The sequence below is a fragment of the Gastrolobium bilobum genome, unplaced genomic scaffold, assembly GCF_033153095.1.
Source record: "Gastrolobium bilobum isolate Gb01-03AN ecotype WA unplaced genomic scaffold, APGP_CSIRO_Gbil_v1 utg3161, whole genome shotgun sequence".
Taxonomy (NCBI): Eukaryota; Viridiplantae; Streptophyta; class Magnoliopsida; order Fabales; family Fabaceae; genus Gastrolobium; species Gastrolobium bilobum.
This window is the reverse complement of record NW_026899561.1, coordinates 567,628-639,716: the sequence shown is the minus strand read 5'-3', so window position 1 is coordinate 639,716 and position 72,089 is coordinate 567,628. Positions and strand designations below refer to the sequence as shown.

At 32.5% G+C, this 72,089-nt stretch overlaps 6 protein-coding genes across 7 annotated transcripts; 4 read left to right on the top strand and 2 right to left on the bottom strand.

Moving 5' to 3' along the window:
- Window positions 1–6,147: 6,147 nt before the first annotated feature.
- Window positions 6,148–11,893, top strand: LOC133291488 (uncharacterized). The gene is made up of 13 exons (XM_061489755.1): window positions 6,148–6,503; window positions 6,669–6,735; window positions 6,831–6,920; window positions 7,008–7,052; window positions 7,291–7,371; window positions 8,681–8,777; window positions 8,951–9,009; window positions 9,196–9,306; window positions 9,406–9,542; window positions 9,621–9,660; window positions 10,281–10,343; window positions 10,416–10,606; window positions 11,260–11,893. Exons 1-13 carry the CDS (start codon window positions 6,148–6,150, stop codon window positions 11,726–11,728), a joined length of 1,806 nt encoding a protein of 601 aa, XP_061345739.1. The 3' UTR covers window positions 11,729–11,893.
- Window positions 11,894–16,214: 4,321 nt separating this feature from the next.
- Window positions 16,215–17,941, bottom strand: LOC133291533 (probable xyloglucan endotransglucosylase/hydrolase protein 32). Its single transcript, XM_061489811.1, has 4 exons — window positions 17,746–17,941; window positions 17,533–17,633; window positions 17,199–17,416; window positions 16,215–16,581 (listed from the first exon to the last, which is right to left on the bottom strand). The coding sequence occupies exons 1-4, from the start codon at window positions 17,939–17,941 to the stop codon at window positions 16,215–16,217; spliced, it is 882 nt and encodes a 293-aa protein (XP_061345795.1).
- Window positions 17,942–38,818: 20,877 nt separating this feature from the next.
- On the top strand, window positions 38,819–47,634 carry LOC133291511 (uncharacterized). The gene is made up of 17 exons (XM_061489781.1): window positions 38,819–39,031; window positions 39,201–39,322; window positions 40,159–40,204; window positions 40,287–40,444; window positions 40,621–40,738; window positions 41,748–41,830; window positions 42,943–43,002; window positions 43,239–43,481; window positions 44,199–44,295; window positions 44,468–44,518; window positions 44,610–44,690; window positions 44,964–45,035; window positions 45,809–45,871; window positions 46,031–46,183; window positions 46,714–46,771; window positions 46,868–46,920; window positions 47,010–47,634. Exons 2-17 carry the CDS (start codon window positions 39,222–39,224, stop codon window positions 47,094–47,096), a joined length of 1,524 nt encoding a protein of 507 aa, XP_061345765.1. The 5' UTR covers window positions 38,819–39,031; window positions 39,201–39,221; the 3' UTR covers window positions 47,097–47,634.
- A 1,901-nt stretch (window positions 47,635–49,535) lies between these two features.
- Window positions 49,536–50,703, top strand: LOC133291535 (thioredoxin-like 3-3). Of its 2 annotated transcripts, XM_061489813.1 has the most exons (4): window positions 49,536–49,781; window positions 50,005–50,030; window positions 50,113–50,196; window positions 50,351–50,703. In XM_061489813.1, exons 1-4 carry the CDS (start codon window positions 49,599–49,601, stop codon window positions 50,568–50,570), a joined length of 513 nt encoding a protein of 170 aa, XP_061345797.1. In that variant the 5' UTR covers window positions 49,536–49,598; the 3' UTR covers window positions 50,571–50,703. The 2 variants fall into 2 exon arrangements, with proteins under 2 accessions (XP_061345797.1, XP_061345798.1); XM_061489814.1 differs by lacking the exon at window positions 50,113–50,196.
- A 97-nt stretch (window positions 50,704–50,800) lies between these two features.
- On the bottom strand, window positions 50,801–52,381 carry LOC133291515 (S-adenosylmethionine synthase 3). The gene has a single exon (XM_061489787.1). It carries the CDS (start codon window positions 52,217–52,219, stop codon window positions 51,047–51,049), a length of 1,173 nt encoding a protein of 390 aa, XP_061345771.1. The 5' UTR covers window positions 52,220–52,381; the 3' UTR covers window positions 50,801–51,046.
- Window positions 52,382–68,120: 15,739 nt separating this feature from the next.
- On the top strand, window positions 68,121–70,005 carry LOC133291520 (transcription factor RAX2-like). Its single transcript, XM_061489792.1, has 3 exons — window positions 68,121–68,466; window positions 68,595–68,724; window positions 68,977–70,005. Exons 1-3 carry the CDS (start codon window positions 68,331–68,333, stop codon window positions 69,677–69,679), a joined length of 969 nt encoding a protein of 322 aa, XP_061345776.1. The 5' UTR covers window positions 68,121–68,330; the 3' UTR covers window positions 69,680–70,005.
- The last annotated feature ends 2,084 nt before the right edge of the window (window positions 70,006–72,089 follow it).

Below are 72,089 nucleotides of genomic sequence, written 5' to 3'. Positions count from 1 at the left end.
TCTTAGCTTGGGGGAATCATTTGAGTATGAGTTCTACAAAATACATGGGAATTATTCCTGTCAGATGGGAACCTCCGGAGTTTGGTTGGATAAAAATAAATACTGATGGGGCGGCTAGAAGTAATGGTGGAGGGGCTGCTTGTGGGGCTATTTTAAGAGATGAATCTGGTTGCTGGCTTCATGGTTTGGCGTATCATATTGGCCAATGTTCAGCTTTTGTGGCTGAATTATGGGGGGTTCTTAAGGGTCTTCAAGCTGCTTGGATTGGGGGTTGGAGACGTTGCATTTTAGAAAGTGATTCTAGTTCAGTTATCGCTTTGCTCACCAAAAATGGAGGAGCAGCTCGAGAGTCCAGATTGGTGGCTCGCATTCGAGCATGGTTACAGAAAGATTGAGATGTTCAGCTTATTCATAACTATAGAGAAAGTAATAGCTGTGCAGATTGACTATCTAAATATCCACTGGACCATGTAATAGAGAATAATCTGTGTATTTTTAGCTCCCCTCCCCTGGTACTTTTCCACTGTATTTGGCAAATTTTTCTTTGGTCTGTAATATTTGTAAAGTTGTTTTAACTTGAGTTGGTCTTAGGGGCTTTCCCCATTATGCTTACCAAAAAAAATAGAATAAAAGAATATTAATGAAATTATAATATTTTAAAAATATTAATAGTGTGTAATTTATTTACAAAAAAAAAAATAGTGTGTAATTTATTCAAAAAATAATTATATGTTTTTTCAAAATTCACTGTTTAATAATTTTTTAGTTATTATACAAATACTTTAAATTAAATATATTTGGTCTATAAAAAAAATGAAATATATTTGGATACAAATGGAGTATTTTAAACACAATTCATAAAAAATAAATAAAAAACATTATTTTCACATGCATTCTAATTGTATAAAAAAAATTCTACTCGTCTCAAAAAAGTAATTAAAGTTAATATAAAAAAAAGAAAATGAGGTTTTGGCAGTTTTGTGGTATTCACATAAAATATTCACCGTAAAAATATATGAAAGATTATCATAAGCTATAAGTCTTTTGGTCATATTAATATGTGAATTTCAATTTTTTTTTTATCAAATCAATGTATTTGTGAAACAATTTATTATAATAATTAAGTGAAATATGTAAGTGGTCATGTGCCTTTAAGTCACATGATAAATGTTGATTGACCTCTGCTTCCTTGCATAACTTGAATGCGCATGACTCCATGTGTCTTCTTGTATTATTTTGATAAATTATTTCACAAATGTACTGCTTCGGTAAATGAGTCAAAAGGTTTAAGCTATAAGTAAATAGTATCTTAAGAAAAAAATTTAAGATTTCAATAATCACAAGGTACATAATAAGATGTCTGATCATCCCAGACGCTGTCCCAACCAAGACGAGGGTGGAGATTAGGATAAAGAAATCTTGTGCTTAAACCACCTAGATGTTGGAGTTCCACCCGAATTTTTTTTTTTTTTTCAAATTCAAGTTCATTTTGCCCATATGAAAGAATAAATAATTAAGATTATAACATTTTAGTATAAGGAATTGTTGTTGTATTATAACTCTTAGTTTAAATATTGTCATGGAATGATATATTAGGTCCAAGAATAGTTGCACTAATAATTTTTTCTATCACGATTTTTCTACAACTTCATCTCCAGCAACTTACACCTATGGTTAATAAAGATAATTTTCCTCCATACTCACGGGCTACAAATAATCATGAGGATTCTGCAAAACTAGTCATCCCTTAGTATAAATAAGAGAATTCAAGCCCAAGGGTAGAGGATCTTCTCCAAAATAAAAATAAAAATTTAAACTTGCTTACATAAATTCTGTTTTTAGTGTCAAAATGTGTTGCAAGTATACTTTATCATGTTCAATTAAAGACCAATAGAATAACTGCATTAAATCACAATCATACAAGCTTTCACAACATATTATGATTAGCCCAACAATATGCAGAGCTGATAAAAAATATTAATATTAAATATATATTTTTTGGTCTGAATAGGCGAGTTGTCTGAGATTTGCATAGATTATAATCTACTTTTAACGTAATAAATTACATTTGGGGAATACTTATTTAGGAATATGGGATGAAATTATGTTAATGTTAAATTAAATTTCATCCTTTTACCATTAACAAGAATGCTTGGACTAAATAATTCAATTAACTATGTGATGCGAGTCATACCCTATAAAGGACGAACACGTTATTTTTTAAAAAAATTGTGTGTTGGATACGGACACGTTCCGACATGCAGTTAATATTTTATGACACGTTGACTATTTTGACACGCAATTTTCACCGTGTCCGGCACGGTCAAAGGGCAAAAATGGTAAATTAAAAACAAAAAACTGTGTATTCATCGGAACCCTACAGGAGATTTTGGGGCTTAGAGATAAATGAAATGGAATGAGCAGTATTATGATGTAAGAGTTAAACGAAAATGGTGGATGAAACACTTGAATTCATGTGACTTCCAAGTGGACCAATGTAACGAAAAAGATGAAGCCAATGCAAGAGATGAAGTTATTGTAGAAGATGAAGCTGAAGATAGGAGCGAAGATACTTATCTAGGAGAAATCAAGGCGTTGGGGGATCTGGCCCTTTGTTATTAGGAAAGTAAAATTCAAAATATGTTCTTTCAAGAAAATTAATGTAGAGACCATTATGACTCTGCCACCTATGCGTTCCAATGAAGCCACTCCAACGGCTAAGACATGTAGGTAGGGGTGTGCAAAAAAATTGGTTCACTTACCCTGCCCTTGATCTGACTTTAACCTGACCCATAAATACCAATTTTTTTTGAACTGGTTTTAAATATTGACCCACTTTTATTTAGGTCAGTTTTCGACCTAACTTGTTTTAATAATGACTCATTGACCCAAAACTTGACCCACACACATTATGTGAAAAAAAAGAAAAACAAAATCACAATTATGTTAAAAGAAAAGTTTTAACGTAAAACAATTACGTCAAAAATTTTTACGGAAAATATTTTCATCAAAATTTTTAGCAAAAATTTTTGACGAAAAATATTTTCTTCAAAATTTGTGACTAAAAACATTTCTGTGAAAAAATTTGATGAAATTTTTTTTACGAAATCTAAATTTCGTCAAAATATTTCACAAAAAAACATATTCATCAAAAATTTCGACGAAAAACATTTTCATCGAAATTTTTTGATGGAAAAAAATTTCATCAAAATTCTTTACATAATTCAAATTTCGGCGAAAGTTTTCGACGGAAACATTTTCGTTAAACTTTTTGACAAAAAAAAATTCGTCGAAATTTTTAGCGAAACACATTTTCATTGAAATTTTTTGACTAAATATTTTCGTCAAGTTTTTTGATAAAAAAAATTTCCATCAAAATTTTCAACGCAACACAGATCTGTCAAAAATTTTAGTAAAATTTTTTGACAAAAAATATTTCGATAAAAAAATTTGACGGAAAAAATATTCTATCAAAATTGTTTAGAGAATCTAAATTTCGTCGAAAGTTTCGAATGAAACATTTCCCTCAAAATAATTTCCGTCAAAATTTTCGTCAGAACACATTCCCATCGGAATTTTGAACGAAAAACATTCCGTCAAAATTTTTGACGGAATTCTTTTTTCGTTTAAAACATTTGATGGAGGAAATCATTTTCGTCAAAACTTTTGACGGAAACTAAATTTCGTCAAAAATTTCGATAAAAAACTTGTTTTTGTAAAAAATTTCATTAGAGAAAAAATTTTGTCGCTTTTCGACAAAAAGTATTTCGACGAAAAAATAATTTTGTGGCAAAATTTTCGTCGTCTGCAATGTAGAAATTTCATCGAAAGTATGATCTTTTTTAGTATTGTTAAAATTAGAGATTTGTCATCTTAAGATGGGAAGAGCTTTCTCTCATCCTTTACTTTTCATTAATTTTCACTAATTTTGCTTCACATGTGCAGGGGCTTAAAATTACATTCCTTTTTTTTGGTGAACTACATTTCTTTATTTATTCAACAAATATCAAATTTATTATAAAATTTATATATTTTAAAATAAATTAAATAATTAAATTACATGAGTTTAAAAAATAAATCAAATTAAAAACATGTTTTGAAACCAAGTCAAAAATGGGTCAGGTCGAATTTGACCCACTTCAGAAATCAAGTCAGACCCACTTCAGAAATCATGTTAGGTCAGATCCGACCCGGTTCTGAACTAGTTCAAAAAAATCCAAATCAGGACTGATTTGGATCAAATTAAAACGGGTTGTGTCAAAATACCTGACCTACAAAATCCAAGTTGGGTCGAGTCGGCACAAAAATCTGATCCGACTGACTCATGCACACCCCTACATGCAGGCCACCAACCAATCAAATTTTAGGTCATAGATTTCCGGCCAATCCCAATCTTCCATCACCAATTAATCCTATGTATTTCACTAAATAGCCTTACAAACACTCCATCCGTCTTTTCAAATACACTTTTTTATTTAATATTTAAATTAAAAAGGTTACTATAATTACTATGAGGATTGATTTCAAAAGGACAGAATTAATTTTGAAAATTTCAAAATTTTAACTAATCAAACACCTAGTCAACAAATCATTCAACTAAATAATATTCAATCAAATGAAATCGGAGTTAGGAAACAGAGATAATTAATTGAGAACCATTAAGTTTATGATCTGTAATATTTCCTTTTTGCCTTTCCTTTTAACGCAAATATATTATTTGATTGATTATATGATTTATTATAAGTTATTATATGTATTAAATATAAATTATATTATATATATTAAAAATATTATTTAATATTAAAATATTTCCTAACGTGTTGAAATTCAACATTTTTTAAAATTTACGTATTGGCGTGTCGCGTCATGTAGTGTTCCATGTCCGTGTCGGTGCAACGTAGGTCATACCAATATATAAAATCAAAATCTAAATATATTTTAGCTAAACTTGATTTGATCTGAATTTATTTAATTTGTTTTGTGTATAAATTTAAAATTGATCAAAATCAAGGATATATTATTTTATCTATCTTTTTCACGTGTATCTTGTTTAACATTGTCAAAAATTGGTAGAAATATGTTTTGTCTTGCAGACAGAGGTGTCTAATCCTATAGACTAGTATGTTGATCTTGGATCTAGTGTCCTCTTCAAGGTATCTATGAAGGAGATACCCTTGAGTCAAACAGATCACTATGCACAATAAGGGCCTATTTGGTATGATGTATAACAGTATAAGACCTGATAGTATAAGCTTATACTATATATTATGACATTTTCAGTTGTTTGGTGTGATCATCGTATAGTATAAGCTTATACAACATGACGCCTTTATACATCAGAATGATGTATAACTTAATCCGGCCTAGAAGTGGTGGATTAGGCATGATAATGGATTGATGTATTAATATTGCTTGCAAGTACAATTCTCAAGAACTAATACATCATTTCAATATTTATATATTAAAATAATTTTTTTTAATATATTAATTTTTAAAATATTGGAGGATATTATCGTATACAATATCATACCAAACGCTGGATAATATTAAAATTTAATCAGGTCTTATACTATCAGACCTTATCCTATACTATGCACCAAACATGCCCTAAAGGAATAACGGCTTTGCCAAAAGTAGAGTGTGTGCGCACAATGATAGCATAACACTAAGAGAGAGTTAATATCCTTCATGCTGTCGTACTAGGATTAATATCCTTCCGTAATTATGCTTGTTTTGTATCTTAGATTGCCTCTTGTTGAGCCTGTCAATTAATGAACCCCTTATATGGGTCCATAACAATATAAAAAAAAGATTGATAGAATAATCTATCCCCAAAATTGAATATTATAATTATTAAAACTTTGTTTAATCTACAGAAATATTATTTTAAAATAAATATTTATTTATTAGTAACTAATAAATTTCAAAATTTAACAATAAAAACAAATAAATGAAATACAGATTAGTCTCAAAAACCCGCAGTCAATAAATAATTAGAATGGATCAACAATTTATCAATTCAAATTATCCACACGATATGCATAACATTGGCGCGAAATTGTCCTATTCACAGAGCCTACGATTTTAAATTAATGGAAATTTAGGGCTACTGATTCCACTTCGGCCCTCTTCTCCTGCGACGGTGTGATGGCGACTCGGTTTGAATTCTTCGACGAGAACGAAGTTGCAGCGGCACATGTCATTGGAGGTGGAGCAGAATATGGATTCACCGAAGATGAAGAAGACGAAGATGAAGAAGACGAAGATGAAGGCGACGAAGATTATGTACCCGCTGTGCCGTCACCTGGGGCTTCGCATAACGGTCCTCGTAGTCCTACCTCCGACGAAGTAATTGTTATCCCCGACGAAACACAGTACAAACGCCGTAGAACCGAAGGAGGAGATACTTCCTGTTCGTCTGAGTGGAATCGCACCGACACTGATGGCCTCATTTGCCCTATTTGCATGGATGTTTGGAACAATAACGGCGAACATCACATCTGGTGCAATCTTAAAACCCTTATCCTAAAATACTTCGTGTGTGTTTTTTAATTGGATATGTTTATTGTGAAATTGTTGTCAGTAATTGTTAATGAATACACGGGATTAATGTAGTAATTGACTCGATTTATTTTTTATTTTTATTTTTTTGGGATGAATGAATTCAGTTGTCTTCCTTGTGGACACATATATGGTATGTCTTGTATCAAAAAATGGCTTCAACAGCGGAATAAGGTAATTGTCTACCGTCGTTGTAAAGTGCTTTCCGAAATCGATATACAAAAAAAAAGGCCTTTGACATTCATCCTTTGTGTGTTCTTTCATTCTAGTGTCCTCAATGTAATAGGAACTGTTGCTTAAAGGATGTGAGGAAACTCTATGCTTCCCGAGTAGTTGCTGGCGATGAAGAATCTAAGAAGGTTGAGTCAACTTTATGTGTATTTGAAATATATAAAGAAATTTTTCAGAAATTGGTTTGCCTGATTGGTTTTTTATATTGTTGACAGAGAATTCGGTCACTTGAGGCCAAATGTGATGCCCTTGAAAGAACGGTAGGATGCTATTATGAAAATTTTCTTGTTGCTTGGTTCATTTATTTTTAGGAAAATAAAATAAAAATAACCGTTGTCTTAGCTATTTGTTAGGGGTTTACATTCTAGACATTGAAACTCCCTCACTCTCATATGCTAGCATTTCTTTCTGGCTTTGTGCGGGCTAATTTATTCTGGAATATAGAAGGCTGTATTTTCATAATTCTTGGTTAAGAAAATATACCAATTATGTTCTCAGGGTGGTGATTGGCTCAAGAAAGAAGCTGGATGGCAAGAGAGAGAAGCTGCATTGCATCTTGAAGTTCAGAAGCTTACAAAGGTATCCTTTAGGTGGTGTTTGGTTGGGTGGATTTTGAAATAAATCCATGCAAATGAAGTTGGCTTTCTTCAAAGCATGCGTTTGGTTGAGAGTGAATTGGGTGAATACCTAGGCAAGATCAATGCCTACCATTCTCATTTTTGTGCCATTTTCCTATGCTTCTGCACTGTTCAGAATCCATTGTAGAAGGTGGTTTTTTAAAGAAACCTGGCTAAATCACGTAGAGCCACAATATATGAGACCACAATACCCTCCGATCTTATCTTGATTGTGTGGTCACCAGCGTATTTGAGTACATACAAACTGATTCAGCTAAGCTTCGTTGGGTGTGTTGAAGACCACTTTTCCACTCGGTGACCGGAAGAAGTGACTTTGCACGGTGGGGGAGAACTGAGTGTTGGTTTGTGTGGTTGAAGGTGTTAGCCTAAAAAAGCTGTTTAACGCTCACAAATAACTCTGGACCTGGGCTTCTATTTATTTATGTTGACCCCTTTTTCTGCATGGTTGATGAACGGGTGATGATTTCTGGATTATTGGGAGGGGTAGTAGCCATGGCGGTGGGGAATTTAGGTGTCGAAGAATTGGGGAAAAAAAAGGAAGAGAGATAAGAAAATTTGGTGAGAGAAGAAACAGGGTTATTTTCGTAAATGTTACTTTTTTTCCTATCTATATTTTATCTACACCCAAACATAGACTTTATAAAAGTTACCTAATTTTCCTATTTAAATTTTTTCCAACCAAACAACTTTTTTTACATTTTCCTACTAAACTCATTTTCCAACCATTTTCCTATCAATTACATTTCCCTAGTATTCAAAAAATTTATCCTCAACCAAACGCCCCCTTAGGCATTTCTTTAAATGATGCCTACCATTTGATCGCAGTAAATCTATGGTTTTCCAAAATTCAAAGCCCTTTCCACACTAGATACACTTTTGGTACTTGGTAATATTTTATATTATATGGAACAGATGGCATAGTTGTGTCATGTTTACCAACATCTTTTCACCCTTTTCCTCTACTCCTACTTTGTTAGAGCATCTAGGATAATGTCCTTGCCATTTTTTAACCTCCTTTAGAACCAGTAATGTAACATCTTCACGTTTTTTGTTACTTAGTAACCATGTTGCTTTAATAACTTTTTGGATGTTAAAATTTGAGGTATGTGCTCGAGGAGCATAGGGACATAATTCGAGCTGGATATATGTAAAGATTTGGTGTAAATCATATAAGCCTTTCTGTTTTGATCCTTGTGGATCTTTGTATGTGTGGTTTTAAATAATTTTAGTTTCTAAATTTGGTCCTGTAGAGAAACACTTATTTGGAGCAGCTGCTACTAGATATGCAGAACAGGCCATCTGGGTTGATAAATAGCAGTGGAAACTCTCAATGGAGATGTGAATCTGGTAATCATCCTTTCATAATTCAGATGACGGATCTTCACCTCCAACAATAATTAGATACCCTTTTTCAACAAAAAAAAAATATTGTTTGTTTATTTCATTGATTGCTCAAGTTTTGTTCCCCCAATTAATTTGTGGTTCTGAGCAACTTGACCTTTACTGAATGTATCTTGTAGAGCACAATTTTGGCTCACAGTCCCATGGAATAGGATCGTTTTGCAATTTTGAAATGCAGGTATGCTATTTTCTCTCTCTTATTTACTTTAAGCTTCATGTACTCTATCCCCAGAAGAACATTTTTTTTTCTTCATATATCAGGAATATAATAGGTGTATTTTGTTAAATATTATTATATGGTATTATGGTGTAGTCTATTTCTGTTGATAATTTGAATTTTATTTACTTGTTTCACCCTGTTTAGAAAGCGTTTCATTTGGATGGTGCACGTGTATTTGATATGGACCCTTCTAATCAAATTTTATTAATTGCTCAAAAGCCGAAGGGGATAGGTGGAATGCACTTGCTAACTAAAGTAAGACTCTTCAATTTGAAATATGTATTTGGCTTTAGTATCATCTATTTATTCAATGAAGGATTTCACTTTAACCTTTTTGGAAACCTGGCTTTGTAGATGAGCTTGATATCTCCATTTGAGATGGAAGATATCTTACTGCCTTCCACTACAAATGGTATTAGAGACCTACATATTTCTCCTAATAGTAGCCTGGCCCTTTATGCATCATTAGAGAAGAAATTATCAGTACTCAGGTATTATTGCATTAAGTACTAATTCATTTTGTCTGACATGGTAAAACTTGATCATTAATGTATTTCATGTTGTTACAGCATGGGCAGCAGCAACCTTGTTGTCAGTTATGATCTACAGGTAGAAGTTTGATCCATTATTTTGATTTAGTAAATTAGTAGCGATAAAGCAGTCGGTATTAGTTTATACTTGCTATGCTTTGTGGCATTTTTGAATTGTATTGCTTGTGCATGTAGCTTTTTATTTTTGTTATTAAAGAAAAGAAGAGAACAGAACAGAAGCAGAGTGTAAGATATCCTCATTGAATTAAGTAAAAGAAAACCAAAAAGAACTTCCAAGAAGACAGCACTTCATCTAAGTAGAACTAGCCAATTTCTTTGCATGTTTTTGAAAGACGCTCTTCTCAAGTACCCATTAGATGAAGCACAACAAAGAAGCTAAGAAAACTTCTTGATCCCATAAAGGATGCTGTAGTAAGCAGCTATCCTGAAATTTCTTGTATTTCTCTCCAACCTTGGTACCAAATAATAGCAAACAGCGCACTTGAACAGGACCTTACTAGAATTGTAATAATTTTGTAATTGTGTAAGAGAAAATGCTCCAAACTAATTGTAGAAATATATTTTTGTAATAATTTTTTTCCATGTACGAACATTAACCTTAAACCTTACAATCTGTCACAAGTCAGAGTTTACTAGTCTCTCCTCGGGCTTTATCACCTTACTAGAATTGTATTACAGGTTCCTGCTTGGTCTTGTTCATGGGATCTTAACAGTTCGCATTACATATATGCTGGGCTACAGGTCAGCACATTGGTTTTGTAATTATTGCACGTAGGAACTTCAAATGCTAATCTTCATATAACTTTCCTGCAGAATGGTTCTGTCTTGGTCTTTGATATGCGCCAAACTGCAGGACCTATGAAATCTATGGTTGGGTCGACTGGCAACCCTGTTCATACTGTACAATCTCTTGCACAAACTTCAGGTCTTTCTTCTGGTGTTAGAACCATCCTATCTGCATCTGCCGCTGGCCTTTGTCAGTGGAACATTGATTCTGAAGAACGGTAGGTTGTTTACATTTTATGGATATTAACTTTATGTTTGTTTTTGTTTTTGTTTTTATTATCAATGCCTTGTAAATATTGAACTCAACTTTTCCCAGCTGATTACCAAGTGAAAACTGTAATTGTTCAATTTTGATGGACATTTTTTTAATTCCTCTTCTGGAGTTTGTGTGGGCTCACGTGTGTGTACAATTAGAGTTGTTTTCCAAGTTGTGCCGGCAATAGGAAATTTTTGTACATTTTCCAATATTTCTTCCATGATCCATCTGTAAACTTTCCCTCACTTCTTTCCTTTTATTCCTGTTATTTTTTAGTTTGTTTGATAGAGTAGCATTCTGTTTTTGTAACTTGTTTTTCTCGAAATGCTTTTAGTTTGTTTCTTTTGTTATTGTCATGTTTCTTTTGCGTTTTGGAAATTCACATATTACTTTATCATAAATTAAATTAGTTTTAAACTCTGGACAAACATTCGAATATTTCACTGTGCATTTAGAGCCTGATATGATATATTGTATCATGGGTTATTCCTATATTCCTTTGCATAATTTTATTTGGTTCCATAAGGCCAGTTGTAATTTGAAAGCAGTCATGTGGAAATTTTGTCGTTCTCTATTAGATCTCCTAATGCTTCATTTTTTTTCCCTAACATGAAGGCCATATGTGGTTCCTGAAACTGATAATCAAGGAGTTTGTATATCCCTTGCCTATTGCCCAAGCAGTGATGACATTGTTGTTTCATACCGTCCAAAATTTGACATGTCGATGGATGTGCCTCTTTCTCAACCATCGCCCAGTCCTTATGTTGATGGACAAGGAGTACTGGGCTCTCATGTCTTGTTCAAGAGAATGGGCAGTCATTTTTTCCAAAAGATGGGTTCCTCATATGCCAATGTAAGTAAAGTTCGACTACCAAAATGTGTAATTATGGACATGGAGAATCAGAGCAGATTATTTGCTTCTGGAGATGAAGATACATGTGATTTGGTCTTGCGTGAGTTGCCATCTTTTAGAGTTCTTCAGCAATTCAAAATACCAGCTCAGGCCCGTGATGTTAGGTACTCACCTAGCCATGGAATACTTGGTTGTTTAACCGAGAATACATTGCAGCTTTTCTATACTTAACTTGTGAGGAGGAAGCTAATTCTTTATTTCGCAATTACTATGTCATTGCGGTCCTTTCAAGAAAAAACGGGGTTTATTGACGTTGATTTTTTTTGGTTCTAAATTATTTTTATCTTTAGAATTTCAGCTGTCCTTAAAGTAATTGAGATATTTATTGCTTTGCTAGGAGCCTTTAAATGCTTTGTTCGTTTTTCTCAATATTTTTTTGGGGTTTTTTTTTCCCTTTTATAATTTGTTATATCTTCTGTATTAGAGATGTAATATTGATATTGATATTCTGTAACAATAGTAGGATATATTAAGGGTACAGTATGAATACAAAGTTATTTCGATGCAATAATAAATTATTCAATCTTATAAGATTTGATTTTGATTTACATGTAAGATATTTATACTTCCATATAATTTTATGAGGAAATATTAAAGTGTTTGATTATACTAACTATTTAAAAACTTAAAACTCTTAGTGATTGATGAAGGGAAATCAAAATTAAATAATTACAATTGTTTTGAGATTTTTTACTTACTAAATTGATCTGCTAGAAAATCTAAACAGACAAGTTATTGTAGTATAACTAAATTATTTATTTACAGTGTACTATAAATAAGGATTTGTTTATTAGTATAAGTTTTTTGTTTATATTAATTTTTTATTGAAGTTTTTATAATAATCAGATAGATTTTTTCATAAAGTTAAAAATAGTAGCCTTTGCTTACCAAAAAAAATAGTAGCCTTTGAAAAAGCAGTAAACCAAAATTATATTACAGCTGACAAATATTTTTTTTAAAAAAGCTTAAAAAAGAAGACCCTTAATTTTTAAGTCCGAATGTTTAGGTTAAGTAAATGATTACATTTACCAAAAACAAAGGTAAATGATTACAGCGTGTAGAAAGTAAACAACGTTAACATGAAAAATTTCTTATATTATATAATTTTGTTTTAATTAAATTCGGGTCAATAACACAACTTACAAGAAATAACTCTATCCAAAGCTACAGAACTAGCATTAGCTATAAGTTAAATGAAAATACAAGATGGGAGAAAACATAAATGGATATGTAAAATTTAATCCGAGAGTGTATTGATTATTCTGTTTCCTTACTGTAAATTAAATGAATTAGGTATAATGCTCCTATAATTCGTAGGAATTTCTTGTCCATCCAATTGCGATAGAAGTTACTTCTTTCACTTCTTTTACGTGAACCCTATGTCGGGCTTTCTTGCTCCCAACTTGTTAGGGTGCATCTGAACTGAAGCTGTTAAAAAATAGCTTAAAAATTGAATGCAAGAGATAAGAGACTTGGGTCTTGGCTAATAGGTTACTATAAAATTTGGAAATTACTAACTGTCCCCGTAATAAAGACGTGCTATTTGTAAAGAAGTACGCACTTCTTCCTTTCCTTGAGGCTTCAAACGGAGAAATTATAACGCTCCTTATTTCACATCAGAGGGCGTTTGGTTGAGAATTTTTTTTTTGAATACTAGGAAAATGTAATTACTAAGAAAATAGTTGGAAAGTGAATTTGGTAGGAAAGTTAAAAAAAAATTGTTTGGTTGGTCAAAATTTTACCAGAAAACTTGAGTTAAATTTTATGAGTCTTTGTTTGGTTAAAGGTGAAATAATGATGGGTAAATGTGTTGAAATACTAAAAATAACCCTTGATATTTTAGAGATGTAGACATGTGTACTTAGAAGAGGGTAATATGATAACACTCTTCATTCACCTTTTTGCATTTTAACTAGTTTTTTAAGAATATTACATCTTAAATGGTACATTTTTACCATGATTTGCTTTTGATTTTGCACATACTTGTAAGGATGGGGAAAAGAGAAGCATAACTAAATTTTTTTAATCTTTCTATCAAACAAAGCAATCATAGAATGCCACCTCAAGATAGATAGGGAATCAAATAAAAACCTTTAACCAAACGCTCCCTTAGGAAAAAGTTGACCAATGTTGATTTACTTAAAAATCTTCTATGTTCCTGTGATTTTTTTATCACATATGTTCCTGTGATTTGCAAAAGAGTATGTTTTTTTATCACATATGTTCCTATGATTTTTTACTTTATACAAATCAGAAGAGCATATATGATAAAAAAATTACAAGAATATAAATAATTTTGAAATGAATCACAGGATTATGAGTGAAGTTTTCTCTTGATATTATTCAATGAAAATAAATAAATATCTGGTAGGTGGGTGATTCTTTGTATGGGACCACTGAATGTATTAATGTGTCAAACAAAAAGCAGAATGCTGATTATAGATTTGGTACAGGGGAGGGAAAGGAAGAGAATTCAGACTTTGATAGACTCATCCCCAAATAACCATCTTATGGACATGAGTAAGGTCCATACTTACAAGAAGTTTAAGTAGCGCAAGCTAAAATGTAAGCATTATAAATAGGAGTTAAATATTATAGGTATGACTGATCGCTTTCTCTAACTTTATTTTATGCAATCACAACAGTGCACATACACTTTCTGTGACTAAGGTCGTCATATAGTGTGTAGTGATTAGAGCTAGCAAAATGGGCCGAGCCCGCCGGCCCGGCCCGGCAGCCAAACGGGGCGGGGCGGGCTGAGTTTTCTAAACCCGCTGCCCGCTAGCCCTCCCGGGCTGATTTTTTTTTTTTTTTTTTTTTAAATTTTTAGTGTAAAATGTGACGGGCTTGGCGGGCAGCCCGCCCAAACGGGGCGGGGCGGGCAGAGATATCTAGCCCACCTTCAATGGCGGGGCGGGGCGGGCCAGCCCGCTTTTTGGCGGGCTGGGGCGGGGCGGGCAGTCCGCTTTGCCACCTCTAGTAGTGATCCGCTGTCCCCAAGATACCTAATTCATAGGCATCTAGAGAGAAAAACTATATCCAACATCAAACACCTGACCTACGGTTGGACATCTCTGCCTCTGGCAGAACAAACCAAGAATTCAAATTTATAAAAGAATTGTTTGGCGTTTTTTAAGCTAAAGTTAAAAATAAAATTAAAAATCGTTTGATGATTATATACATTTTTTAGTTCAAAAGTTATTTTATAGCTCAGGCTAAAAATAAATTATTGAAAAAATATGAAATAAACTTATTCAAAAGAAAATCAATAACAGTGTAAAAAAGTTAGACGTTTCCTTCATTAAGACAAATTTTTTTGGAAAAAAAAAATCACAATTAAATTTATTTTCCTCAGATGATCAATAACAAAGCTTTATTTATTGTTTTTCGGTGACCAATGGTGATTATAATGCCCTTGCCTACATGAGTTCCAGAAAAGTGATTTTTCTGGTCCCTGTCCAATCATAAGTCCCTAATTAACCATTGGTTTGCATAGGAGAGAGGATTCTTTAGGAAAAAGTGCTTTACTAAAAACGCATTGTGATACGTTGAAGTTGTATATGTTGGGGCCAACATCTTCTTCATAATTACTTAACAAAACATCTCACATCAAACATATAGTAACTTTAAAAAATTTCCAAATGCAGAGAAAGGGGGTGGGGATGGGAGACAGTAGGGGATTATCATTCAACAATACTCAACCATTCTGTGGTTTAGTAAACATTCCATCTTTTTCACTCTATTAATGGTTCGAAAGCTTTCCACCAATAACCTCATTTATTTGATCTATGCATTATATCCCTACGTTTTATGCATTATTGTCATCTTCGAGCACATATATCATTTTGATTATTTAGAGGAAGGGTCACATTACCCTGATTTTTAGAATGGCAGTAAATTACCATTTTCATTTTTTGTTATGCTTAGTTTTTATTAATTGGTTTTACTTAAATTTATCAAAAAAAATTAAATGTCTATATTTCAATTTTATCACCTTTTATAATGTCAAGTGATATACACTATAAAAAGTAGTATATGATTGACAATTTATAATTTTCCCCTTCTTTATCATCAACTTTCCACGACCTCATATATATGAATTATGTGAGCTTTTTTACGAGTAACAAATACTTTTCAAGTGATAATAACAAAGTTTCATGGCACAACTCTTGGAGCAGAACATATTTACCCCTCTCCCCAAAACACACACACACACACATGTCATCATTTTCATTATTAAAATGACAGTAACATTTTAAAATGAAGAATATCTGTATAATAATCGCACTCAACAGTGCCACATTCTCCCACCCATACATATTGGACAATGGTATTATTATTCTCTTCTCTGGTACTTGCATCCTTTTCTTTCTTTTTTTGGCCTACACCTAAAGGGATATAACAAAAACAAAGGAAAAAAAATAAAAGAAAAAACCCACACAATCTTCCAAATTTTCTCGTGTGTCTAGGGAGCCATGAATGCTCAACCCCATACACTTGCATCAATGTTGCTGTAAAGTGAGGGGCCCCATCTCAAGTCACCCTCATAAAGAAAAGAAACTTTCTGAAAGATAAAAACAAGACAAATCACAGGAGAACAGTGTTTTGGGACCTAAAGGCATCATCCCCCAAAATTTGCTTAGTTTTTAAAAGTTTTTTAACCCCAACACTCAGGTGTTAGTCTATGATCTCTTTTGGAGTCTTGACAATAGTTATAAACCATGTGGTGTCTTTGCACCCATCTCATGGCACTGTTCTGTTGTCTTGTCAACCCACCAGATTGATATGGTGAGGCTGAGGCTGAATGGCACCAACGAGGGGCATAGGCTGAGCAACCACTCACTTTGAAGTTATTGTATTTTGCAACAAAAGGTTGATATCTGTAATCAGCTTTGTACTTTCCATCTTCAGTTGCCCAAGATGAAGCATCCCATATTGAACCATAAAGCCACATTGGCCTCATAGGAAATGTTTCAGCACTCTTCCTCGGGTACCTCCTTACAGGCACATCATCCACAAGGAATCTGACACATAATTCAACGTATCAGTAAAAGCAAATCTATATCCAGCCAATTAATAACAATCATTTTTAATAATTCACACAATACAATAGCTGCAACTATTTAATGTTATAATTCAGTACTTGAACTCATTTTATAATTACTACAATTACCTCAATGGCCATCAATAGAACGTATAAGATCAATAAATTAACGTTACTTTTAACTTTTCCTTAGTGGGGTGCTATCAGATTTTGATTACCCCACACTTATGCTTATGTTTTTTGTGCCATTCATGTGATCTTGATTCTATTATTTTATTTTTTATATATATATATATGCTTTCTTAATTTCAGAGAAAACGAAATTCTTTCCCTTTCATCTTCCAAAATATCAATCAATCGTGCCTAAACTGTGTTACCGACTGATAAGAACCAATCAACCAATGCCACAGCATTGTGTCCTAGCTCACTCTAGATTCTCTATGTCTTCTCTCCTACCCATCTACTTCTATAGAAAATGAAATAGTGCCTAACCTGTCCACCCTAGTCTTTTGGACTAGTACTGAAGATCTATGCACCCAATTTTACACAGTCACACACACTCAGAAAGAAATACAGTTAAAATGTACAGTAACTTACATTATTTCCTTAGGACTCCACAGTATAGCATAGTGATGAAAATCTTTGGTAGGATCAAACCATAGGTGGAACTTCATCTCTCTGCCTATAATTTTCCCATCTCCACTCCCTCTTATATAAACATTGGTCTGCAAAGTATAAGGCTTTCCAAATGTTGTCCCAAGAAACTCAATGTCCACTTCATCATGGAAACCAGGATGTGCTTCATTGTTTGAAAGCTGCCATTAATCAAACCATTATCATTAGTAATTAATAATAAAAATAAAAAACAGAAGGTGTAAATTTCTAATCAATCAACTTATTCTTTTTTTCATATCAAGTGGCCATATCTTACATAGAAAGCTGTTATAACTCCTGCGGTATAGCCAGGTTGGAGCTTAATGGAAGCACCAAAGTACCCGGATCGAAATGGTCTAACGGACTTGAAGCCACTTCCTATGTACCAGAAACAAATCAGTGGAAATGGATCACATTTCAATGATATGTAACAGAAAGAGAAAGCATTTAAAGTGAAGTGAGAAGTGAAACTAAGTGATAAGATTCAGACCTGATGTTCTATCAAGCCAAATTGTTAATGCACTTTGGTCTAGTCTTTGGTGCTGAGGGCCCCAGAGGTTTCTAAATCCTTTGTAAAAGCTCATAGACCTGAATTTAGAACTTGGCCAGTAGCCAGGTGAAGGTGGCCAATAGGCATTGGTTAAAGGGGCCATAAAGATTAAAATAGCAAAGAGAAAGAGAGCCATGAAGAAAGGCAAGTAAGCACAAGTGTTAGCAGAAAGCAGAATGATTCTATAGTGTATAAATGCACAGGTTGTGAGAGAGAAAAGGAGGGAAAGTGCTCAAAGTAAGGTGCATAAGGGTCTGGCAGTCAGTTTGATATAGATAATTTGTGGGGTCCCCCACATAGAATTAATATTGAAATTCTGAAGAGCTTAGATGAATTAAACATACCAATAATTATTTATAGATCATTTCAGACAAATGAGAGATCTTTTAATTGTTGGGTAACATTCAATTATACCTTGAATAGGCACACAGATAATATTATTGTCATTTCCTTTTTCCCATTTACAACTACTTTTTCCCCCCCTCTCTCTTTATGACAGAAAACCTGTTAGCCTGGTTGGAAAGCTCAGAAAAGATGATGGGATGCAGAAGGAGTAGATGAGTGTGCCTTAAATGTGCCTCTGCATGTTGTGTTGCATGGCTTTCTGATTTCATCTAGAACCTAGGCTTGTACCTGTAAGTCTACCATCTTCATTGAAGGCTACAGGTATTTTTGTCTGAGATCTGAAAGCATTGCTGGATTAACCCCATTTTTTGGTGCTTTTCACCATACCATATCCCTTTTCATTGTGTCAGTTACCATTCAGTCAAGCATAATGTGTAGGTAAATTAAGGCCAAAGTGAGCTAATGAATAAATGATAATTAAAACAAATAAAATACAATCAATTCTCATGATGAATCAAAGACAGTAACGGCGTGTTTCAACCTGTGAAACTCATCAATGGGGTGGGTCAGGAACTATCCATTAATGGACCCAAAGCTTGATCTGATTATCAGTGTGGGCTCACGGATAATTGATTGACACGTAGAATATAACCCTTGGTAGTGATGGTACGAATAATTTGTGATCTTAATTTGTTGATCAATCAAGAAAAGAAGCCCACATTATACATCACAACAACCAAGCACATTATATATCTATGGAAAACACACAGTCAAATGTTTTACTTGGTACCAATTGCTTACAATCCATAGTCAAGTGCTCTTAGCTTTTCACTTTGATAAAATAAAGCAAGTATAGTCACTATTTGGCTAGTAAGTTATAGAACTTCTTCAACTATAAATGTTATAACCCCAAATCTGCAAATAACTAGATTATGATCAAAATTGAATGATCTGATTAAAGAACTTTGTGCTCGGCCAATATTTTGAGCAGCACTTTTGTTTGCATGCATATGAAAGTACAAGGTCTGAGGTGCACCATGAATCTAACAATATATGTATTTTTTAGGTCTGAGGTGTCAAAGTACATGAACTTAATGCATGGTTCCCCGGAAGCACACCACAAAATCACAAGACATAAGAGGCATTATTGAACTCTAGCTACACACACCGCTGAGCAATTTGTAGAAATAATAATAACCCCACAAAAGAGTCGCAAGTAACATATGTTACATCCTCAAATAAAGCAAATAATTAATTTGGTAAGAGAAATATGCATTATAGGGACTTGTGTACCCTGAATTTTCAAATTACAACTTGCTAGAGCTTCTTTTATTGACCTATATATATGTGTAGACAAATTGCACACGATTGGGATATGCACTATTTTGTCGGTCACAGAGAGGTGGAGGAGGGTTAGAAGCATGGTGGGGATGGTGGTAGGGACACCTTGGCCGACAAATCATAAAACTCCCAAGAGGGTTGAATTGGTTGGTGTTCTGCTATATCTGATGAACCTTCGCTGCAATGCTTGTGACTACTGAGGACATGTCTATAGCCATTCATATTATACTTCTCTAAGTATCAACATTTCTCTTAACAGATCTTTTGTACAACATTGTATTGAACTTTATGTGAAGAAATTTCACGTTTAAATATTTATTAAAAGAATAGAAGTGATGATTATGAACATTTGGTTATATAATTTGGAATCCAGCATCGTATTGATTAAAAATGAATTAAACAAGGATTGTATAAATGGAAAGACTTAATAGATTTGTTGTATTATGATTTTGAATTGAAACATTATCTCAACCCACTTTAATTTAAAGTAACAGTCTCACTTCACTTGTGCATTTTAAAGACGTTCTAACTGTAGAGAAATTCTTTCCATATAATAAAGATTAATATACAATCATAGGGTCTTATGAGTGATAAAATTTAACATTTAGTTTAAAAACATATAACATAAAAAAAAGGTAGTTCTACTTTTTTTTTTTTATGAAATCAAAATTTACCAATATGTAAAAATAGATAGACATAAAGTTGACATATATTTTTATAGGGGCAGGTTATATTTACAAACTTTTTTGTTTACAAACTCTTACAAACTATACTATGTAGGACCGGTCCTACTTTAATCACACAGTGTACGACCAATCTTACGTTAGTGTAATTGCAAAAAAAATTTGTAAACGGATGGTGTAACAATTTTTATAAGTTGCTAATTACGGAATGATCAAGTGCTTGTTTGTTTCTCCACGAAATCATGGTGGTGGGTGGCCTATGTAATGAGCTCGTACGGTATATGTTGTCTGTTTTAGATTTTAAGTTCTCAAATTCATCAATTGTGTGGTAAATAGAATTGACTTTGAGAAAAGGGAAAGTTTTTAAATTTTTCGGCGAGTAATTAATTTTATATTTTGGACTTACCAAAATTTTAAGCACATTTATATTTAATTTTAAAAGTAATTTTAATTCACCATCCAAACATAAAAAAACTAAGGGAAAAATTCACTAATACCTCTATGGTTTACTTTAGAATCACTTATGCTCCTGTGGTTTTTTTTTTATCACATATGCCCCTGTGATTTGTAAAAGGATATGTTTTTTATCACATATACCCCTGTGATTTCTTATTTTTTATAAAGTACAGGAGCATATGTGATAGGAAAAAAACTGCAGGGGCATAAATGATTCTGAAACAAACTATAAGAGTATCGGTGAACTTTTCCCAAAAACTAAACTCATTTTTAAAATATCATTATCAAATACAAAGATATTTTTTTAAAGAATTATTTTAATTCTTTTAAAATATTTTTTTTTCAGAATTAGTCCTTTTAAAATCAACTATGTCAAAATATAAAACAAATAGACCCATTAATAGTGACATATTAAATCAATAAATAAATTCTGTACCAATCCCATCACAGTTTTTTTTTTCCCTAAAAATTTTGTTAAGTAACTTTTTCATATCAAATCTAGTTGATAATTTGATATTGATAACATTAACACGTAACTTTCGGCTTTTGGTTCTGATCTATGCCGACTAGCTATTAACATCCATGTTGTAGGTGGCATTTTGTCTGATATTAACCATAACAGACACAATACCAAATCTTTTGTCTTGCTAAAAGAGGGCTTGCGTACAAAGGATTGGTAAGTGTCCAATAATGCTTATACATTTGTTACCATACTAATTAGAATAAAATAAAACTGCTTACTAGACTCAAAGAGGGGCTATAAAAGTTTGAGTTTTATGCCGTGAAAAATATCATTTTTTTGTGAACTCTACAGATTTTCTCACGGGAATATTGATGGCTCTATGTATATCTCCCTTTTCACGTGCAAAGAAAATTTGAGATGGTTGTATAAAAAACATACAGTAATAAGCAAAATATAAATATTGCCCTTACAATATCTCTAGCCAACTATATATATATAAAAGAAAGGATAAGGGGAATGATCTAATTTGATTCCGATATAAAAATAAAAATTTTCTCTCAATTTTAATTATTGATCCTTATACATCTAATCGTTATAATTTATTAAATTATACTTATTTTTAATTATTAATTTATAATAAATTATAACAATTAAATGCATGAAGATTAACCGCTAAAATTAAAAGAAAAATCTTATTCTTAATCCCTCTTGATTAAAAGAGACAGGATAAGGGTAATTGCAATCATAAGGTGGGGGAATTGATTTTTAAATAGCCTTAGGCTATCACATCATCCACAAGACATGCATTGGAAAAAAAGAATATAAAAAGCTTTGCTGGAAGCCAAAACTCCCCTCCCAATTCAGAGAAAAAATTTGAGGGGGTAGTCCCACCACCGACACTCAATTAGGTTTTGTGTGCATTCGGTGTTGCATAACATTAACAGTAGCAAGATTTTCATATTTTTAAATGTTTCATGGAGACCAAGTTTAAGATACTCATTGATACAATGCTATATCACTGTAAAGGCATTTGCAATCTACATCTAAAGAATTCGTTCATGTAAAAAAACTCAATAAATTAAGAAACGAAATTCAATAGATTTCATATGCATTTAAGAATAGAAAATCTATCAATTACTCTTTAAAAAACTCTTATTATGCATTAATCACCCAGGATCCGAAACTGTGAAGCGAAGTTGACTTGTCTCTTGTTTCCTATTCTTAGTAAATGGGTCTCTCAGGTTATTATTCCTTCTCAGCTGTATATCACAAAAATTCCTCGCAAATTGTTAATTCAATTGATTGCATCAAATTTAATTGACTCTACTAGAACTAAATTCACCCGGAGTTAGCTTTACTTAAATATAGTTTTTTTTAATATAAAAAATATATATTACTAGTTAGATATTTTGTAAAAAATATTTTATGAATATAACTTTATGGTGGACAAAAATAAAAAATCAAAGAAAACAAATTTCCCTTTTGAACTCGGCCATTTTTAGGATGTGTTTGGTAGGAGCTTTTGTTGAAGATATCTAGGTAAATCAAAATAGTATTTTTATATGTCTATATTTGGTACCAGATTTTAAAAAAACTAGATAGCAAAATTATTTGCTCAGTATTTATTTTTTGTATGTAAAAAATACTGTTGAATAAAATCAACTACAAGATGGTATTTAGAAATTCAAAAAACACTGTTGACACGTGATTTTATCTTTGCTATTTGTACCAAGTACCTGTTTTTTTTCTTTTTTTGGTGAATAGTACCTGTTCTTTTTATTATCCTTGAAAAAATAGTATATGTTCTTCATTAATCAACACACCACTAAAGGGTTGTTGTGGTAATTTAACCTTATTTTCTTATTAATATTTTACCTTCAATCAAACATAGACTTAGAAGATTTAAACCAATTTTTTTGATAATTTTTCGCTCTACCAAACAACTTTTTTTTTTCACTTTTTCACCAAACTCACTTTTTCATTAATTATATTTTCCTTTCACTTTTCTACCAAACTCATTTTTTCATTAATTATATTTTCTTGTTAACTTTCCCCCCTCCTATATGGCAATAGAATGGGGTGTTATATAGAGGTGGCAAAGTGAGCGGCCCGTTCCGCCTTGCCCGCCTCGCCCCACCTGCCATCAACTAGTCAAAAAATGAGTCAGCTCATCCCGCCCTGCTTTTGGAAGTGGGCTGAAAAACTCAGCTCGGCCCGCCCCGTTTGGTGGGTTGGGCGGGTTGGCCCGCCAGCCCGAGCCTATTTTACATTGTCCCGCCTATGCCCGCCATCAACTCGCCAAAAAATGAGCCCGCCCGGCCTGGCCCCGCCCCGCCCTGCTTTTGAGACGAGTTGAAAAACTCAGTCCGCCCCGCCCCGTTTGACGAGTTGGCCCGCCGAGCCGATCCCGTTTTGTCATCTCTTAATGTGGTAAGTATTCATTTCGACTCTAGAAACTTCCAAGGATTAATCTTTGATTAAAACAAAAAGAAAATATGAATAAAAACAGGAAAATATTATATTAACTATCATTTTAGTCTTAGTACTTTTATTACCTAATTGGTTAATGTTGGATCAATTTAAAATCAATAATAATTAATTTATTTCATTTTTAACCGTTAATTTTAAATTGATCTAACGGTAATCAATCAGGTTATAAAAATAACTTAATATGATAATAAATATAACCGTTCCATAAAAATATATGAGAAATAGGTGGAAGATTTGTCATAAATATATAGAATTAAATTGATTAAATATACATAATTTGAAATGGTAGCGACTAGCGAGAAATCCACTGTTCTATCATGCATGGAAGATTGAACATGAGACATAAGGAAAGGAGTCAAGAACATTTCATTCCTTCAAGACCCAAATCATAGAGAAAAGGAAAAATACAACACAATGTATTTAATATTTTTTAAAAACTAAATGTATAACTTAAAATAAGATAAAAATATTGGAAAAAGTATTTCTCCAGTCACTGGAGATAACTTTATCTCCAGTAAGCCCAAACGACGTCGTTTTAGGTTGTAAGATTAAAAAATTATAATGTTAAAAGACTAATATAACCCTTCAATAAATTAGAATTACAAAAATACCTTAATTTCAATCACAAAACGACGTCGTTTTGTGCTCACCGGAGATAACTTATCTCCGTTGACTGGAGCGATACTTTACCCTAAAAATATATATTACAAAGGAACACAAAATGAATAGGTGATATCAAAATATTATATTTTAAGGAGTGAAATTTCAATTTTATTAAAGATTTATAGATAACAAAAAGTAAGCAAAGGCCCAATGTTTGGTGAGTCTGGCCCAAAGTTTGAAACCCATTAGATCCAGTATAAATATTGTCTTCCTGTTGCTGGCTAGGCTTGCAAATGCAAATCATTAAATTGTTAAGAGTTTTGAAGAAATTTTAAGATGCTTTGGTTGCAAAATATTTGTCTTATGCAAGTCCTCCACCTTAGTTCAGATTTCACAATACCCATTCCTAATAATTTTCGTCCTGTTTTGTTCTAGTCCAAAATTTAAATTTACATATTTTGTATAACAATATATTTTTTCATTCATATAATTAGTTTAAAAATATTTATTATAAACCTAATTTAATTTTAATTTCTTATTTTTAAAATTTTATGAATTGACTATGCATAATATTTTAATTTATATATATTTTTCTAAATATCAAATTAACTTAATCTCAGTCCAGTTATTAATCCAACCATAATTATGTTAGGTCAATTTTAAAAGAAATGGCTCGATTTAAATATCGAGTCAGATTCAAATAAAACTAAATCCATTTTATGAACACATTCATAATAAGGACTAAATATTTGTATAAAGAAAGGAAATTTTACTCAATTTTTTTTTAAATATTTCTAACGTACTCTGAAGTTTTTGTATCAAAAAATGGGAAAGTAGTGTATATATTATTTGGAAATAGATCCTCTCATGTGTAAATTAACATGACCATGTCATGCGAGAAGATCTTAATCATTAATAATTAAATCAACGGTGATGATAGTGTAACTTTCTATCCTTGTATTTTTTTTCTCTCCTCCAACTTAAATACTCGAATATTGAGAAGAAGAAAAAAAAAAGAACTTTCTTTCTTCACAAGCTAAACGCCAAAAGAGACGTTTCTTTCTCTCCTTCGCTTCGACACAGTGCAGTTCAATTCACTGTACTATTACGCAAAAGGTTTTTCCCTTTGAATTTCTTTTTCTTTTCCTTTTTTCAGTAAAGAATAACGATGTGAGTTTTCAATCACCGATCAACATTATGTCATTTCAGCATGATCATATAATTCATATGCACTGTGAATCTTGATTTTCTTTTTTGTAACCAGTTGTTTTCTTGATGAAATTCTCGCAGTTTAATTTGGTTTATGATTAATATATATTTAAGTTTCTTCTTAGCTTGTTTATAATAGATATTACTCACTGTTAGTGTTTTATTGAAACGGTGGTGCCGTGGTGGTGTACGTAGAAGATGGAACCAACCAGCAGTAGTTCAAATACCCAACAAGGTCAGTCTTCTAGGGAATCACACGATGCCGGCGAAGAATTCTTCGTAAATCATGGTATGTCGTCCTTTTCTGACATCTTTAGTTCTAATTTAGAAAAAAAAAAAACAAAAAAACTTGTATTTGTTAACAAACAAATCTCTTTCAGAAAACCTTGTATTTGTAATTTCCCTTTAGCATAGATCAATTTCCATTGGTTCTTATCAAATCCTTCAGAAAAACATAAAATATATTAATAAATAGAGCTATTATCCTTTAATGTTGATTGATGCGAGACTCTTTTAGTGATTGGTTTCTCCAGTATATATCAAATGCAGTCCATTTGCGTGCCTCTTTTGAAAATATTCTCAAGTATATTCATGTCCTCATGCAGCTGAGATAGCCTGGCATGAAATGAGAAGAGAATGGGTTGGTGATCAGTCTACAAAATTACGGAGACAAACTAAAGACCCAACTATGAGGTATATTCACATTCGAATTTTCATCCATCTCGACAATATGACCAAAATTATTGTAAGATTCAATCGGGTCTGTTACACTACAAATTGCCTAGTATATATAGCTAAATTGGGAAGAATAGTTTTTTTTGGAAACTGATCCTAATTACCTCCTTGAGGCGAATCAGAATCCCCTGGTATCTTCACGGGTTCGACTCTTTGAGCCCTATGGGACTAATCCAGAGTTCTGGTATGAGTCCAAGGATTACCAAAATTGGGAAGAATAGTTGAATCATGTAAGTTATTTATGTAACTAAGAGAAAAATTGGTCTTGCATGCCTGTGGCATTTACTCTTTGATTAGTTGCTTATTATAAATTGCAGGTCCAGATGCACCTTTATAATTTATTTCTTGTAATCCATCCTTTTATGAACCTTTATATCTATATCATGTTTGTCAAAAATAATTAGGACATCTTTTGTAGCTTGACAACAAGTTTCGAAGAGATGCTTATATCTAGTGAACCTTTTCCACAGCCAATACCATTAACTGTAAGTTTTTTAAGATATGCTCCCTTTCCTTATTTGGAATACATTATGTAAAAATGATGGTATGTTGGGTTTTGCAGGTGATGGTAAGCTTTTTAGTTAACATCTGGAGCGAGGAATTTATTACGATTGTATGACAGATAATTCTACGGTGAATTTCAGTAAGAATCTTGCACGGTTTTATTTGTGCACTGATGCCACGACAAGCACATTGGTGATACAAACCCTTTAACATGAGATCGATTGAAATAATGTGTAAGAAATTTCAAAATAGGACGAAAAGATTTAGGTTTACTTGTTGAAGATAAAATTCTTGATTTCTTGAAAGGCTCTTGTTTCTTGCTCCGATGCTCTTGCAAAGTTGGAAAGACCAAGATCTTCCTCTACAATTCACACACTCCCTGATCACAACTATCGATGAGACGAGTTGTTGAATGATAGTTTTTCAACACATTGTGAATGCATAGGGGACCTAGCCAAACTTATTAACCCTAGTCCCCTTCCCATCATGAGCCTATGAGTTAGGCCTACACTTTTAGCCACACTAATCAGTTTACAGATATCCAAACCCAAATAAAAGGAGCACTTAATTAAATAAGCGTTATACTACACCTCATATGGATCATGACTTAGCCCGTTTTTATGAAAAATAAGAAAAAATACAATTGATTGAAGCCCACAATTATAAAAATTCTAACATTCTCCCACTTGGGCAAAATCAATTGTATAATTTTAATTTTAAAAAGAAAACAAGTTATTTGAAAGCGACTCTCGGACTAAGGACTAATTTTATAATGTGGCCACATTTTAAGAAAAAACACATGATCCAATGTGTGATATCTGAATATGACTCCATCCAACTAAAGTCAAACAACAATGAATCAGGCGGTGATTACATCTTTATTTGATATAAGACCTTCCATGGTCACAGTATCATTTGACTCCGGCGACTAGTCATTAGTGTAGAGTGTAGCAAGAAAATAGCATGCCAATATGATCCAAAAACAGCCAAACTGCTATTTTCTTTGTTAATCCTCAAATTTCTCTCAAATGCCTTAAAGCAAAAGAAATTTCATGGTTTATTAAAAAACCATCATATAATCAAATATGGTGTCGACTACGGGCCTTGTAGTCATAACAACACCATTATGTCTCAAACTCTCGTATAGTGTCAACCACAGACATGATGGTTCCAACGACACTGAGTTCCTAAATCATGCCTCAAACTCTAATATAGTGTTAACCACAGGCATGGTGGTCCTGACAACACTAAGTTCCAAAATTTTATTATTGTGCATCAAACTCCAATATAGTGTCAACCACATGCACGGTGGTCTCAACGACACTGAGTTCTAAAATCTTGCAATTGATATGTAGAAACACAAGTACTCAAACATATAATAGCAAAAACAATACATTACTAGTTGCTCACAATGAAATCACATGTCAACTGAACACCAGTAGTGTGCTAAATGAAAAAAATTGAGAATTCAGACTCCCATTAATCAAGTATATCAAAGGAACCCACAATGCCTATGTTCTCAAAATACATTTAAACATCATGGGCCTAGGTCCTTTAGTTAAAGGTTCAGCTAACAAGAAATCTATTTCAATATGCTTAAGAATTATGTCATTTACATACAATACAAGTAAAGAGAATATCCTTCCACGAACCTCACAATAACTTCAAGATTAGACAAAATCAATTATATTTCTATCACTAAAAACATGTTCAAGTGTACCTTTATGTTACTTCTAGGCTAACTTTAACACAACGCCTCATCAAGATCTATACTCATAAGGAAAAATCTAGATCTCATCTTTATTCATCATAATTCAATCCAATCAACAATTTTATTATGACGTTGTTCATAACAAAAGTATATTTATTACATAAATGCAATTATATTAATTATGGACAATTAAACAATTTCAACAAAGTAATTAGTATACTATAAAATCCTCTTTGGGCAAAGTATACAATACACAATTATTCGCATTATTTAAAATTTTATCTCCATATAAGTTTCAAAATTTGTTTCATACAACAACCCCTTTTGTGCAAACAATTGCATATAATAATTTTATTATTAAAGAACTCTCACAATTTTTAAATAACGTTAGAAATAATAATTCCGGAATAATATGAATAACTTTATAACATTATTTCCAAAATTTATAATGCATTCTCTAAATTACAGATTATACCACAAATTCTCATGCCCAACATGAACAATTATACACCTTGGCTTAATACTGAAACTTAATTGAGATAGTGCATAAAATATATGCTAAATTAGGGACAGTAAGTACTGACATTATAATCACCATAATCTATATTTTTTATTTATTTTTTTATTTTATTTTATTGATTACAATTTTTTTAAAATAAAAAGAGGAACACAAATGTTATATGTGTCAAAAACTAAAATAAGTATTTCAAGAATATTGAACAAGAAATTATCTAAGAACTTACAAATTGATTCAAAGAAAAAATTAATAGAAAAGTATAATCTTAAGGCAAAACAAGAACACATCACAATAAATTATAAGGAAATATACACCGTCAATTAAATCAAGATATTATAATGAGGTCAACATAGTACATTCTCCTTTTGGGCAAAATGCACAAACCATGGTTAAACCAAGGCTAGAACCTCAGATGAGTTAATCAATGAGCACAACATTGTGTTTGAAAATCTATCACTTTTGGGCAGATAGATTCCTAGACCAATGAACCTCCAATAACTCCATCTACAACCTCAACAAGAAGTTGCTCAGGATGAGTTAATCATTGAGCACAACAGGTTGTCATAACTAGGCCAACATAATAGTACATTTTCATTTGGGTAGAATGCACAAACCAAGGTCAGAACATCATATGAGTCAATCAATGAGCACAACATTGAGTTCGAAAATCCACCCCCTTTGGGCAGACAGATCTCTAGACCAATGAGTCTCCAAATAACTTTATCTACAACATCAAAGAAAAGTTGCTTAGTGAGCATACATTGACTTCAGAGATTTGTCCCCTTTGGGTAGACAGATCACTTAGATCAATGCACCTCCATTAATTTCATCCCAAACAAGTTCACAATTATAACACACAATTTGCCCCCTTTGGGCAGGAAATTGTATGAAATAACCAAATTTATTTCTCAAATTTTATTAAGAAATTTTCACAAACCAGCATAAGTAATCCCACTTTGGTGGCAATTACCCAATAGTAATTCATGAAAACTCTTGGATCAAAATTAATTTTCCTTTACCAATAATCTTTCCTTCTCAAGGAGAAACTTCTCCTAGTATTCATTGAATTTATCAATGTTTGGCTTCTCATCAAGATATTGGCTCTTCTATCAAGGCTTGACTACACTCATCAAGACTTTGGCTTCCTACATCTTCAAATACTTGAATCACCATTGAATCATTCACCCATTGGCTTTTACAACACTTGCAAGGCCGACAAAGAGAACTCATGGCTGGGAGAGACCATCATCCATGGGCTAAGTGAGCGGTGACATTAAGTAGGTTTAGACACCACAATTAAATCCAAAATCTTAACGCTTTGGGTTGAGATATGGTGTTTGACTTCGTATTGTGGGTTTGTTGCTTAGGCCTATTGATGTGTGGATGATAGTCTCCCCTAAATGGGCTCCCCTTGGAGGCTACCCAACAGTGATATCAGAACCAATTTTTTATTGGACTGGGTGTACCGAGTATTTAGAGATGTTGTTGGTGTTCGAGTTTGTTGGCTGCACAAACCTATGTTATGGACCAAGAGACTAACCCACTCTTTGTTTGTAGCCTCATCAATACTCGAAAAAAGCTTTCGCTTGAAGGAAAGTTGACAACTATAGAACTAACACTAGAGAGGGAGATTTTTGGGAATTCAAGTGCACTTCGTCCTAGGCCTATATTTTCCCGCCCCTCAAGGAGGAGTTTCTTCGAGTATTCATGGGGTCCATCAATGATTGGCTTCTTATCAAGACATTGACTATTCTATCAAGGCTTGGCTACACTCATCAAGACCTTGGCTTCCTACATCTTCAAATACTCGAATCACCGTAGGTCAATTCACCATTGGATCACTCACCTATTAACTCTTATACCACTTGTAGGGCCGATAAGGGGAGCTCATGGAGAGAAGAGACTGCCATCCATGGGATAAGTGTGTAGCGACATTAAGTGGGCCTAGACACCATATTCAAATCCAAGACCTTAAGGCTTTGGGTTAAAATGTGGTGCTGGACCCCTTATTATGGGTTTGTTGCTTAGGTCCATTGATGTGTGGATGATAGTGTTCCCTAATTAGGCTCCCAATGGCATCTTCACAACTCTGATATCAGAGCCAATGGTTGATTGAATTAGGTGTACTGAGAATTTAGAGGTAGTAGTTGGTGTTCGGGTTTGTTGGCAGCGCAAACCCATGTTGTGGACCAAGTGACTGACCCACTCTTAGTTGTTAACCCCATCAATACTCAAAAAGCTTATGCATATGAAAGAGTTAACAATTGTATGACTCACACTTGATGGGGAGATTGTGGGGAATTCAAGTATGGTCTGTCCTAGGCCCATATTTTTTCCCCCCTCAAGAAGGAGTTTTTTCAAGTATTCACGGGGCTCATCAATACTTGGCTTCTCATCAAGACATTGGCTATTCCATCAAGGGTTGGCTACACTCGTCAAGACCTTGGCTTCACACATCTTCAAATACTCGGATCACCACATGTCAATTCACCATTGGATTACTTACTCATTGGCTTTGATACCACTTGAAGGGTGTAGACAACTGTAGAACTCACACTTGAGGGGGAGATTGTTGGGAATTCAAGTGTGAGTGATAAAAAGTCTCACATTGGAAATGAATGGGCTAAGCATAACACGTATAAGTGAAAATACTTATAAACCCAATGTCTTAAGATTTTGGGTTGAGATATGGTGTCGAACCCCTTATTGTGGGTTTTTCGCTTAGGCCCATTGAATCTTAGCAAACCATTGGTCGCCAACGAATTACTATTGGTCACCCTACCTAGCGTAATCAACTTTAATGGTGAAGTTATTATCTTGTTGCAATTCCAAGTGATCACACTACTACCGGTCATCCAAGATCCACAGTAACTCTTCATCTTCTCATCAAAGTGTGAAGTTATTGTCATACTAATCTCCCAAGCACCCTTGTTGAGCCCACCTTCCATCCTTCGATAGTTCACATGCTATCAGTGTGACACCACCATCTATTGCTACATTTTCAAAACAATACTCTAGTAATGGTGGAACCCTTCTTCGTGAGTAGCCTATCAATATGACATAATAAATATTTTCTTGTTGGTTGAAGTTAAGTAAGGGATCACATGATTTTATTTTTTTTACTCTTGAACTTCAAAAATTATTAACTGTCATGGTCTAGCCCATCTCATAAGTAACCACATAGTGCACCTTCAAGCTATGACATGTATCCATTAGCCACATTCTCTATATTTGTCCATTTTCGTTAGCAAGAATTTGTTTTTTATTGAGACAGTGGAGCAAAGAAAAACATTTATTTGGGTGTATATTTGTTAGATAATCAATTCTTTTAATATTTATTTTGCATATACATTCAGTTCAACCAATGACTTACTGGTTCAATTAGTGATCCATTAATCCAGTATTCCGACCGAGTCAATCAACGGATCAAGTTTTATAATATTGGGGCCAACGACTTCTTCCGGAGAATTATGTGTGTAATACACCCAATAAGTGTTACCTCACTAGTTATTCAATTTTTGTTTTGTTATCGTCTTTTTGGGGTAAACATGTACAGCGAATGACACAGGTAGCCCACGGTCTCAATGGTCTTAGCGAGTTGCTCACAATTTTCATAGTTCCATGGGTTCTCTGTAATTGTCTGATCAATTTTTGGTTTGGGTCGACCCAAAATATTATGTAGAAATAAGGACAGTAGAATTAGTTTATCATACGCAGCCACGCGATTCGGGAGTAAACATTTGGTTCTACCGATGCACTATGCATCGGTTCCAAAAAAGCAAAAAAGTTGGGATAAGGATGGAATAAAAATGAAACTGTAGATTAAAATGGGAAGAAAACTTACTTTATTTAGAAAAAAGATGTGCCCAAGTGGGTGGCTTTTTGACCACTATAGCCTTTTTTTAATAATTAATTACCAAATTGACCCTATTTATAAACTATTTCAAAAATTTAACCTCTCCAGAAAACATAACACCAATCTGCCCCTGTTTGACCGTTGACCATGAAGCCTACCCGGGTACACCCCTACCTACCCGGGTAAATTTTAAAAAATTTTACCTACCCGGGTACACCCCTCCCTACCCGGGTATATTTCTTGAATCTGGAAAATGTTTGAATTATTTACCCGGGTAGAGAGGGGTGTACCCGGGTAAATAATCATAACTCAAGCTTTTCTCTTCTTGCTTTTCTTCTTTGTTTCTGGTTTCTTTTTCAAACCTTGCAGAGTCATTTTAAGAATGGCCAATTTCTGAGCATCTGAGACAACCCTCTCCAACATCTTCCTCTTGCCATCTTCAGTTGTCTCTTTTACAGTTTTCCACAACTCAAGCTTGTCAACGCCCAATTCCTTCACCTCTAATTCTGAACATTTTTTTGAATTGTCTGACTGGTGACATGTAATAGCATCCTTTGTTGGAGCAGAACCTTGATTATTTGCTTCACTAATCTCAGGCATATGATCCAGTGGAATATTTTTCATCAATAACCTGTTTTCAGATTTTGTTCTCCATGCGTTAGTCCTTCAATTTAGAGATTTTCATTTGCTGTTCACACAAAGAGGATGGGCGCACACAACCAGTTTATGATTATTTACCCGGGTACACCCCTCCCTACCCGGGTAAATAATTCAAACATTTTCCAGATTCAAGAAATATACCCGGGTAGGGAGGGGTGTACCCGGGTAGGTAAAAAATTTTAAAATTTACCCGGGTAGGTAGGGGTGTACCCGGGTAGGCTTCATAGTCAACGGTCAAACAGGGGCAGATTGGTGTTATGTTTTCTGGAGAGGTTAAATTTTTGAAATAGTTTATAAATAGGGTCAATTTGGTAATTAATTATTAAAAAAAGGCTATAGTGGTCAAAAACCCCCAAGTGGGTACATCCGTTTTACAGAAGAAAATTTCGCGATTCGAGCCAATCACCTTGATCATGTCAGTGTATTTGTTCGAATAAATCTTTGGTATTATTGTTATATTAAAGATTTAATGCATCCCACCAATGAAAATATTATATGTCAGCTAAAATATTTTTTTTTTCTATTAAATTTTTCTCTCTCCTATGATATGTAAAGCTCTCGTCATAGGATGTACTGAATCTAAGTACAACAGTAGTATCAAAGATTTATTCTCTTTGTTCGTCAAATTTGAGTGACCTTTTCCTGACTCGCCTCATTTGGGTTTATTAAGTCAACTATAGATTAATGATTGGGATACTAATCCTGGCAATGCCATGCTATGCTTCTACAACATGATGTTATCTTAGCATGATGTATGGCGATAATCTTGGAATTAAATTACAATTATGTTGAATCCAATTAAATTTTGTCTAATCTAATTTTTTTTATTGGACCATGGATAATTAAGCCTTTTTCGTTGGCGTTGTGCAATAACAACTGAACTTGTCATTTTCTTTTTTCGACGCGCCAGGGTAGAAGCTACAAAAATGCACCTTTTTCAGTCAATCCTAGATACAATTGTGCCCCTTGCTAAACGCTATCAGTCAAATTTTGTACGTTTCTTTTTTATGTCAAAATTATTCGTTATTTTAGATAAAATTATGTTATTTTAAGAGAGATAGACATAAAATAATATTTTTTTATTTAAAATTTAAATTAAAAAAAAATTGCTCACTTTCTTTCTTATGATTTTCATTTATTTTGTCCATCTGTCTCCTAAAATAACATAACTTACGTCATTTAAAATGAAAAACATCAAACTTTTCATTTATATTTTGGTTGAGCTGGAGAAAACATCTGTTTTTTGACCCTGGAAAATTCGTGTGAGCTTTCACAATTAAAAATAGCAATATAATTCGTCAAACCACAATATGAAGTGCCCTGTCGATTTCCGTGGAATCAACTTCCACTTCATTGTTTTCCTTATGCATCAATTAGGATAACATTGAAATATGGTTCCTTCTAATCTTTTTCTAAGTTGAAAGAAAGGTTGAGGCTCGAGAAAGAAGCGTTAGTGGAAGAGATCAAGAGACTCGAGTTTTTGGTCAAAAAGTATGGAGTATGTTGCACGCAGATCATGGTCATTTTTCTCTTAACCTTCAAGGAAGTTGTCTTGATTAATAATTTATAGATGATGACTAGTCTAAACTCATTTTGAAGTTTCCTTGATGCAGCCACTGCACTCTAAACAGATACAAGGATTGTGGTCTAATTTGGAAAACTTAATTATCAGTTTATAAGTACTTATTAATGAGAGAGGATGTTATTAAAATATGAGTGTACTCATTTTTCACACTGCAATGATACTTATAAATAAAAAGCATCTCACAAATTTCATAACCATTCATCACACTTATTTTTTGTCTCTTATCGATGGCTTATTTTCTTTCGTGGTTCTTTGCACAATTTTTTTAAGAAGAATCATTTTCATTTTTCGTATGAGTAGTATGATATCTTTATAAAACAATTAATTTTAATAATCTTTTTAGCACTGAATAAAAAAATATTAAATAAAAAAGTTGATGTTATTGATTAAAAAATTAAATTATCTTGAGAAAATAACAAAATTGAATACTTTTCTCAATTAGTAATTAGGAGGGTTTAGAATTTTTCTTTTCATATTTGAGATATGGAAAAAGAAAAAGGAAAGAGGAAAAGAATAAAGTTTTTATAAAGTATGCTTGCTTGTAAAGTGATTAAGTGAATTTTAGTGGGTTAAAATTACAATGTATTATAAATTAAATTAAAAATGAATGCACCCTTATTGATACATTTTAAGGAAAATTCAATTTCAAGGATTTTCTTTTTAAGAAAAAGGGATATGATAAAGAGAAAATCTTGTATATTTTATACACAAGTTGTTTATGTTAAATGAAAAAAAAATGAAGATTATTATTATATTAAATATTTTACAATATTTTTTTCTATATTATTATTTTTCATTTAAAATGATATTATGTCAATTGTTGATTGGTTCAATTTACAAAATTTGTGTGAAAAAAAGAATACACGAGTCTATGTGGTTCCATGATGTGATACATATCAGTCAAATGAAAATGAATCATCTAATGTTTTAATTAACATGATTATGTCAGGTGGGGGAATCTTAACAATATGAAGGAGAATTAACGGTAATAATTTTGTAATTACCTATTCTCATATTTTTTTCCTCTCTAATTTTATATCACCATTGATCTACCTTTATATAGTTATAATTTTTTAACATAACATGATTATGTTAATTAACATATGGGATGATCTATTCCTTGTTCAAATAAAGAACATGTTTAATGTCACACGAATGTATAGTTTACAAATTTTTTAGGGTGAATTATACAAAACTACCCCATACTTTGATTGTTTTTACAAAATAGCGCCCCTAAACTTCTAATTGCAATAATTTATCCCCTCATACTATAATACGGAAATATTAGTCTCATGTGATAGGAGACAACAAGTCTCTTCTACATACTAAAAAAAATGTGGGGTCCACTTTAAATTTTTACTTTCTATTTTCTTATACAGTGAAATCCATATAAATTTATAAGTGTAACATGAGATATTTTATCTCCTAATATTATATAAGAAAATATAATTCCGCTATAATATTATAACAATTAAGCATATTTCACCAAGAAAATATTACCCTGATTCTTGACGAACCCCACCAACAGCCCCTGTCTGTTGTTGTCGGTGTCTATCATCATATGCTGGCTCTTTGTGTTGCGACTCTCCCTAAATGGATGGATTTTGATGTTGTGTTGATAGGTTTGAATTAGCTTATTTTGAATCATTTTTGTTTACAACTTTAAGTTTAAGGTAATTTAAAAACATATTATCTTTTTACTCTTTGGGCCAGGATATATTTACTATAAAAAAAGTTTATCACTTTTATAAACAATCTAATTATCGTTAATTTCAGTCAATCTAGTGATTATAATTTATAACCGTTGAATTGATGAAAATCAACGATGATTAGATTAACTGTAAATGTGATAAAAAAATTTTGTGGTCAATATATCCTTCCCCTTTTTCTTTTACCAAACATGCACCTGCACCTGGTCTAAAATCTATAACGGGCTAATGAAATTAAGCTGGGAAAACTAATAGTGCTACGAGATGGGTTTTGTCCTTAAATGGTTGGGTAAAAACGAAAAAAGAAGTGTTGGAAGAGAAAGTAGTAATCTAACTCTGTTGGTGAATTGAGGGAATAAGAGTAATTTTGTCTTTAACTGATAAAAAATGCTTAATTGCTATAATGTTATCGTATGACTGTATCAGGAGGTAAATTGTTTCAAAAAAAGTTTAGGGTGTATTTTGAAAAAGCAATCAAGTATAGGGTGGTTTTGTATAATTTACCCAAAATTTTAAGGTTCAGATAGAGGCTAATATAGCATATCTTAATAAAAAAAAAACTTTTAAGGTTTGTGACGTTACTCTGATCCTTAAATAGGATAATCTCAAATTTCTTAAATGTATTAAAAAAATTTTTATGGTAAATTAATCACTCAGAAATCAATATTTTTTTTGGTGGTTCACAAATCAATATTTAGTGTTATATAAGTACAAATGTACAATAGTTTGTTGTACTAAAAAAAAAAGTACAATAGTTTGTATACAAAAAAAAGAGAGTACTATCGTGAAATTATAAAATAATAGGATTATGTTTATCTCATTTTATATGAGATAAATAATTTTTTTACACACACAAAAAAGATGAGTATCACTCTTTTTTTCTCTCTACTCTTACGTATGGGTCTCACTTCTCCTACAATATAAAAAATATATTTCCCAAAATAATATCCAAGTCAACCATATTAATTGATGGGAAATATTACTCTCCTTTCACATGAGGTAACTTATCTCATTTTCTCTCACTTCGATTTTCGCACCTTACTTTTTTTTCTTTTTCTTTTTTCTTACAATAATGGGACCCACTCATTTTCTCTCTACCACATAAGATAACTATCTTATGTGAAAGAAGATTAATAAAACCCTTAATTGATTCATTCCTTGTTTGAAATTTTAACTTTAATGATGCCTAAAGATAGGCGTTTACCAAGCGTTTTCTTCCTTGCATATGTTGGTTTTTTTTTTTTTCTCTGTCATTAATTGCAGGTAATTTTTTTATAGAAATGACCAAACATTAAAAGTCCATAATTTATAATTTACACGCGTCTAAATATCACAATATGAAGATTCATTTAAAAATAAAAATGGAAAAACAATATTATAAGAAAAAAATAAAATACTTCTTATTTTCTCCAGATCTAAAAAGGTTTTCAAGATATCTCTTGATATCACACACCAAAAAGGAAAAATATTATATTTATTATTATTAAATTTTAAACGTTAGATTTCTATTAATTTAATTGTTATAATTTATTAAAAGTCAAAAATTAATTAATAAGTATGGTTGAATAAATTATATTCTATTAAGGTTACATAGTAAAAAAAAATAGTAAGTATAACTTTTTTCTATTTTTTTTATAAAACACATATATCCTCCACAATAAAGCCTTGACGGGTCAAAATTAATACTTTAAATTTTTTTAAGGAAAAAATGTTTGTCATTTTAAATCAAAATTAATACTTTAAATTTTTTTAAGGGAAAAATATTTGTCATTTTAAATGACATAAAGTTATGTCATTTTAAGAGAGAGTCAGACACAGAATTTTTTATTTATTTAAATATTTAATTAAAAAAACCATTCACTTTCTCTCTCTCATGATTTTTATTTTTTTATGTGTATCTTTTTTTTAAAATAATATAACTTATCTCATTTTGCAGTTTTTTTAAAGTTTATTTTTTTCTTGAATAGCGTAAGCAGTTTATTTTCTTGAAAGTCCAATAACAGTAAACCATTCCAAACAATTTGGCATAATTCGCGAATATTTTTGCTTTTCTCTGTGGGGTGAGTGCGACCCTCTGGATCCGGTACTTCAATTTCGGTTGGAGCAGCCACTTCTTCATGTGCTCATTATATTATATACACCAAAACATGGATAGATAGAGAGAGATAGGATATATAGATAGGACCATTCCATTCTTGTTTAGTTTCAGATAACCAACCAAATTTCACTGTCCATTCTTATTCTTCCTAAATCTCTCTCTGTCCAATCCCTTTGATTTCACCAAAAAGGGCACAACCATTCTTCATTCAGTTAACATAGCACAAGCTCAAGCTCAAGCTCAACCCAGTTAACTCACAAGGTTCAGTGACATCTCCGCTTGCACTACACAACGCAGCTGTTTTCATTTCGCAAAAAGATATCATTTTGACGAAAACCCATGTTTGCTTTTCTGAAAACAGCATTAAATTTGCAATCTTTAGAAATCCCATTTGGTCTGATTCTGTGTTCTATTGTTTTGTTTTGCTCAGATTTTGTGTCTCACGGTCAACATGGAGATCGATAAAGCAATTAGAGAGTGTGAGGATCGAAGACTTCAGACCAAGTACAAAAACGCCACCAATGTTATTCAGAGAGCTTTGGCTTTGTATTCGTAAGTTCTTCTTTATCTCCGAATCACTATGACTATGAGCTGGCCCATGTAATTTATGGGTTATTATCTTAAACCTTTTCATGACCTTGGTTTGAATATTATGTGTGAAGAATTAGATTCATTTGCTCGTTTTCGTTGGATAGTATAAAGCAGAAGAGGAAAATAATGTTATGTACTGCTGACTTGATTTTTGTAGTTGTTTCAATGTGGATAGATATTTGATTTTTGTCGGATCCATTTGATGAGATTCTGGGGTAATATTGAATTCCCTCCCTTGATTATTATTGTCTGAGGGACAAGCTTTTTTAAAAATGTTTTGAGTCTGTTGACTTGAACATAGTCTCACCGGAAATTCCATTGAAACAAACATGTAATGAATTACTGTCTGCACATGAAGTTCCACTTGATCTTAGTTACTTGAAAGTACTTTTAATGGTGTTATCTCAAAACTGGAAATAGCTTTTATGTTGTTAGTTTTATGTTAGTTTATGAAGAAAGGACAATATGAGCTCCGTTTGTTGTTAACTTCAACAGAATATCTATTCTAAACAACTTTACGACTCTTACTGCTTCATGGGAACACTATTTCGCATTGGGTGGCAGCAGAATGAAGGATTTAAACTTGATTGTCTTAGGGATAAGTCCATTGATCATAGAGTGATGCCCCCTAATTTTTGGTGTCTTTTTGCTACTTCATTTGCTATAAGTCATAACTGATTTAAATTATAAATGGAAAAATTTTATTATCTTTTATGACTTGCATCTTTCAAATCTGATTGTCCTTGTTAATGTAAGTTGACCGATGTCTGCATGTATTAATATATTTCTTGCTACAGTATTGAGGAGGTTGCCTTCAGTTTTAATGGTGGAAAGGATTCAACGGTAAGTTTTAATGTATGTAATCTTTTAGCGTCCATCAGAATCTTCGAGCTCATTGATGGAAAAATCGAGTTTTGGCATGTAGGTTTTGTTGCATCTACTCAGGGCAGGCTATTTCTTGCATCAAGGGGGGCATAATAGTGCCAATGGGGATCTAAAAGATTTTCCAATTCGAACAATATATTTTGAGAGTCCTTGTGCTTTCCCAGAAATCAACTCATTTACCTATGATACAGCTGCTACGTGAGTGATCCTTCTTCCTTTTTACTTTTGAATTTATTTGTAATTGTCATTGCCATGTAAATAACATGGAAAAGTGATCTTTTCCTCCCTTTTTTCTATTATTCTCGTACTTTTTCAAACTTTTAGGCTTGTTCTCCTCTGGAGGATATGGCAACTAATGATTTTTGCTTGAGCAGCTATGGTTTGCAAATTGACACCATTCGCTTAGATTTCAAGTCTGGTTTGGAGGCTTTGCTAAAGGATAAGCCAATTCGAGCTATTTTCCTTGGAGTTCGAATTGGAGACCCTACTGCGGTACCCTTATTTGTTAACCATTACATAACTTTTTTGTTTTAAAGTACATATTCTCTGACCTGCTATTCATCCAAAACTCCATGTTGTTTTATGAAAGCGAGATTTTACTCAAAAGTGCTTGAGGCTCTACTAAAACAAAATTTGGAAGCAAAACGCAAAAGTGAAGATTATTCATGCTATATATAAATATCCTTAAAAAAATTATACATACATATAACTATCATTGATACATGATCTAACGGAAAAATTAAGCTACATACTCATTACCCAATTAGTTGCTATCTAGTAAAGGTAAAATAGCTTAAACTATCACTAGAACAATACTTATTTATTATGGTATAAAGTGGTACATGTGATTATTACTTCTAAATGTTCCCTACCGTGGCATTGTCACTAATCTCATTATAGAGAGCAAATAAAATCCATTATATAATGATCATTAGACATATGTATAAGTATAATTTAAGATGTTCAATACTACAACTATGGAACAATTTCAGTATACATGAATGTCTCGACTGTCAATTTCCCAACTATAAGGAACTCAAAATCACTTTAATTTGCCCATAGAGAAAAAGGAAACTAAGCTTGGTTTCCTCAATTTTTGGTATTAATCAGAATCTAGGTGAGATATCATTCTAAGCTGTTGAGGATAGGAAAAAGTGCCCAAGAGAAAAATCATCACTTTAAGAGCATAGAATGGTTGTGAATATTGAACTTAATCAATACATTTGACAGTATACTTGTTTGGAGGTTTCCTTAACTTTTTTTAAAATATATATGTTTTGACATGTTGGGCCATATTCAATTCAATACAATATGAAAATATAAGGGTATAATTGCTAATGAAAAGCTTGATAGTACCACTTTTAATGCCTTAAGGAGTATTTTAGACTTGTTCATTCAAAAGCAATTTTGAGTACGTAAAACTGTATATTTGATTACCATGGTTTTATTAAACTGAAATATTGCCATATGCTATTTATACATGTGTGCTCCAACCTTGCAGGTTGGTCAAGAACAATTCTCCCCTAGTTCACCTGGTTGGCCACCTTTCATGAGAGTGAATCCCATTTTAGATTGGTCATACAGGTTTGGTCCTTTGTTACATGCTATTTCTTTTTACTGCTTTTTATCAAATAAAATGAACCAGTAATCATATTTGGTGCTGCTTTGTTTCTTTTTATTAGAGTATATACTTTAATACTTTTTAACTCTTATATGATTGAGAGAACACACCGACACCAATTAGCTTGGGTTAAAGGTGCTGTTGATGTTGATGTATGTATATGATTGAGAGAACAAAACAGAGAGAAAAATATCTTTCTCTTAACCACATTAGTGATTGGTGCTAACTTGTCCTGAAATCCCTTCATTTGATAATAAATTTCACACTTATTTGTTATCACGTATTTGTTACTGTTGGGTAAGATGATTAAGGTCCCTAAACATTAGTATTTGAGACAAAGATCTGTGATTATTAGTTGTGTTGTGTGAATAGTGGCACTATTAGTTACACCACCTTACACCTATTTCCAAATTTATTTACTTTTTAGCACTGTTATTCCCACTACTTATACGTCTAAACTCATCCTTTTTGAAGACAGCCATAGCAGTATTCATGGTTAACTGTTGTCCTTGATCCAAGTTCTCTTAGATTTATAATGTTTTGGCATTACAAAGACTTTCATATTTGGTTAACCTTTTAAGTGAATGGCTAGAAAAAACCATAATGCCTCAGGTAAAAGCTAAAGGGTAGCTGGTTGTCAAAAAAAAAAATGACTTTACTCTAAACGGATTGTTAAAAACTTGTTTTTTGATATAGCCAATGGCATTGTTTGATCCAATTAGTCAACCCCACCTAGTGGAATAAGGCTTGGTTGTTTTGTTTTTATAGCTTGCATTATACCTTTTTTTTTCAGTAATCAGAATTTTCGGAGAATAATTTTTTTTATTTTTTTTTATTTCTGTTCTTCAATTTTAACTTCTTATTCCCCTAAAAATCTAATAACTATTAATTGCTAATCTTAGAAATTAGCTAAATAAGTCAGGGAATTATTAGGTTTCCTTCCTCCAAGTTACATGCTAATTTGATAGTACTATCACTTGAAATCATAATTATTGATGTTGATGCTTTTGAAATATTATAATATTAATTACTTCATATATAGTTATAGTATTGACTTGCTTATATTTCTATGCAGAGACGTGTGGGCCTTCCTTTTAACTTGCAAGGTGAACTATTGCAGCCTTTATGATCAAGGGTAATACTCAATAGATATGCTGGACCTTATTGTTGGATTTAATAGTATCTGCCTGCCATATGTCCCCTTTTTGTTTAAATTTTTTGAACCAAATAAAAGACTTAACTAAATAACCCTAACCGGCTTCTTTGATGCACCATTTAATAAATGGTCCATCATTGTTCACATTAAGTTCTAGTTGTTTGTGTTTATTCAAGGAATTTTGGTGTGCAATTATTTCCTTATTATTTGTGCAGTTACACTTCAATTGGGAGCATCTATGACACTGTTCCCAACTCATTATTATCCATTAGCAATTCTTCCAATAAATTCAAACCAGCATATTTGCTTGCTGATGGAAGGCTAGAGAGGGCAGGGAGGGTTAAAAGGTTATCGTCTACTTGTGGACAACTTCCTGCAAGCAATGGCTTGGCTTGTCTGGATTTGCATAAAAACGGCATGCTCACAGCATCAATCATTGCTGTGGGAGATGAGATTCTGTAAGTACCTTGACATCACATGGATAATTGGATTGTGTGGAATATAGTCGAAACTGTATCTTATATGAACTCATAATGTTCCATTGGGTGATTTCACATATTTATTGGATTATTTACCCAGTTTTCAATTTTCACTGTATCAATATGCAATGGTTTAACCTTTGTTGAATTTCTTGATTGTATTCTGCGTGACTTGTTGCTGATTGACATAGCTAGAAGTAAGCAAACAATATCCTTTTTTTATTTTTTATTTTTAATTTTAAGTAATCTAACACCCGGGAGTATTAATATGCAATGGTTTAACCTATTGTTGAATTTCTTGACTGTTAGCTGAGTGACTTGCTGCTGAGCTTCCAGTTATATCTTGACAGAGCTTCTCAGTTATTAATCATGAACAAACAATATCCTTTTTTAATGTGAAGTAAACTATTTGGAAATTATTTCAATAATCATTTGAGGAATGAAAAGATTCTATGATAACATAAATTTTTTAATCTCCAACTTGTCAAGCTGTGCAGTGAACTGGTTAATTTTTTAAGATCCTTCAACTGTTTGGAAATTATTTCAATAATCATTTGAGGAATGAAAAGATTCTATGATAACATAAATTTTTTAATCTCCAACTTGTCAAGCTGTGCAGTGAACTGGTTAATTTTTTAAGATCCTTCAACTGCTTTGATAATGCTCTCCTTTTCTTTACCCTGTTTCATAGCTCAGGTTTGGCATTGTTGTGGATCAGTTGGGACCTTATTTGTGTGGGAAGCTGCATTCCATTGGTTGGTCTGTGCTGCAACTTTCTGTTTTACACAACAATGTGAGTAAATTTCTGCAGAAATCCTACCTGTGTGTGTATGAACTGTTCCACTTTGCAGACATCAGCACTTGAAGGTGTTACTATGAGTCTGGATATCAAACCATATGCAAAGTGTAATATAGGCGTTGTTCACCTAATAATTTTATGGTTTATGACATGTCTTTTGTACCAGATAGATTCTGTAGCCGAAGAAGTTGAGCGACAGAAATCTATAAGTGATATGGTAATTTACAAATGCTTAGAAAGTTACATGAATGACACTACTTGATGATGATATGACGGTTCAGGTTATTCATCTGGCCTGGTTTTTGTAGGTATTTATATACGGAGGTGTAGGTCCACTTCATTCAGATGTTACCATAGCAGGCATTGCAAAAGCTTTTGGTGTTCGTTTGGTGCGTTGCTTCCTTCAATTGTTATATTTTTCAATTTGAGGCTTACTATAGTTATTCCCTGCATATGCTGCATCGACCCCCACATATCTTATTGGTTCTTTAGTGTGGCATCCTTGAAAGTTGAAATTTGACTTTAGTCAAGCTTCTGCTGACTTGACTAAGGCATTCATATGAGCATACCAGCATAGCTTTCATCATTAGTTGCTTTTGATTTATCATAGTATTGCTGAAGAATTTGATGATCAGTGTACTGGTGACTGGAATTTCATGTAGGCTCCTGATGAAGAATTTGAAGAATATCTCAGGCATACTATTGGTGATCAGTGTACTGGTGACCGGAATGAGGTAATTTACTTTAGAAAAGCTAGGTTTTTTTTTCCTCTTTCAATCTTGCAATGTTTCCCCACACTCTTTGGGTGTGAGACTAATCCTCCTTTGGCATACAGAGGCAATCCCTCCCCACAAGTGCTTTTCTATTGACTTAAACTCTTGACATGTAAAGGCCCCTCAACTGCTAGTTATTTATCACTTACAAAAAAAATAAATAAAAAATCTACCTTGGTTTTTGTTTTAAATTATAATTTGTCATGTTGTGATTGAAGAAAGAACCTGGTAGATTTCAGTTTTCTAATACGAGGAGAGGGTGAGAAATATAGCATTTTTTGAATATGATTGTACTATAACTTAGGATTGTACTGAAAAATTGTTTTATTGGTAGGAACATTTGATAGTTTGACGTATGGTTTTCACACTAAAGCACACACAAATGGCAGGATCATAACTTTTTAACAAGGTCCAATCCTTAACAGTTTAACACCTCAGCCTAGAGGAAGTCCCCCAGCACTATTGACCATTTTTTTTAAATACTACTTTATTGTGTTTTTCTTTTTCTTTTTCTTTTTGGGAAGTAGTGAAACTCTTGACCTGTTGTTTATTAGAAGAACAATCTTATATGCTATATCTTGATTACAATATTTCTTCCTTTTGTGTCTGAAATAAGGCAAGGCATCAATGTGCATAGTCAGACTTAGCTTGCATTACACAATATACTTCTGTGTGATGACAGTTGTAGTATGAAATTGATTGATATTTATCCATCCTTGTCTTCCCCCTTTCAGATGGCTCAATTGCCTGAGGGCATAACTGAATTATTGCATCATGACAAGTTGTCCGTACCCTTGGTATGTCTTTCACAAGAAGTTCAATCTCACATCAAGGAGAAACTGACAAAATTTTATTTGTATTTATTGTTGTGAGCAACTCCTGTATTGTATATAATAATGAAAACAATGAAGGAATACTGGTTTTAAATTGTTTGATATAATGCGTGTTTCTTGCAGATCAAGTGCCAAAATGTAATAGTACTAAGTGCAACAAATGATCTGGAGCTGGAAAAGCAGTGGGACTGTTTGATTGAATTAACAAAATCTAGTGACCTACTAACGTTGCTGGAACCGTATGTTTCAAAGCACGTGACAACTTATCTATCAGATGTATGTGTTAACTTCCATATATCATGATATATCTGGCACGATTTTATTCCCTTTGGCTTTAAGATTATTTGATACTCTCTCTTCTTTTTTTTTTATATATTCATCTGATACAATGCCTGCCTTTGCTTAAAATTCACTTGTAATGCTTGTGCTGCAAGCTGTATCTGTGTGAAACTTCCCTTTGGTGAGACTCTCATTATGTGTTATGCATATATCCCTCTCCCCTCCCTCTTTTTCTCTCCTGTGTTTTTCTTTTTCTGTAGTTTTTGGGACTTAGAGCTACCAATTGGCCTATGCAGATGGAAGTATGAAGCATTTGATTTTGCTTGTATGTTAATAATGATCAGAAGTGCAAACTGCAAATGATGTGGCAGTAGTCAATTTTTTTTTGGATTAAAGTAAAATATTTAATAGTAGCAGTAAGATGCGGCTTATTCTGATAAGAGAATACAACATCTATATGCTGTGTTTGCCTCGTTTCTCTTTAATTTTCCTTCCACTGATCTCATATTGGGATATCTAAACTGCAGGTTGAAATTGCTCAACCTCTGTCAAAGCTTTGTCTTGAATTTCCAGACCTTTATATTGGTATAAAGTTTATGAATTGTTGTGATGTTTGCCAGTATATGAGTCATTATCCATCTTAGTTTTTTTTTAATTGTGTTTGTTCTTTGGAACATCAAGGGTGTTACCGCAAAGCCAGACATGGATCTCTTATAGTCAGTTTCAAAGGAAAGGTACAATGAAACTTCCATATTCTAGTCTTTGTTGTAAGAAAAAATGTAGGTTTCTGTGGTTGATACCAGCCTTTCTACTTTGGTGACAGGACCAAGCACGCCTTGAATCTGCTATAAAAGCTTTACACAAGAAGTTTCAACAGAATGAGAATGTAGCTTTCATGGAGATGAACTAGGATGATGTTCTACATGCCATTATGGTCCATTTCTACTGGATGCCAACAGAATCAGAATCTTTTTTGGGTGGGGATCATATCATTCTCGTATTATCTACAAATATAAGATGCATTGGGATGGATAAAGATGGACTTGGAAGAAAATCATTGGTGCTGCTGTCTTGGTAAAAGAAAGAACAATGGTGCAAAGAGGTGACTGAAGCTTCAATTCTATTGTGATACACAACACATATGCTTCAAGGGGATTGGACAACCAATTGATTATTATTGAATTATTATTAAATATTCTCAATTTGCAGCACTGGTCTACAAATAAATATACAGGCTTTTTCATTGAAAATTCCATCAGTTAAACCTTTAAATTAGCAGCTGGAATTGCATCATCAGCTTTGGCTGCTATTTACCTGACTTTGATGTTTATTCAAACATGCTTGCTCTCTCTATAGCTGGCAAGAAGCAAGACCATTTGGTGTATGAACCATTTAGCCAATTTTTTTAAGGGTTATGTTTATCTCATTTTACATGAGATAAACAATTTTCCTACACACACAAAAAAAGATTGGGTCCCATCACTCTTTTTTCTCTCTCCTCTTATCTGTGGGTCTCACTTGTAATTTTATTTCTACAACATGAGATAACTACTTTCTTACAACATAAAAAAAATATTTCTCTTTTTTTAACCACTTAATAACGGGGCATGGCTTGCTCACTGGAATAACGTGTTTATTGGGAAAGTCACACGCCTGAAGAGACTAGGGGCTAGACATTTGTTTTTTTCGAGTAAGTAATGATAAAAGTTTGGTTTTTTTTTTTTTACTATTATTTTAGATTTGCCTCGCATCAACTTACAATGTTCAGGGAAATTAATTTCTCATCGTTGTTGATTATGGTTTGTAAATCGAGTTTGTACAAAAGGTACCTTTTGATTTTTTCAACTCATTGGGGTGAGTTTACCCGCTTTGTCACGATTACCAGAAAGATTAAAATCGAGGGGAAGATTATCATTACCATTATTTTAAGTTTATCACTTTTTATTATTTGTTTGATTATTATTGGATTAATTTGAAAATAATGGTAATTAATTTTTTTCATTTTTAAATTGTTAATTTTAAGTTGATCTAACGATAATCAAATTGGTAATGAAAGTGATAAATTTAAAATAATGATAAACATAACCGTCCCTAAAATTGAAATTATTAATATAAGAAATACACTTCTTTAACCTCTAAACTCTTACGTCTGAATTTGAAAAAGAATTCTATCATATCTTTGTTATGGCAATGCAGTTCTAAATGATCTATTTTAATTGCATGATCTAGACAGATTATTTACCCAAAGATGCAGTAGTAATTTCTTTTGGTGTAAATTTGAGTAAACAATTGTGTAAACTAAGTCACACCGACCCAAAACCAAACGACTAAAGTGTGAAAAGATAAAAAGAAAACACTAAAAGATGTGGAAAAGAGAAAAATATGAAAAATAAACTGAATTAGTTCATTTTACTTTTGCCTAATTTGCTTATGAACCAAATACATATTTATAGGTTTCTAAATTAATTTTAGACTTGACTCAATTAAGCTAACCCTGAAATTAATGACAAAAATTTTGGAGAAAAATATCTGTCCTTTAAATTATGGTCATTTTAGTTAAAATTAATATTTTTTATTTAAAATTTAAATAAAAAATACTCACTTTCTCTTTTCATGATTTTCACAGTGTATTTTTTCTTTCACTTGAAAAAACATAATTCTATGTTATTTAAAGGGACAAATATCAAACCCATAAATTTTAGGTGAGTTATCTTATATCCAATCTTAAGCATTGATCCATTTAAATTTAATGGTCTACATATGTAATAAATTAGAATAATGAAAAATAAACAAAATCAAATGTTAAGCTTCCCCTTGATAATTTATATTTTACGCTATTTTTAGTTGGGATAGGATATTGTGACACTCAAGTTGTATTACACCAATGTGACACCCAGTCAATCTCACCGTTAGATCGCTTATGTTGATCCAACGGTTATATTTATTTCCATCTTTGTATGGTCATGATTTCCCAAATTTAAAGTGAAAGCATTAAATATGGGAAATCATAACCATACAAAGGTAGAAATAAATATAAAATATTAAATTTGGGAAATCATGACCAGATGGAAATAAATATAACCGTTTGATTAACATAAACGATCTAACGGTGAGATTGACTGGGTATCACATAGGTGTAACATAACTTGGGTGTCACAATATCTTATCCTTTTTTAAGTTTACCAAAAAGCATGGCCACTTGAGGAAGAAGTTTGCAAAACTAGTTATAACAAAAAAATAAATAAAAAATTAGAGTACAGTATTAAATTAAATCAGATTCCAAATTTTATTGTAGAATAATTATTTACTGTTTAAAAGATGATAAGCAATACATTATACATATGATTCCGGAAGGGAGAGCGAGAGAGATAGTGGTAGACCGGTAGGTTAGGCGTTAAGAAAAGAGACAAGAATGGAGGGAAGCATAGGCATGGGTGTGAGTAGCACTAGCAGCAACGAAGACGATAAAGCAAAGAAAGGGTTAGAAGGCACTGCCATTGATTTACCCATTAACCGTCATGCCAACTTGAAAAGCGCTTCCAGCGATGACGACTTCACTCACATTCTCGCACACATCAAATCCTCCAAAACTCCCGTATGCACCCCCTACTAATTCCATTTCCTTTCTTTCCTTATCAAAAACCAACAATCGAAAATTTCCAACAACCTCGTCCCTTCACGTTTTCATTTCACACACTTCACGCGAAACAAACTTTATTATTATTTATTTATTTTTTTATTTATTTTCTTTATTGCCTTGTATGAGATTTCTTATAGGACATATGTAATTTATTCTTCTATTACAAAATTGTTTGCAGGCTGTTATCAATTATGGCGCTTCTTGGTATGTTACGTTACTACTTCTCCCTAATTATTTGTCTATCCGAATTATTTTTAGCTCGTTTGAATTTGAATTTGAACACCAGGTGTTCGATGTTGGAACTCTTCCAATATTTGACTTCAGTGGAAATTCGGAACCCTATAGTTTCGGGAAACCATCTCCTTTTCTGGTTGAAGTTTACTTTACATGGTGTTTGGAAATCAGTTTGTTTGGATTTGGATGATGAATGGAATTGAACATATTGCCATAGCATTATAATAGTGGTCAAGAAACTCAATATAATGTGAAACACAATGGAATGATATTGTTTCATGGTTTTTCAGGTGTCGCGTTTGTAGCCAAATTCTCCCCGCATTCTGTAGGCTGAGCAATAATTTCCCAAAGCTTTCCTTTATATATGCAGATATTGATGAATGCCCGGAGACAACTCAACACATTCGATATACCCCGACCTTCCAATTTTTTCGAGATGGTGAAAGGGTAGATGAGATGTATGGTGCTGGAGAAGAAAGGCTGCATGATCGCCTGTGGTTGCACTCTTGAGGAAATGTAAGAGATAAACATTATGTTTGCAATTTCTCAATAGATGTAACATTGTCAATCATCAAAAATTCAGTGAATGTCACGATAAAACCTAATTATTGCATGTCTCCATTAGAAACTAGGGCCGTAGGAAACTGACTTTTATGAGATAAAATTTCATAATTTGACCACAAAAAAAAACATCCTAACTTTATAAAACAAGATTGTTTGGAAACAATCAATAACCGTAACAGTAAAGAAATTTAAATAAAGTGGTAAAACCAAAAAACAAGAGGTAGCTAATGCTGCATGCTCCTATTGTGCTAAAGCGTCCAACTAAGAGACATCATCTGTGCTCCCTTTTCTCATCCAAGCTGTGAAACATATCTTCAATAAGAGATGTACGCATTGAAGCTCCTTTATTTTCTTTTAACCCAAAATCTGAAAGATGGCTACGATGATAACCACCTGTAGTAGCAATGCCATGGCTGGTTAACTCAAGCTGTGGGCTTGAGTATCTTCACGGTCTCCCAAGTAAAATCAGGATCATCACGTCCAAAATGTCCATAAGCAGCAGTCTTCTGGTACCTGAAGTTGCCTCCTCTTGTGAGGTCAAGATTGATGGCAATCATTCCTGGCCTGAAGTCAAAATTCTCCTTAATTAGAGTCAAGATGTCCTTGTCTGGAATCTTTCCCGTTTTGTATGTGTCTACAAACACGGAAAGTGGCTCTGGGACTCCAATTGCATAAGAAACCTGCACAATACAACGTCTGGCAAGCCCTGAAGCTACTACGCTTTTTGCTGCCTGCCTAACAATGTATGCACCACTCCTATCGACCTTGGTTGGATCCTTGCCAGAGAAGGCACCTCCACCATGAGCACCCCAACCACCATAGGTGTCAATGATGATCTTCCGGCCAGTGAGTCCTGCATCGCCATGGGGTCCGCCAATCACAAACCGACCAGAAGGGTTGAGGTGGAAGATTGTCTTGTCATCAAGGTATTTAGCTGGGATGACAGGTTGTATCACATGCTCTTTCAAATCTTGAGCAATCTGTTCGTTTGTGACAGTTTCGTCGTGCTGAGTTGAGATGAGGACTGTGTGGACGCGGATAGGGACCATTGCTCCTTTTTCGTTCCGGTACTCAACAGTCACTTGGGTTTTACCATCAGGCCTCAGCCATGGGCATGTTTTATTCTTTCTGACTTCAGTGAGCTTGGCACCAAGTTTAGTAGCAAGGACATGAGTTAGTGGCATTAGCTCAGGTGTTTCGTCTGTAGCATAGCCAAACATGTGGCCTTGGTCACCAGCGCCAATTTCCTCGGGTTTTTTGGTCATGTGACCATGAACTCCTTGAGCAATATCAGGGCTCTGTTGCTCAATGTTGACCAGAACTTTGCAGTTGTCAGCATCAAGACCAACATCAGCTGACACGAACCCAATGCCTCTGCAAGTGTCTCGAACTATTTTCTCGTAGTTCACATTCGCCTTGGTTGTGATCTCACCAAAGACCATAACCATGTTAGTTTTTGTACAGGTCTCACAGGCCACCTTGCTCTCTGGGTCTTGCTCCAAGCATGCATCGAGGATGGCATCTGAAACCTGGTCACAAAGCTTGTCGGGGTGGCCTTCGTTTACCGATTCTGAGGTGAAGAGGAAGGTGTCCATCTCTGATATTTAAAAAAAAAATACAAAAAAGGAAAAGGAAAAAGGGGGCGGCAGGAGAAAAAATGTGTTAAATGGTGTTATGCAAAGAAGCAATGGAATCAATTAACTTGAGAACATAATGGTCAGTATTCTGTTGTATGAACCTAACAATCTTGATTTAATTCCCACATGCCTTTAACGGCCCACCTAATTAATAGATTAGAGCTGTTAAATGCAAATGAAAAAATGTTAAGATTTAGTGTAAGATTGATGGAAGAGGATCTTCCCATACATAAGATGTTGCCATCCATTATGAGATAGCTCATTGTCATGCAAGGATGATTATAATAAGAAAAAAACAAAAGGTCATGCTGACTTTTGTTGTTCAATGATTCGTATAGAGTTTTGCCTTGACCGTTTCGACCTACCTTGGCAAAAAATAATTAAAAGGAAGTGAGTTCGATCGAGGGAACTCTGACCTCACAGCACAAGTGCCTTTGGGTAGAAACTTCTGATTGCATTTTATTCCATAACTGATTCTTAAATAAACAATACCAGATAACTATGCAGAAAAATAGCAAAAAAATAACAACCTACTGCACGCACGACTACTGCACGTTCCAACTACATTCCTACTTACGTACTTTATTGGCTTAAAAATAACAAACAAAAAACCCCAATAAATCTCATTATTTGAACAAGTTAAAATATCTTCCTAACTTTTAACTTTCATTTATTTTTGGATCTAAGAGTGTGAGAAATTCGTATTTGCCAAGGCTACGTCAGTTGCATTCCAGACAAATAAATCTCAAACCACCTAGCCAAATGTTTCAATTATCTTTCCTACATAATTGACATTTTCTTTCTTTTAATAACCAAAGAAGAAGCACAAACGTCACAAATAGAGAACAAACAAGCCAATATAGATCTGCAAGTGCTGCAGCAAACAAGAGTAATATACCAGATCAATCAGAGGATAAACGAAGAACAGATCCAAATCGTCAATGGCAGTAATTTTTGCATAAATTGAATATTTAAAAAAAAAAAAAAAACTAAAAACGAAAAACAAAAAAACACATTCAATTATCATAACAAGTGCCAGATCTAAACCAAGACACAAAAGAAACAATTCTACAAGGCAGGCACTGAAGATTTGGATCCAAGATCTGCTAAAATACAAATGCTGATATAATCAATAGTAGGAAACTCAATTTTGATGAGTTACAGATTGAACTACGAGACGTGAAAGAAAAACAGATACGTACCAAGGAGGAGGAGGAAAAAGAAGAAAGAGCAATGAGAAACAAAAAACGTGAGGAAAACAAAGAGGAAGGCAAACAAAAGCGGGTGAGACTTATATATAGATATACACGCAGATAGAAAGAGAAAATAAACGAATGACTCGCTCTTTTTTTTTTTTTTTTTTTTTCTGGATATTACTCTCTTTATATATATATATATATATATATATATGGAAAAAAAGTTTCCGATGTTACTTTAGACAATTTTATCTAATGTGCATCGAAACGACGTCGTTTTGGGTTAAAAAATTAAAAAATTAGAGTGATAAAGACTTTTATAACCCTGAAATAAATTAAAATTACAAAAATACCATGATTTCCGTCCCAAAACGACGTCGTTTTGATGAACATTAGATAAAGTTATCTAAAGTAACATCAGAAAAAACAAACCCTATATATATATATATATATATATATATATATATATATATATATATATATATGGCTTTAATGTTTCTATAGTGAATGTAGATAAGTTATCTACATTCGCTCTCTCAAAACGACGTCGTTTTGAGTTAAAAAATTAAAAAGTTATAATGAAAAAGACTATTATAACCCTGAAATAAATTATAATTACAAAAATACTTTGATTTTCGCCTCAAAACGACGTCGTTTTGGGCTCACTGTAGATAAATTATTTACATTGACTGTAGAAAAAGTGAACCATATATACATATATATATATATATATATATATATATATATATGAGGTAGGATCCTTTGACACCGGTGTAAAATTTGAAATTTGACACCTCATCTGAGAGCCGTTAGATCAAAAAAGATCAACGACTCTGATTTGCAAGCATGTGACACCATTGATCTTTTTTGATCTAACGGCTCTCAGATGAGGTGTAAAAATTGAAATTTGACACCGGTGTCAAAGGATCCTATCTATATATATATATATATATATATATATGGGTGAACTGGTTTGGCTCGGCGGACAGGCCTACAGCTCGACTTACGTCAGGCCAGACCTGACCTAGTATATTTCGTAAAATAGGTCAGGTTCAAACCTTCAAAAAAGATTTTTTAATAAATAGGCCGTATGTCCACTTTTACAAGACATGGCCTATAAGCCTATAGGCTAAAATAAAATAAGTATGGCTTGAAGAAAAAATAAAAGGTATAAATTTAATCAACTAAAATTCTTTTATAATTTAATTATATTCGATTAAATTTTAATAGGAAATGACTTTATTTTATATGTAGGAGGAATCAACGTCTCAGCATGTTAGATTGTGTATATGAATATATTAAACAGTTTTTAGGAGAGGTTATACTTACTTTTTTTTCTTACTATTTTTTACTACCAAAGTTAACCTCTGATTTCCGATAATTTAACCATTATAATTTATTGGGTCATACTTATTAATTAATTATTAACTCTCAATAAATTACAATTATTAGATTTACGAAAATTAACGGTTAGGATTTGGTAGTAAAAGGTAATAAAAAAATATAATAAGTATAACCTTCCCCAAGATTTTTTGTTTCTTAATCTTATTTTTTTTTTCTATTCTTTAATCTTGTTTTTTGTTTTCTACATTTACAAATTGTTTACCAACTTACTTGGAATTGTAAATGCAGATTCTAATAAGTTGTTGTTGAGTCTGTTGACATTGAAATTGTGATTTTTGTTTTAACAACATAATTTGAGTTTTTTGTGAAGTTAATTCTTGAATTTGCTTGAAAGTTAAAATTAATAAACTAACGGGTCATGTCAAATCATTTGTTTATATATAAATAGGACAAGTCAGGTTAACAATTAGACTCCTAGTATGCTATCGGACCAGATCAAATTAAAAAATTTTAATATAGACTTGGGCTTGTCGAAACAAGACTCGCCCCAACCCAACCCAACCCAACCCAACCCACTTTCACCCTTATACATGTCATTAAATAATAAATTAGGAAGTTAAGAAATGAAATCATATCTTAGGCAATTTTCTTACATAAATGTGAATCAATCATTTGGTTCTTGAGAAATTCAGATTCACACTTCACAGTCCTATACTATTAAGGCTGAGAGCGATCTGGACCTTGATAATGTTATTCTATTGTAACTTGACACGTGTCATTACTTTCCAAGTAGTGGACTATCACTACCATATGGGCTGAAAACACATTGCTGCTGATGTAGTCTTTGGGACTCCGAGAATGTGGCAAATGACCTTCTTCGATTATGGCTGCCACATCCTGGATCTGTCACTTGTAGGGGTGTAAATGGGCCAGGGTGGCCCAGCCCAGCTTACGGCCTGGCCTACATTGAGCCCAGCCCAGGTCCGGCCTTTCAGAAAAGTAGAGTATGCTTAGGCTTATAAAAAAGCTTTTTTAATAAATAGGCCATAGGTCAATTTTGTCAAGCCCGGCCTACAGCCTTGTAGGCTGGCCTATTTAATTTATTAAAATAAAATAATATTTATTTTATGTGGCAAAGACACAAAGTACCAAATACCAATATCTCTTACTTTTTGTGCTATTTTATTTTATGAAAGGAAAACTTGTTTAATGTCTCCAAATTTTACATGCTGTTGCAGCTTAATACCATGGAGCAATGGGTACCTTGCTGGATTATGATGTTACTGATGAAGATCTTTCAATAATACTCTTCTTTCCCTTGTCTTGATGGTGGTTTAAAGATTTTTAGATGAATGACATTCTCTTGTAGACTTTATTTCAGCATCCAGTAATTGTATTTTTCTTATTTTTTCCATTTCTTTGACTCTATTCCTCTATGATATACATTCTAGAGCTGAGGTATTATGTTGACTCTTTCTTTTTTGTCATTTTTTCTTATGAGAAGTACTAGTGTATGCATGAATGGAACTTTATTTGCTCTATACAATTATTTTTTTTGGTTATTATATATAGTGAGAGGCCTACAAGGCCTGTAGGCCATGTAAGGCTTTCTTATTTTTGATAATGGGCCGGGCTTGGCCTACAAATAAAGCCTTTAATAGGCCAGATAGGCTGAATTTTTTTTTGACGTAGGCTTGGGCCAGGATGGTCAAAGCCCAGCCCAACCCATTTACACCCCTAGTCACTTGCTTTACAGCCACACGTATGTGCTTAACTAGAGAGAGTGGTTATTAATGCGGTTTATTTAACCTGTTTATAATTAAAAGTGTTATATATATATATATATATATATATATGCTTGAAAGCATTAAATGCGGGGAATCATAATCATACAAAGGATAAAAACATTAAATGTAGGAAATCATAAATATACACCTGTAATTGCTGTACGTAAAACGGCTGAATGCGGGGAATCATAATCATACAAAGGATGAAAACATTAAATGTAGGAAATCATAACCATACACATGTCGTTTGTAACAGCCCCAAACCCTGTAGCAGGATATTGTCCGCTTTGCCCCGTGCACAAGCACCGTCGAGCTCACGGTTTTACATTTTGGGTTACCCCAAGAGGCCTCCTACAAGGAAAGGTATCCACACCCTTATATAAGGCATGCTTCGTTCCCCTCTCCAACCGATGTGGGACATTACATCCTCCCCCACTGGGAATACAGCGTCCCCGCTGTACACACCGGTCCAGGGCCAGGCTCTGATACCAACTGTAACAGCCCCAAACCCTGTAGCAGGATATTGTCCGCTTTGCCCCGCGCACAAGCACCATCGAGCTCACGGTTTTACGTTTTGGGTTACCCCAAGAGGCCTCCTACAAGGAAAGGTATCCACACCCTTATATAAGGCATGCTTCGTTCCCCTCTCCAACCGATGTGGGACATTACATCGTTGTTGTACGTAAAACGGCTGCAGAAATGATTTTACTATATATATATATATATGTTTATCATTTCTCAAGTTGCTTGAGATAATTTTATCTCCGGCTACTAAATCATAATCGTACAAAGATTGATCAATGGTAATAAAAGAAAAGAGAGAAAAAGGAAATCATAATCATTCAAAGGTAAATCATATAGGAAAAAATATTTCTCGAACAGCTTGAGATAAGTTTATCTCCGGCCACCCCAAAACTACGTCGTTTTGTTTATTTATTTCATTATATTAATTGATTTACCTTTGAATGGTTATGATTCCCTTTTTCTCTCTCTTCCCTTATTACCATTGATCCATCTTTGTACGATTATGATTTAGTAGCCGAAGATAAAATTATCTCAAGCAGCTTGAGAAATGATAATGTTCACCAAAACGATATTTTTTTGTAGCAGAAATTATGGTATATTTGTAATTTTAATTTATTTTAGGGTTATAATAATTTTTATTAATCTAATTTTTTAATTTATTTTAAAGTTACTATTGAGTAAAATATTCTTCGCGATACAACCAATGGAGACGTCCCGAGATGTTATTATTAAAAATAACAAATATTTTAACTAACCTCCAATATTTTACAGGTATAAGTATGGAGGCACAAGTTTTTTAAGCCTTGCTTTGGAGATAATAGTTAAGAATGTAGATTGGTAGGAAATAGGATGAACAACCATAAAGGTAATCAATTTCAACGTAGTTCCATCGCATCATTTAATACCAGAAAGCAGAAAGTGCATCTTATTATAATTTGTTATGAAAATTTCTTTAGGTTGCCTAACGCACCTACCGATGATTCTGAAGACATCAAACCCCAAAGAAAATGGTCAAGGCAAGAACAAGGGACAAATGGAAGAGAAAGGATGTTTAAGTATTTTTTAATTTATTCTTATTTATATAAAGGGAGTTTTAAATTGTTTTAAGGAGTTAATTTAAAATAGTCAATTTAAATGATTAAATTAATTAAATTATTTAATAAGTTGGTGGTTAATAATTAAACGATATATGTGTACGCCATATATAGTGCAGTTTTTCTTTTTAAATACCGTATTTCATTTATTTATTTTTTAATCGTAAAAGAAATAGCGAAAAGAACAATATATTAAAAACAAGAAAGACACTAATAAAACAAGGATAAAGTGTGTGTCATTTTAAAGGATGTAAAATTGTGTCATTTTAAGAGAGAGAAAGAGATAGATAAAGGAGGAGAGAGAGTTGACAAAAAAAATAAAGGTGCGAGTCTCACTTCTTTGTGAGAGTGAAAAGACATAAGTTGTGTCATTTAAAAGGATAAACACTTTTCTCATAAAACAAACAAACTAACAAGAAAGACTATGTTGTATATTTTGCAAGATAAAATAAATAAATAATGAGAATGTTATGGACTCATATATAAAGCCCATTCATCGACAAGCCCAACAAAGGGCAATTCACGATATTAATCAGATACAACTAAGGAAGGATAATCATAAAAGATATCAATTCTAATATGACAACAACATGACATATCGACTTGGGTCGTCATCAGAAGCATTGAAGGTACAGAATTTATTATCAGGTAAACTCTATAAATAAGAGGTAAAACTTACAGTTATGTTACGCTCTTTCTCTTATTGCTGTCATTGTGCACCCCTTTGGCAAAGTCGTTTAGAATTCTTTTGTACATGATGATCTGCTTGACTCACGGGTATTTAATCCATATATACCTTGAAGAAGACATCGAGATTCAAAGGGCTAGAACAGAAAGATTAAACAATAATCATCCAACAAATGTTATTCCAAGTAAAACAAGAAAAAGAGATATTTTCTTATTCAAAAAAAAAGAAAAAAGAAAAAGAGATATTTTTTATTATTTGTTTAAAAAAAAATAAAAAAAAGAGAGCTTACCAAAAAAATAAAAGAAAAAGAGAAATCAGTGAATTGCTTAATACTTTATGTATATGTATTAAGTCACACGTTGGAAGGTGAGCGAAACATCCAAGTATACAATATGTATAAAAATGAAGAGAAAACTACAATTGCAAATTACATAGGATAATGAATGAAATTTTCAAACATATAACATATTCAAAAATTAAAAAGAGATAAGTCATCATCCTATACTTCATTACTTAAACTCAGGCCAATGTCACTATGCCCCGGGCCCTTTATTTGACTTAAAAATTATTTTCGGTTAAGTCAATAATTTAAAAAAGATGAATGTTATATTTATTACCAATTAAATTTATCATTTCTTATCACTAAATTATAGATTGACAGAAATCAATGATTAAAATTTAATGGTAAGAAATAATAATTTAATTAGTGATACTGGTAAGTATATCTTTTCTCTGAAAAGAAAGGGAAAATTCACCGATTTTGTATCAGCTCAATCGATTTGGGCTCAATGAACCGGAAACAATCCGGTTGAACCAACTGGTCTGATACCCAGTTTTTTAATCAATGATTCAAAAATTGACATGTGATCAATTCTTTATAATGATAGCAAGGATTTTTATTTATATGAAACGTATATTTTGTAGCACAAAAGTTGAGTTAATAAATGGAATTATGTTATGTTATGGAATATATTTATATCCTAACTACCTATTCAAGAATTTTTTAATGAATAATGACCCAATTATCCTAACAGTATGGAATAGTAAAGATAAAGAGGATGAAAACCCTATTCCTAAAACAAAAGAGTGGAATCTTATATCAACTGAAAGATCTACATAGCCCAAGAGATAATCTCTATAAATAGAATGCTTAAAATCTCATTTACACATTGTGAACTTATTTACTACTACTGTCGATACTGTGCATACACTTATGTCTCAGCTATAAATTTATTATTTGTATGTAATAATTAAAATATTAGCTATAAACTAATCAAAATATCTATTGTAGATCTCTAAACACATATCTTACAATATTATTATACGATTTTCTAAGACCAAAAGAGTATATAAACCCCACCGCTATTTATTTTTTTCCCCCTAGGCGCCGGTCCCCATATTGCAAAGCGAGAATTTTTTTTTTTTTTGAAAGATAAAAAGCGAGAATATTTTTAGAACATGGAACATCACAAATAACTTTTGATTTGTCGCTTCTCGGTGGATTATTTTAAATGAAGAATCTAACAAGAATGAGAAAAACACCCAAACTTTGTTGAGTGATGGAACCTTCATAGAGACTTGTGAAATAACTTTTTGGTTTGATCGTTTATAATACTTTATTATATATCCTTCCTCCAAAAACAATAGGCTTTTAGGTACATCTGTATGTAACGCATAACTAGAGATGTTTGGTTGAGATTTTTTTTTTTTAAAATCTTAATTTTTAAAAATATAATTTTTACATTCAGTTTACAATAATATTCGAAAATTAAAAATTTAAAAAAATTTAATTTCTTAAAAATTCTGAAAAAATACCACGTATAAAAGCCCCTAAATTATTTATATAAGTGTTGTTTTTCTCAATTACGATGAAACGTCACCCTTCCCGCACACTCATCGAATGCTGAGCTTCTTTGTCTTTTTTTTTTTAATGCTTATATTTGTGTAGGAATGAGATTTATTTTGTCAGCAATAGCAAAAACAAATATCTCTATTTATATATATTAAAATAGAATTCGCTTTTTCTATACTAAATGTCAATAATCTATCTATATTAAATCCAAAATGATAATATATTTTGAGGTAGAAATTAATATATTTTTATAATTATAATTTATTTCAGGATTATAATAGTCTTTTTTATTATAATTTTTTAACTTAAAATAACGTCATTTTAAGAGCAAATATAGATAACTTATTTACAATTAGAAACATTAAAGCCATTAAAACAACTTAACCTCTACAACAATACGACAAATCACCCTTATTATAGCTTAAGATTAATCATATAACTACCATCCTAAAAGATATTGAGTTAAATTCTTAAGAGTTGAAACTATTAAAAAGATAAAGAGATTCAAATTCAAAACCTGATATATATTTTTTTAAAAAAATTAATCATGTATTGTAGTCTTCTATCCGCCCCCTTTAAAATTCCGGACTTTTTCGCGCAGAGAGGTTTGCTCCCAAATTAAACTTTTGATTTTTTTTTTTTTAAGACAAAACTTTGACTTTAAGAGGACGAAAACCGAATTTCAGTTTGAATTAACATCTGTACACATTTACAGACAAATAAATCTTCGTATTGTTGTTGCCAAATAATTCAAGTATTTATATTATCACAACATTTACATGTATGAGTGTATAAAATACTCAAGTATTTTGATTGTTTACACGTGTTATGAAAATTCAAGATATTTGAAAGTCCAAGGTTTTTCACTTTTTTGTGTGTATATATTATGTTGTTGATATTGATTTATTTTTATTTTTTTTATATTGATATTGAATTTTCAAATACATATAAATGATACTTAGCTAGAGCATCTTATATATTTTTCACATTGGTCGAATTATATTATTTTTTTACAAAAGAATAAAGGTCATACCTCGCAACACATTATCCTTGTATACCTAGGATTTAATGGTCTAGGTAAGGATTTTATCATTAAACTTAATAGTCGCTTGTGTTGTTAGGTCATTATATGTTCATATAATGATTGTGTTAAAACTCGAACTTAAAAATCAATGGTTAAGCTGAAATAACCTCGTTCAAGTTGATTTAGGTGCTTCGTTGTAGGGTTTGAAGTTTCAAATATATATACAAGTGTCCTTCATTTGATGATAAAAATATGAGTTCGCTTTTTCTGCAGTTACTGCAGATAAGTCATCTGTAGTAAGTCTAATACGATGTCGTTTTGGGCAAAAATTATAGTATTTTTGTAATTTTAATTTATTTCAGGGTTATTATAATTTTCATAATTATAATTTTTTAATTTTTCAATCCCAAAATGACGTTGTTTTGGGAGTAAATGCAGATAACTTATCTGCAGAAATATTTTTCCGTAAAAATATATCAAAATAATCATTCAATTAAATTCAAGTTTTGACATTAAATTAGTGTTCCGAAGGATCCATTTGATATCCAAAATTGACATTGAAAAATTAATTTGATGTCAAAATTATATTAAAAGATTATATTAATGTATTTATTATTGGATGACCGAAATAAGTGTTCTTCTTTTTTATTTTAGTTTTTTAGGAACTTTAACTACCAGATCACGCAGAATCTTTAACTCAATTGCATAGGCTTTCTACCTCAACTTTTTATTTTTTTGGTCAGTTAATTTCATAACTTGGTCAACTATATTTTCTTTGTAAATATGACATTTCTTCAACGATATTATTGTCAGACCTGCTGGGAGAGCTCGTGGTGCACGGGTCCTTCCGCATATCTCACAAAATTGTTTTAATTAAATCGACTCACCATTGCTTGTGTATAATCAGTGTGTGTGTGGTTTGTAACTTGTAACATGTTGGTGGCTTCCTTGAAGCCCCACTTCCACTTGCAGCACCTAGCATGCTAATTTTGACCTCTGTCTAAACTTTAAGGCATTTAGTGCATAAGTGTTTTTATTTATATGATGCTTGCTCACTTAGTTTTTTTCAATTAATATGGGACTATATTTAATTATTCACACTTGTATTCTTCAATATTTTCTCCTCAAATGTGAGTTTTCAGCCCATATCTTTTCCTTGATCATTACAGCTGACCAATCCCACCATTGAGCTCTAATATCATATGTTGAGCTTACAAGGTGAGCCTGTGACAAGAAAAGATCGTCAACAATGGACCAAGTGAGCAACAATATTAAGTGAATTTGAAACATCACAATCAAATTCAATGTGAGATTACATTTAATCATTCACAATTAAATTCCTCAATAATTATTTTTCTTTGCTCACATCTTCATCGAGTTTGACGTAAACGATTATATAATCTCTAACAGTGGCGGACCCAAAAAAAATTTATGTGTGCACACTTAAGGTGGGGGTTCGGGGCAGCGCCCCCGAAGATTTTTTTTAAAGAAAATTTTAAATGTATTAATTGTAGGGGTTAATTGATCAAAAACCAACCTCTATCGATGTCTATTTGATCCAAAGTTGACCACTTTTGTTTCACAAAAAAATGTAAAAAATCTCATGCAATTCTCCTCCACTTGATAAAGATTGAATTTCAGGAATCATTGATGTCCATTAAGGTTTGGAGCTAATAAGATTTATGTTTAAAAAAGAAGAAGAAGAAGAGACAAAGCAATGTAGTAGGGTTTAAACTTTAAGCTTTTAATTATATGGTTGGTTTGGTGGGTTAGGTCTATTTTTACCTTTTTTTCTTTTCAATTTTTTTAATATTTTTTTTTTACTTGACCTAAATCACTTATTCCTTTAAAAAAAAAAATTCAAATTTTTGTGTCTGTATATGCAAACACATGCAATAACACCAGTCCGCGAGTGATCTCTAACTTTCTTTACTTATATTGATATAGATGAAAAAATAAAATAAATATTGAACGTGTTGAAAATTTTGTATCTGACAAGAATTGAAAGCGCATAAGATCGACGAATAGGGTTTACGAAGTTAATGAAAAGTGTTATCTCTTGAAGAAAAAATAAATAAATAGAGAATTTGGACTATTGAGACAGGCCAAAATTAGCGTGCTAGCTGCTGCAAGTGGAAGTGGGGCTTCTCGAAGCCACCAACATGTTACAACTTACAACCACACACGATAGACAAAGTGTCATGAATAAGAAGTTGGATGTGAAGATATATATTTTTATATTGAATAGACATAATTATTTATGGATGAACGAACATGATTTTTAACGGATGAACAAACACGACTCTTTACTATTAATAAATATCTTTTATCACGATCAATCATGATTTATAAATATGGAAGAAAATCAGATAATATGAGAGACTTTTCTGTTTTCTCTCTCATTCCGAAACTATCAAAAACCTTTTTGAAATCATTTTGCATTCATCTTGCATTTCATCCTAGTGCGATTGGTCAGATATAAATTGAGTTTGAAAGAGTATTCAATGTGAAAGTGCCGCCATAAAAATAAAAATAAAATATAGCTATTCTATCATAGGAGATATTTATCCACAAATATTGAGTACCATATAGAGAGCAAAATTATCTTAAGGACATAATATCTAGTGTCTTGGATTTTTCCTTAATATATTTATATATTTTCGTATGGTACACTTTAACTGTGTATTATTATATATTTTAATTTTTTGTATGTATTTCATAGAATTATGTATATTGTTGAAATGATTTTTCTAACACAAGTTATTATCTTTCAATAATTTTAGCATTATTTTGAACAACATTATACACAAGCGATGGTGAGTCGATCTAATTAAAACAATTTTGTTAGATGCCTTGGCCAGAGACGATAATTTTCTTACTGTAAGTGGGGCCATTATAATTATATAAAGCCTATTCCATTTTTTCCCGGCTTTCTCCATCAGAAAGCAAAGTCATGTGTAAGGGTTGACAATAATGCAATGTATTATCCTCTATATATAATTACTCACAAGCACGAATATACCAATTAAAGATTTTATATTCGCTTCGTACACGGATAAATTATATTTTTGACAAACTTTTTTCGAGTTAATTTTTAGGTTTGAGACTTTGAGTTAGACTCAATTAATTTTTAATTTTTGTGTGCATTATAGCCTACATCAGTTTAAGCAGTTTTTTTTTTAAAGCAAGTTTTTAGGATTTAATTAGACTTACCACATGATTTTAAAGGTCATAATTATCCCATGCAAACTGATAAATTAGTTTCATATAAACAGTATGGCTCAATTGATAAATTATGTTTCATGTTGATAATTAGTTCTATATCTTAGAGTGTGAGAACATATTTTATTATCTTCTTCTTTCTCTATTTTTTTTTTTTTTTGAGATTTCTCCATAGATTGTCCTGCACATTTAGGATTGAATTCAAGATCACAAATTAAACTAAAATAATCTCTTATCAGTTGATCGAAATGTTTGGTGGTTTATTAATTATCTTCTCTCTTACTATATATAACCACATGTGTAATTTATTATTTTTGGTTGATTACATATAATTTAAAAAGATAATTAAATAGTTAACAAACAATTTATTGAGATAAATACATCATCCCAAATCTTTCTATACTCTTTTTATTTCGCACCATTCTTAGTAACAATCTCTTTTATAAATTGTTATGGACTTGAGTAAGGTCTATATCCATAGAAGGCCCAGACGACACAAATCCAAAGATAAATTCTATAAATAAGAGCTAAAGATCATATGTATGATTGATTTTTCTTAACCCTACTTTATGCAATCACATAACACATACACCCACCCTGACTTGGCCAAGATCATCATATAGTGTGTCGTGATTCGCTACTCCCAAAATACCTAATCCATAAGTATCTAGAGAGAGCATTAGATCCAACATCGACCAGCTAATCTTTGGTTAGACATCTCTGCGTCAGGCAGAACATAAATATTTTTCACCAAAAAAAAAAAATCTCTTTTACAAATATGGCTAAAATTTCTTGTGCTTATGTGTGTGCTTACTTATTCCAGCTGTTAATATTAAAACCAAAGGGAAAATTTTATTACCCAGAAAGGGCAAAAAAAGAAGTTCACTTTGAATATAACGTTCCCATCTTATGATGTTCACATCAATTAATATGTATATCTGTAGCGTATCCATGATTTTTTGTGAAGTGACAAAATTTTATATATATTCTAAAATTTGAAATTAAAAGAAAAGGGATCCTTGTGAAGGGGCAGAATTATATATAAAGATTTATTTTGTCAAAACATGAACCAAAGCTAAAATTAGGGAAAATAGTGCGGTGCCCACCCTACACCCTCTCGGTTCGCTCCTGATTAGTTTCCCGATTAAGATGCATGTTTACAAGTTATTATAACCTATAAAATATGGAGTAGGATATATTAATCACAAAATTTTTTTATCAACTTTATAACTAATCTAATTACCGTTGATTTCTGTCAATCTAACGGTTATAATTTATTGAAAATTAATAATTAATTAATAAATGTGACCCAATAATTTCTAATAAATTATAATCGTTAGATTGACGGAAATCAACGGTGATTATGTTGATTGTAAATGTTGCAAATTTTTTTGGTGGTAAGTATATCTTTCCCTCTAAAATATTAGATAAAATGCATCATACACTTTCTAAATTCTGTAACCTAGTCAAACTGAAGTTAATGTATAGGTTGAAAATCCAGAAAATATTGGTTTTTAGAAATTAAAAACTTCAAGTTGTGAAAAAGACTTATGAAACATCACAAGCTGCGGCATTACTAATGCAATGTTGATTGTGAACATTGACAAGTTTATCGTTTTGGATTGGTTCATAATGAAAATTCTCCCTTACGATTATGTGATTGTCAAGAGAGACTTAATCGCTTGCTAAGATATTGAAGGGATCAACTTTTGCAACATTCGAATAATTAAATCTTGATATTTAGTTTATTTTAAGCTAAATGAAGTAAAAATTATTTTTGCATTTTTGTTTTTACAACATTCACCGTTGAATTAGTAAAAATAAAAGTGAATTTCTATGATTAAATATAATTTATTACAAGTTTTTATATTTTTTAAAATAGTTCTTTGTGATTAAATATCATTCGTACTCCTCTTTAACCAGTAAACCTGTAAGCACATGCTGAGAAAAGAATAATCACACATTTAAATTAAAAGTCCAAAGACATATAATTAATCCACTTTTAGATGAAGTGGATCTTATGAAATTTAAGATAAGTTTAATTTTGATTCATAGTTAATATAAAAAATATTACACTATCATCTACTTAATTAGTTGAAGAAATTGTGAAATCTTCACGCAATTCTTTTCAATTATATTGCAAATTTATCATTCTTTACATGATGCATTATTTATAAAAATAAGATAAGGAGTTACTATGTTTATTTAGTTTTTTATATCGAATACACGGTCGAACTCTTGTATATAAGATTATATCTTATTATAATTTATTAGGGAATGATTAATTTATATCTATATAAGAATAATAATTTTAAACCTAATTCTGGCTGTTAATCTCATTTGCATCAGGCGGGTCATAATATTGATAAATTAAAGTAATTAAATACACATAAGATCAAATCTTATTTTTGTATAGATATTAATATAACAATATTATCAAATATCTATCTCGGACAAAAAGATACTTATACATAATACTTTTTCATTGTGATTTTTGAATTTATAGGTCGCACATAAAAGCCTACAAAATGCATTATTTCCAAAAATATATTGAAATTATAGTAATATTAGTACAATTGCAATATTGTAGTATAAATTAAACTCAATTTCCCGTATTTATAAGTTTAATCATCCATCACCTTATAATTAATACTCCCAAAGTACATTAACCAAGCATTAGAAAATAAGATTGAGTACCATCAGTAGGTGCATTAATTGGCTGAGATTATTTCATATTGAGTTCTAATATGCAATTATGTTAAAAATTTAAATTTTTTTGTGTCATTCTTTAATCCTACTTAATTGGAGTCGGATTAATTAGGTAATCAATGAACCATGAATTTTTTATTTTTATTTTGAAAAAAGCTGTGCACTATGATAAGAAGCAGCATATAATTGAACCTCCAACTTGATAATAGTTTACTCATGACTTGGCCCATTGCTTGAAAATGTGTAGCAATAGACCATCATTTTCTAGGAAATATTTTTATACACGTCATAACTTAGGAGCCGACTTTGGATACATTCAAATTGTGACCAAGTTAAACTCCTCCTTGCACAAGGGCCCCTATATATAAATGGCGATAGAAGGTTCCGTAAGCTAATCAATGATGGTTTTGCAAACTGATAAGACAAGTGAAGTTACAGAGGCTGTTCCCTCTGACTTGTGCTATTTCTTCTCTGACTAGAAAAATCTATTGTTGCTTGCCCCCCATCCAGCTTTCCATTCTTTAGGAGCCTTTGTTGTTAATTTATATATAGTGTACCTTTCTGAGTTAGACTCTCACTGCATAAACCAAGGAGTGTGTGAGAGTGAGTTAGAGGGAGAGAAAGAGAGATGGGTAGAGCTCCTTGCTGTGACAAGACAATTGTAAAGAAGGGACCATGGTCTCCTGAAGAAGATGCTAAGCTAAAGGAATACATAGAGAAACATGGAACTGGAGGGAATTGGATTGTTCTCCCACAAAAAGTTGGTAAGTTCATGGACATATTATGAGTCATATATATTACTCTCTTGAAGCTAATGATAGCATGCTGATATGTAAGGATCTTAACTCTTCTTCCTTTGTTTTGTGTTCCTTATTGGGTTTGTTTTTTTCAGGTTTGAAAAGATGTGGCAAGAGCTGTAGACTGAGATGGCTTAATTATCTCAGACCCAACATTAAGCACGGCGAGTTCTCTGATGCAGAAGATAGAATCATCTGCAGCCTCTTTGCTAGCATAGGAAGCAGGTAGGTTTCATTTCACTTAATTTCATTAACTTCCATAAGCTATGAAAACCGTATAATTGATTTCCAATAAAAGAAAGAATCAGAGGGATATCACAATGAAACAATTGAATAGTTTGTTTTCACTTTTAAAGAAATATATTATGTACTTTGTTTTTAGATGTTCCAAATTTAGATCTGCTATGATTGTTAATGTTGTATAATTAGTAGTAAGTAAAGGTTCTTATCATGGGAATTCATCTTCATTAAGTATAGGTGGTCAATAATAGCATCTCAGTTGCCAGGCAGGACTGACAATGATATCAAGAACTACTGGAACACTAAGCTTAAGAAAAAAATGATGGCCATGAATCCTTCAACACAGAGGAAACCTCAACAAGCTACCCTTTTATCCATTGTTAAGAATTCAACATCATCATCATCATCTTCACTATTATCATTCAGAGACAGCGACAACTCCTACCACCACCGTAATGGATCTAGGTCCTTGTCCTCCTCATCAAGTCTTTTTAGTGGAAATTCTTCTAATTCAATTTTCCAAGCACAAGAAAGTTTCATGGATCCCACTAAGTGCCAATTTAAAGATAGCAATAGCATCTTTATGTTTGGAGGTGAAGCTACTAGTTGCAGCTCTTCTGATGGGAGCTGCAACAACCAGATTAGTCATGTCATAGAACAAGATTTTAAATATGGTGGAGAAGGGTGTGGTGATGCAACTTTTGTGGAGCAGATAGGTGCTGTTAATTGCCTCTACAGTGGGGTGGATGATACCCAGAAGTTGATGCTCTCCAATGCTGGTAGTGTTAGTGAGTTGACAGAGAAACAAAATGGGTTGTGGGGAGAAAATCCATTAGATTATGGTCTAGAAGAAATTAAGCAGCTAATAAGCACTAATAATTGCAACAACTTTTTGTTTGATGACAAGAAGACAGAGGAGGAAAGTGTCATGTACCACTGATGCTGACTGTGGATAAAATGAAGAAGATTTGAAGGGCCAACGAAAGGGGATACTTAGAAGATTCAGACTTGGACTGAGTTTATGCCTTTGTGGGAATGGATTTTTACTGTTGAATAGAACCACTTTCTTTGTTGAAAGTACATGGTAAAAGTTTTCTTTTTGCATTTACTTGGCCGAGGTATAACCCCACCCAGTTAAGCCATAAAGATGTCCCAAATAATTGAAGGAAGAAAAAAGAAAAGAAGCCTACACACTTAACTAGAGTAGTACTCTTTAGTCTCCTTTATCATCCAAACATAAACAAAGAGGCTTGCAGCAGCAATCCACTAATATTTTTCGTGTTTAGCATGCATTATCTACTATTATATTTAACATTTTTTTTAATAAAGTCAATCATGGACCTAAAAGCATAAATATCGAAGTGTAGAATCTTATCAATTACGTACTATTCAACATTAATTTTTTCCTTCTCCTAAAATATATGTCACCGTATTCTAATCAATTTTAACTTTTGGAATTATATGAACTACTGCCATAATAACTATCATCCAAATCTGATTAGGACAAGACAGGCTACGCAGTACGAAGGGCATTACAAGTATACAAATGAAACACAAGAAGTACTTACGAGTTACGAGTGTTTTCCTAATTTATTTGTTACATGGATTGTACATTAAAGAGAAATAACTACTGTGCTAAATTAAATATGATATATCAAAAATATTTAAAGGGAAAAATTAAAAATGTAATATCATTGTAAAATTATAATTATCCTTATTGAAAAAAATGTGTGTCCTCTTAAATACACAGATTAGGTACTTCTAAGAGAGATAGACACAAAAAGGTGTGGGTCCTATTGAAAAAATAAAGACAAAAAAAAAGTGAGTTTCACATCTTTATGTCAATCTATCTTAAAAAGACCTAAGTTTGTATGATTTAAAAGAACACAAAATTTTCCCTTATCTATATGAGCAAAACAACACAGATGACCTCACTCTTGAAAATCGATAATCACACAAATCGAAAAATAAAAGAGAAAAGAGATTTGACACAGTGATTTATGTTGATTCACCCCACGAGGCTACCTCCAGCTTGTCTGTACTATATTCACCTCAGTGCACCTCATTACAAGTCACTTATCTTACAAGGGAATATAAATAGGATTCAAAAAATTATAAGAACAACTATTCATGGACCCAAGCCTAAACTCTAAGAAAAATAAAATTATAATTAAGTCAGAAGCCAACAAGAGTACCAAACCATACCTCTATGGGCACGGGGGCACTACCCCATATACCCTAGTTGACTTTTTGGTAACCCCATCAACAAAAGTCTTCAACCGAATCCGAAGTAAGAATCATACTTAACCATCGGTACAAAATTTGATAAAGTTGAAGGGACGATTATTATTTGTATGACAAAAAAATGACATAAATAACGGGTTCTTATAAAGCAATATAAATTTAAATGGATATAATCACATTTCCTAATCCCTTACTCGCTCCACCACTGAGCGTAACTATGAGTAGAAGAAAATTACTTCACTGCCGTTACTGTAAGCATGTGAAACTTGCTTCTATAATAATGATGGTGATACATGGGATCCCATGGCCAATCCATAAGCGGCAATTATGGCATGATTATGAGAGAGAAAAATTTAAATTCGTAGAAATTACGTAGTTAAGTTAGCCTCATATTATCATGGAGTTTTTTTTTCTTTCTTTTTTTAGATTTAATTATCAATGTAAGACAACTTGTCATCTCCATTGAGAAATTTTTTTAAAAGCCATAGGATTAGGACTTGAAAGCAATACGAGCTATCAATTTTGATCTGAAAGTGAGTTAACTATAAACAAATTCAACTAGGGGAACAGAGATTTTAAAGATGGTATTTGATTAAAGCACGCATAAATGATTCAACAGATAAAAGATTCGCTATAGGAGATGAGTCCAAAGGGCTCTAAAAAGGCATGATCTTAGGATAATGATGCGTTGGATATGCAATTTAAATTTGTTGAGATATATAGTCTCATATTGCTTGTATGTGCAACTAATATGGAATTTATAAGGTCTTGGGCACTCCCACCATTTGAGCTAGTTTCTAGGGTGGTGTATCCCAAGGTTCTGATGATGGTATCAGAGTCTCGCCGCCTCCCACTTTCTCTTGTGGCATTTCTTAGCACAGGTAGGATGGGCCTGTTGCATTGTCCACTCTTCAAGCCCAATGAGCTCTTGTGTGAGGGGGCATGTTGAGATATATAGTCCCACATTGGTTGTATGTGCAACTAATATGGCATGGTATCAGATCCTCACCGTCCCCACTTCCTTTCTAGTGGAATTTCTTTCTTCGCACAGGTAGGTGAGCCTGTGCATTGTTCACCCTTCAAGCCCAGTGGACTCTCGTGTGAGG

What these genes read in the sequence shown, in the direction of transcription:
- LOC133291515 (XM_061489787.1), bottom strand. Translation starts at nt 52,219, where the DNA reads ATGGACACCTTCCTCTTCACCTCAGAATCGGTAAACGAAGGCCACCCC.
- LOC133291511 (XM_061489781.1), top strand. Translation starts at nt 39,222, where the DNA reads ATGGAGATCGATAAAGCAATTAGAGAGTGTGAGGATCGAAGACTTCAG. An exon ending in AGAGCTTTGGCTTTGTATTC is followed by an intron (nt 39,323 to 40,158) that starts GTAAGTTCTTCT and finishes TTCTTGCTACAG; the next exon opens with TATTGAGGAGGTTGCCTTCA. An exon ending in TGCAGCCTTTATGATCAAGG is followed by an intron (nt 43,003 to 43,238) that starts GTAATACTCAAT and finishes TTATTTGTGCAG; the next exon opens with TTACACTTCAATTGGGAGCA.
- LOC133291533 (XM_061489811.1), bottom strand. Translation starts at nt 17,941, where the DNA reads ATGGCTCTCTTTCTCTTTGCTATTTTAATCTTTATGGCCCCTTTAACC. An exon ending in TTGGCTTGATAGAACATCAG is followed by an intron (nt 17,634 to 17,745) that starts GTCTGAATCTTA and finishes TCTGGTACATAG; the next exon opens with GAAGTGGCTTCAAGTCCGTT. An exon ending in GAGTTATAACAGCTTTCTAT is followed by an intron (nt 17,417 to 17,532) that starts GTAAGATATGGC and finishes GATTAATGGCAG; the next exon opens with CTTTCAAACAATGAAGCACA.
- LOC133291488 (XM_061489755.1), top strand. Translation starts at nt 6,148, where the DNA reads ATGGCGACTCGGTTTGAATTCTTCGACGAGAACGAAGTTGCAGCGGCA. An exon ending in GCGATGAAGAATCTAAGAAG is followed by an intron (nt 6,921 to 7,007) that starts GTTGAGTCAACT and finishes TATTGTTGACAG; the next exon opens with AGAATTCGGTCACTTGAGGC. An exon ending in TCAATGGAGATGTGAATCTG is followed by an intron (nt 8,778 to 8,950) that starts GTAATCATCCTT and finishes TGTATCTTGTAG; the next exon opens with AGCACAATTTTGGCTCACAG.
- LOC133291520 (XM_061489792.1), top strand. Translation starts at nt 68,331, where the DNA reads ATGGGTAGAGCTCCTTGCTGTGACAAGACAATTGTAAAGAAGGGACCA. An exon ending in TGTTCTCCCACAAAAAGTTG is followed by an intron (nt 68,467 to 68,594) that starts GTAAGTTCATGG and finishes TGTTTTTTTCAG; the next exon opens with GTTTGAAAAGATGTGGCAAG. An exon ending in TTTGCTAGCATAGGAAGCAG is followed by an intron (nt 68,725 to 68,976) that starts GTAGGTTTCATT and finishes CATTAAGTATAG; the next exon opens with GTGGTCAATAATAGCATCTC.
- LOC133291535 (XM_061489813.1), top strand. Translation starts at nt 49,599, where the DNA reads ATGGAGGGAAGCATAGGCATGGGTGTGAGTAGCACTAGCAGCAACGAA. An exon ending in TCAAATCCTCCAAAACTCCC is followed by an intron (nt 49,782 to 50,004) that starts GTATGCACCCCC and finishes AATTGTTTGCAG; the next exon opens with GCTGTTATCAATTATGGCGC. An exon ending in ATCAATTATGGCGCTTCTTG is followed by an intron (nt 50,031 to 50,112) that starts GTATGTTACGTT and finishes TTTGAACACCAG; the next exon opens with GTGTTCGATGTTGGAACTCT.